A 72089-nucleotide genomic window follows, 5' to 3' on the forward strand; every position below is an offset into this window, starting at 1 on the left:
CATGCCTAATTTTTATGCTACCATAGCATAATCTCCACATCTAGCATAAAGATCTACTAATACTTTCTCTTTCTTTACATGACGACTCAATAAGGAATCCCAAAAGTCATATCCATGCTGAGATCCACCTGCAAAGAAAACATCTCTCTTAATTCCACCAAAAAATGTAAGGCCCTTATTTAGGAGCACATGAAGAGTTAACTCCATACCTCACCGTGCTTTCCCATATCTGGGCGTCTGCCCCCACTGCATCATGTTGTAAGGATAAATGATATAGTCATGTGAGAAAGGTTGTGTATGGTTTTGTCCAACTATGCTCATGAAGGTAGCAGTGACGAGGGTATGTATTTGCACAAGAGTACGAGATGATTTTTGGTAGCAAAAAGTGATGCTCAATGGAAACCTCTATGGTTAGTGTTGCTTACCTCTTGTCCAAAGGTCGTTCCAATCTGCATTGTACATCACACATTCACCAAGGTGTCCAAGGAGAAGCCAGAATGCTTGGCGTGAGCTATAATGGTTGCCACTTGATACACAATACCGATGACAATAATAGAGCCATTGTTGTCTAAGATGGTCATGTAAATCTAAAGCAATGCATGCTCCTCTCCATCTACGTGGCATTAATTAGAATGACATACACAAAAACCTAATTATGACATACACACATGATGCAACATATGCACAACAACACACAAGGTCTTAATGAAGGAAAAATAATATCATCACTCACATGTGCAAAGATTTCATGGTGGGACAATGTCATCGGGGAAACCATAAAAAAACCTCTTGTGGGGCAACTTCACTACAATACAATCACATGCTGTGTTGGTATTGACACCTTTAATAGTAAAGGTCATGTATCTCACGTTGGCCTTCAGCAACATATCAAAGACATGTTCTAGCTTCGGTGGACACTCCAGTTCAGAAGTGCACAATGTATCTTCAAAGGATCCTCAACACATGCCATCATCTTTGTAGAATAATGTCCTACCACACCATGTTGAGTAGAGTTATACATCAATTGTTATTATAGGATATAAAAGACACACCTTTACAATCATTTCACATGTGGTCACAATTGATTATTGCACATGTTAACGTTGAGGCTTCTATAATGGGAACTAGCACTTTGATGTTCACTGGGAGCACCGAGGACTACTGTTGTGGTACGATAAGACACTCCTGTAAAGCATTCATTTTGTAAGTGCATGCACCACACAAATACTTTACATTATCATTACCAAAGAGTAAAATCATATGTGGCAAATTCATTTGGATTGGAGTCAGGTCACCTAGGCTAGGTGGTTGAATTGGTCGCAATGGTGGATTTGGCATTTCACCTCTTGCCAAGCTTATTTGAATCCATAACTTAATCTATGTTAGTATGCAAACAATGTAACAATAATACCAATGAAGCATAAGTAAAAGAGTGCCCTGCCTATGTTGCTGTGCGCATGACCAACTTCTTTAACTTTTGGGGTTGCCTCAATCTTGTGTGTGCTATCATCAGAATCGCTTTTATCATATTTAGATGGAGAGGTATTAGAGTCACCGTCTTCTTGTAGTGACTTTCCTTTTCCCTTTCCCTTAATTGCATCCTTTTTTGGTATTTTTTTCCCTTCATCATTATCATCCTCTTATCATCATCATCCTCTTTGTCTTCATCATCCCCTTCATCTTTCATAAGTCCTTTACCTTTGTCTTGAACATGTGATTTGTCATGTAGACTTCTAGGCTTCATAATAGAATTCACTATTCGAAAAGATATAAGAAAAAATATTTAAATTAAAGTGAAATATCTAATTGTATAGTTCATACCATGGTTGATTGATTTGCTTTACAAGCCCAAGTATACATCTCCTTCTCACTCTTGGGAAATTTTCCACTTGGAAAGTCAAGGAACAATGGGTATCTCTTGTATATCTCTGCATCCCAAAGGTCTCAAAGTTGTTGTGTATACATAGTGCTTTCATGTGTTGGATTGCACCATTCTTTTAAGATTGTAGGCACATCTATAATATATCTCTTTGCATGGCACTTACAAATCCATCTACACATTATTACATCTATTCAGTTTACAAATATAAGAGTATAACCAAGTAGTAAGTACACACTATGTAATTTTACGCACCTAAACACAGCACGCTTGGTAGCCTTGACGATAAAGCTACCACACCTTGTTTATTTAGGGATCCCACTCTTTCCTCGAACAGATTCCCAAAATACATTTTCTTAAGATCGGCGAGGTCATCTAGGAATGTATCCGAAAAAATTATCTTGTACTTTTTTGATATTTGTGCAAGGAAAGTTTCACCCTGCGCTTCAATCTCATGCCATATGACTTCTCTTCGAAGCTAATCCCTGAATAAACTTGCATTTGCTGCATTGCCATTGAAATTGTTATTCAAACAAAATAGAGTACTTTGTAAATATCAAGAAGATAGAAAAAGTAATTATTACATACTTTTAGGGATTTGTGAATCCTTCAGCCTCTGCAAATCGTCATCAATCAAAATATCCAAAATCTGTGCTTTGTGGTCATTTGGGAACGAGCTAGCTGTTGCCAAGCTGTATAGCCTATCCTCTGTCAAACAATGCGATTTCTCGCCCCAATTAACTTGTACTAGTCATCTGCAACACAACACCATAATTAAGCCGCAACATTAAAACCTTACAATATGAAATAAACAGAGGAAATAGTGTAGGATTTCTTACTCAAAGAAACCTTCCCCTTGTGCGGGGTTTGCAATCACCGCCAACCGCCTTGTAGCATGCCGCCTTCAATTTCTTTCATCTTTATAAAATGTCATTCTCCATCTCTCTTCAAACTCTTGTGTAGACAAACTATCTAGGGAATCAATATCTCAGGTGGCTCTACTCATCCTATTATTCATGAATTGTAACATTAGTGGATGATATGCAAATGTTTATCATATATCGCAAGTGTCTAAAAATTGAAGATTTTACCTGGAATACTATTTGGAAAAGTTCTGAAAGCTCGCAATTATACCACGATGGGTGGCCCTTTTTTTGTGTTGAGGCATGCTTGTCTATCCATGCCTTGTTCATCTCTTTAGTGTGCTTCATAATGGTTTCTTTGTTTGCCAACCCGTGCCCTAATGAGGCACACTTTGTCCACAAGGGAAGAAGAAACATAGCCCACTTCATTCATCCTATGGCAACAAAATTTTAGATTATGATGAAAGATTGAAACATAGTACGTCAAATATTCCTAATTCAAAGAGTCTTAAAACATATATTCTCTTACCTCTTTAAGCGATCGATCACTATGAGAACCTCCCCCTCACTATCCTCATTGAATTCAATAAGGACAGCGTCAACACACAAGGATATCTTGATGCGACATTCTTGAATGCTACAGTTAGATAGTGAAAATCTAATTAGTGCTCCCAAAACTATTTTATAAAACAAAAGATCACATTCAAAAAAGTAGGCAGTTTAAGTAGACTCACATTTATTAATCTCCTCCATCCATGCCACAGCTCGATGATTGTCATCCCACACATACAACATCTTGTTGCTCATGATATCCCACTCTGTGCCTTTGATCATATTCTTGAACTCCTCGTTTTTCAATCGCCAGATGTCATCCCACGCAATAACATCATCTTGAGGCACTTCTCTAACAAGATTATGGGATGAAGAGATGGAGCAAATGAACCTGCATCTATCGGCAACATAGGCATTTGTATAAAATTCCCTTGCCAGCTTCTTGTACCTAAACTACACTCTTCATATAAAGGGGTTAGGCATAAGTTTGCACAAGGGAATAGGTGGCAAAGGAGTGGATTTCACCACCTGTAATGCACGCACACACACGTTATGCTTGGTAATCCAAAACATACCTTATGTAAGATTTGATAAAAAGTCATTAACAATTACCTTCACTCTGTTAAGATGGTCTTGTAGCAGTTCTAATCGCAAGGTGAGTTGCAGGAGTCACCGTGAAACCCTCTTCATTATCGCCTTCTTTTTCAATTCCCTTGTTCACCTCTTCTGTGCTTAGTTTCTTTAATGGTTTTTAAAGAAGCACTTTTCTTTGAATACTTCGCAACTCGACTTGGATTCCTCCGAGGAGTACTCCAATCATCATCTTCCTCTTGCAATTTCTTCCTCTTCTTGGTACTTGTCACTTCTTGGCTTTGTTGCCTGGCAAGTGTGCTCTTTACACGTTTTGCACGCTTTGGATGTGGGGTTTCCTTTTATGTGTTTGTAACAATCTAAACACATCAATATATACAAGACAGATTGCTCTCAAAAAAATCACTAAAAAAGAGCATAATTGCAAAAGTGGAAAGAGATAAAATAAGACTTACACAATCTCTGGCTAGCCACACAATGATATATCCTTTGGTTTGATTTAACTTGTTGATTTCACCATCTTCGAGGGGAAAAGAAAGAGGAACTTCTCCCACTTCAACATCTTCTATCGACATGCCAACATGACCATGCGGCAAAGCAATTCCATGGATAGTATCCATGGTGGGGTCTACATGCAAAATGGTCCGAGTAGCTACCTTGGTATCAGTGAACATCAAGGATACTTGTGTCCCTCTTTGGAATTGGGGAGACACCATGAGGAGTAACACGAGAAGAAGGAGAATGAACAAGGAAGAAAGAGCCCTAAAAGATATAAGAAAGCAAAAGATAAAAATAGAACAAAAAAGAAATAGATATAAATACAGGTGATATAAATAGAGGGATAGACATAAATAGAGAAAAAAATACTAAATTAAAAAATTTAGGGTTTTGAAAGAAGAGAAAGAAGGAGCAAACAAAGAAGAAGATAAGAAACAATGAAGAAAAAAGAGGTCCTAGCCATATTAGGGAGTTTGGGAAAATCCCATTACTTTGGGAATTGTATTTTCAATCTACTTTTTGGTGTATTTTGAGTATACCAATTACAAATTTGTTGGAGAATGTGGATTTAGAACCTACTCTTCAAGAGCTTTTCAATGATATGTTACATGAGGGGGTTTTGACAAAATCTTAAAAGGATTCACCATTGATCTTGGCAAATGGGAATTGGGATTTTCCCAAACTCCTTAACATGGTCTTAGGAGAGGAAAAGATATAGAGAGAGAGGAAAAAAGAGAGTGAAGAAAGAGTTGGTGAGAGAGAGAGAGAGAGAGAGAGAGAGAGAGAGAGAGAGAGCTATCTTTTTAGGATTTAGGGAAGTAGAAAATCTCAGAGAGAGAGAGAGAGAGAGAGAGAGAGAGAGAGAGAGAGAGAGAGAGAGAGAGAGAGAGGACAAGGGTGTGTGAGAGTTTTGTTTTTAAAGAAAGGGAAGGAGTGTTTTGCTATTAGGAGGAAAGAGAGAAGAAAAAGGCGTTCTGCTTTTAAGGGGGGGGGAAGAAAAAGCATTTTACTTTTAAAGAGAGGGAAAGGAAAAGAAAAAGGTGTTTTGTTTTGGGGAGGGGAAGAAAGTTGCCGCATTGGGGGAGAGAGAGAGAGCCTTTTGTTTTGGGGGTGGGCTTGGGGGTGGGCTTGCCCACTAAGGGCGACGGGCCCACTAAGGGCGATAAGCCCACTAAGGACGACGGTCGCAGTTAGTGGGCAACCCCAAAACAAAACAAAACACGCCCCCCCAAAACAAAACATGAGAGAGGAGAGAGAGGGTGGGTGGGAGAGAGGGAGTGTGAGATAAGGGGAGAGAGAGAGAGAGAGAGAGAGAGAGGGGAGAGTGAAAGGGAGGGAAGAGAGAGGGGGAGGGAAGACGGGGGGAGAAGGACAGAGAGGGTAGTATAGGCTGGGCAGTGGTGGAACAACGAGAGAGAGAGAGAGGGAAGGGGTGGAGAGGAGAGAGAGGGAGGTGGGCTGGGCTGGGCTAGTGGGCTAGGCTAGGCTGGGCGGTGGTGGGCGGAGATGGTGGTGGCAATAGTTAGAGAGAGATAGTTTAAGTAAAGAGAGAGAGTAACCAAGAAAAGCTCCCTCCACCAGGCTCCCTCAAAAATCACACTCGAGGAGTTCCTCCTATCCAGCATGGTATAGTATCTTGGTTAGTAGGGATGTGGCTACGAGATTTCCATGGGTGTTGGCACAGATAGAATGCAGCTCCCTATGCAGATATTCTGCCTAGTTCACGGGTCTGCCCTAGTGGACACTTGCTAATGTGGAGAGGCTGCACCTGTTGAACCTATATGTCCAGCAGGTTGTGAGTAAAAATGATAAGGCCATGGTAGGCATTACAAGCTCCTCTTGTGTGATGTTGTCCCATTCCACCCCATCCTTGGTGGTGGATCCTCAAAACATGCCACGTGTTAGAGGCGGTTGGCATTGGTGAGTTGCATATAAGGTTGTTCCATCCTGGGCATCTCGGACTGCATCAAGACTTAGGTGCACTTTCTGGGTCTGACCTCCTGTGGCATCCAACACCTGTCCAGCTGCGTCATTTTCATCGTAAGTCTCTGTGAAATAGAGGAAACTGAAAAGGTACAGGCTCCAAGCTTCCAAAGTTGGCCCATCGAGCCCAAATCTGCTCCAGGTGGGCGACTATGGCTGGATCGGCAAACAGCTCAATAACATGGCCTTGTGTAGTAAAGGAGCTTGTGCTCCACCTTATGATTGTTCTTCATCAAGCTGTGGATAGTGTGTCCACTAACCTCCTCCTGCTTCATCAAGTTCTGTCTGAGGTGTGATAGTTATGTGGAATGGCATCCATACTCCTCAAAGCATCCCCCTGCTAGGTGCTTCTTTTTTTGGGTTGTGCACTGGTGGACCTCCAGGGAGGAGTTAGAGGTCTCTTCCATGGAGTGGAAGATAGGGGATAGGAAGTGCAAGCTCAAGAAAATAAATTGCAAGATTTTAGCTAGGCTGAGAGCAAAAATTTTAGTAAAAGGAAGTGGTGGGCCAATATTTATAGGTTTTCAAGAAGGATACGGTTGTGGCAGAATTTGCTACGGGCATGGCAACTCCAGGGTACGGGCATACGCTTTTGAATTGGTATGGGCATGGCAAAGTTGGATGGTTGTGACAGTTGACGTAGAGGTTGGTACGGTTGTGGCGGCACAGTGGATGGAGAATGGCACAATGGATGGAGAATGGCACGCCATGGCTTCTTTTGGGATAGCCGTAGCTTCTTTTGGTATAGCCATAGAATGGTGTTGCTATACGACCGTTTCTTCTTTTTGGTACTAAAGATTGAGGTAGAGGTTGGTATGGCCATGGCATAGTGGATGGAGAATGGTACAAACATGGCTTCTTACAGTCATGGCTTGGAGTTGGTACAGCCGCGTCTTCTATTTTTTGTATGGCCGTGGCAATTAAGGTTGAGAATGATAGTTGGGACGGCTATGGCAAGATGTTTTTTTTGGGGCACCTTGAAAACAGGTTTTTTACCTCCATGCCTCATAGAGCACTTAACTATACATAAAAGTATAAAAAGCACATGGGAAGAAGCATGCAAGAATAGGTCCTACTCTCAACAACAATTGACAAGAATCTTGCCCCGAAAAGGGACATCATCAAAAGCCAAATTATTCAAGGGATGAATGTCACTTCGATGAATTAGATGAGGAATTGAGAAACACAATCTCGTTTTGATGATTATGTCTACGTTCCTTCGGATCCTTCCTTCTCTTCTCCCCCATAATTAACATCTCTTAGTTTCCCAACTAACACAAATCAAATGTAGCTTTGCTTATGATTGCCAAAAACAAAGTGAGTAAAAAATATAACCCACATAAAAACATGTTCATAAAAATATAAAAATGCAATCACTCGCAAAAACCCCCACCACCCCCACCCATTAGGAATTCTCGCTAATCACTAACTAACCTTTTCATTTACTAACTAGCCTTTCTTATTCCTTCCAGAGGAACAAGGACCATTGAACGACGTCACTCTTCATCAAACACCATCAACAAAGCTTGTCAATTCTCCCCACACAAAGGTCTTCAACATGATCACGAGGATGCAATCCGCATCAAGAAAGGGGGGAATGTTAACCCATTCCTAGGGTTAACAAGAGCTACTACCATTATCTTATATCAAGGAGTCAAGGTAGATACACCAAATGGTCATATACCAGATTTTCAATGACCATTCTTCATTGTAGTTACTGATGCGAGTGGGCAAAGCTTTGGTGATGTTCTTATGCAAGATGGACATCCCATTGCTAATGAAAGTTGTAAGCTTAAACGAGCACAAAGAAATTATAGTACATATGACAAAGAATTACCCACGGTTGTTCATGCTTTAAGACTTTGGAGATATTATTTAATGGGATCCGAATTCTTAATAAAGACAAACCAACAAATCATTCATCCTTTGTTGACCAAACCATTGATCTCTGATCCACATATCAAATGGACTTGATTTATCCAAAGTTTTCAACCCATGATCCAATATCAACCGGGCAAAGAAAATAAGAAAATGTTGTGGCAAATGTTTTAAGTAGACGTCCTTGTGTTCACAACATTTCTATTATTAAAAGTCAACCATTGAATCCTATGATACAGACCCAAATTTTATTGAAGTTTGGACTAAACTTAGAGACAATAATTGGAATCCTATTGGTGATTATTCATACCATGATGGTTATCTTTTCTTCCAAAAGAGATTCTGTATTACACAACCTTTTAGACAATTCATACTAGAGGAAATGCATCAACCACCATATATGGGTCATCGAGGTGTTTCAGCTACTCTACAAGTGGTCTCTAGAGAATTCTTTTGGCCTCATCTTAAACAAGATGTAGCAAAATTTGTGATTGAATGTTCTATTTACTAGAAAATTAAAAGTTACAAAGGTAAAACCCAAGGACTTCTTACTCCTCTACCAATTCCTAATGATACTTGGGAACAAATATCCATGGAATTCATCATAGGCTTGCCTACTACATCAAGTCATAATGATATGATTTGGACTATAGTTGACTGTTTCAGTAAGCAAGCATATTTCTTACGTTGTAAGAAAACTTTAACTTCTCAGCAAAGCGTGAAAATGTTTATCAAACAAATATTTATACATCACGGATTGCCAAAATTCATTGTTTCTGATAGAGACTCAAGATTTTCCAGTAACTTTTGGATCACGCTATTCTCCAACTTAGGCACTAAAGTAGATTTTTCCATAGCTTTCCATCTGAAAACAAATGGACAAATTGAGGTTACTAATAGTACTATCTTGGATCTACTCAGAGCCTATGTTGCCCAACAACCTAATTCATGGGATAAGTACATTCATCTTCTCCCCAGTTTGCTTACAATAATGCTCCTCATTCGGCTACAAGTCGAGCACCTTTTAAAACTGTGTATGGAAAACCTTTGCCCATTCCAGCAACTAGACTTTCCCACAAAATCGAAGCTGCTAATCAATTCACTATCGATTTTAGTAGCATTATGAATGATGTAAAACATTCTATTGCTCATGCTCAAGAAAAATATGTTAAGAAAGCAAATCGTAAACGTAAAGCCATATCTTTTGAACTTAGAGATTATGTACTTTTAAGAATTTAAAAGCGTCGACTTAAGAGTGTTGAAAAATTCCCAGAGCTATTAAGCTGAGCTATTAAGCTTGTCCCAAGATTTTATGAACCTTTTAAGGTGATTCACAAAATTAATGATGTTGCATATAAACTTCAATTACCTTCTCATTGGCAAATTCATAATTTATTTCATGCTAGCTTGTTAAAACCTTTCAAAGGACCACTTCCCACTCATCCAGTGTATGAAGAACCACCTCTTATTGAAGGTCAGGAAGAAGTTTTACTCCCAGACACTATCATTGATCATCAGATAACATCAACTTGAACTAGAAACCAATATAGCAAATATTTAGTGACTTTAGAAAATCGTCCTTGTGGAAGATGCAAGATGGGTGCCTGACAAATATTTTTGCGCTTTCCCTGCGATCCTTCATTCTTTTCAACAAACCGGAAATTGAGAGCAATTGCAAACTCAAGCAAGAGGGAATGTTATGGCAGTATATTTTAAGCCCTCTTTTAAAAAAAATCTACCCTCTTAGAGAATTCAACCCAACGCTTGGATTATCTTTGCATCAAGCCAAATTATGCTAATATATGGGAGATGCCATTATAAATATTAATATATTAGGTGGATATTGACGTATGTTTGGAGTCTCCAAAGTCTATTTTAGTTGGTTCGTATGGAGGGGTGATTCATGGGATACTTATGCCTAGTAATCATGTGTATAGATATGGTTTGTATGCTTATGGAATATTTGTTTCACCAATTTATTGTTAGTTATTTTATAGTTAAAAAGGATTCCGAGGATTGAAGAGAAGTTGCACAAATTTATTACTTGGCACACCATTTTTGTAAACAAGCTTTGTATATACATGTGCTAGCTTGTGCACATTTTGATTTATTTGGAAAAGCCTTAGTTTATCAAGCATAGATTTGATCCTTAATATTTTTGTAAAGTGTGTTATGCTTTAAACCCAAGTCTTAATTTATGGACACTCTATTTTTGAAGATAAGAGAATATCATGCAAGAAAAGCACCTTTTTGTATTTTTGGAGGCTATGGCCTAAATTGGAATAAAGTATCTCGTAAATACTCACGTGTAGGGAAAAATAGGCTATACACAAATGAGGGGAGATGATTGCACCCAATCTTGGAGTCTTGCTTTGTGAGCTAAGTATTTTTAATTGTTTTTCTCTCAATTATTGAATATGTTGAGTATGTAGTGTTTGATGAATTATTTGAATTGAAACTGATTAGAAAATCACTTTCATGTACGGGGCACAGAGGGAAACTAGGGTGGAAATGCTAGTAATGCATATTTGAGCCAAGGATAGTGGAGAGAAAGTAGGAGGCATAGAGGGAAACTAAGGGGGAGTAGTCAATGGGGAAGTGGTGAATGAAGGCTAAACATTAGGGAGAGTAGGAGTGAATAAAGGTGGAAAATTAAGGACTAGGGGGTCCATATCCCCCTTGTAAGATTGTTTTAAGATCTCTAATGATTTCCTTACGAGGCCACTTTTTCATCATATCCCCCTTCATATTTGTGGGGCTAGACATGTAGGTGTTGTGTATATCATAAAACAAGCTATATCATTCACTTTACATGGCCACTCAACTTTGTTAACAAGGTTGTAAATTATGTGAGATGTTGCACGGTCCTAACCTTTAGTTTATTTTTGGACTCAATTTATTGGTCAAAAACCACATCCATTCAACTTTATGACATAGATAAATGTAAGATGTTGCATAACCTTGACCTTTAGCTTGTTTCTGGACTTAATTTATTGATGATCATAAACCACATCTCATTCAACTTCATGACATAGATAAACTAGAGTATCTAAACTCTCATGTGAGTAGTGAATATCTTTCTCTTTTCCTTGAAGAGACTCCCAGAAACAGTAACAATTTCTTTTCTTTTTAAAGAAGTTAAGCATCAAATAGCATAGGAAATACTTCTTTTGTTAAAACATTACAAGAATATTTGATGAAAACCATCATATTTATTTTTAAAAAATATCTTCAAAGAGTATATACACTAACTTAATCTATAAAATTTCATAAAAATATGTTTCACAAAATCCAAATATTTTATAAAAATATCATAACATTCTTCTTTAGAAAATCCATTGATTTACTAGCTTTAAAGAATAGTTTTAATACATGCTACTTTAAAAAAAATTAAAAACATAAGATTAATTATAAAGAAGATTACTTTTACATCACAAAATATTAACCAAACAGCATATACACGTGCATTGAAAAAAAACATCTTGCTTAAGACCTAACCAAGAAAAGGAAACATTTTTATCATATATAAACAATAATAACTAAACAACACATAATGCATGAATTTAGGATAAGACACCCTCCCTCTCCTACCCAAGAAAAAGGAACATTCTAGGTCATACAATAGTTGTCATATCTCTTGAAGATAAGAGACTAGCCAATAGATCTTCAAAGCCCTAGGATAAGAGACTATCCATAATATATCTTCAAAGGCATAGGGCTAGCTTGCACACCCAAGAAGAAAGAGAACGAGAAATGTTGTATCAGCTTTTAGGGGTAATAGTAATAAATAAATGTAGCTTCTTTCCTTTTCATATTATTACATTGATGGTACCATCACTATCCCTCCTATTTTGGTGTGCGAGTTCTACTTATGAGAATCATCATGCATGTTCAAACTTTTTATAGCTATAGTATATAAATGACATGATTACATTGTAGCGTATGTACTAAACTTTTTGATACTTACTAATATGCTAGGATTTCTACTAATATTATTTTATAATCGACACATATCAAAACATTATTCATGCAATTAAGTTAACACTAAGCTATAAATTTATCGTGTCCAATGCATTATGTTAATATTAAATCCACACACACACACACACCTATATATATATGTGTGTGTGTGTGTGTGTCTGTGTGTGTGTATGTATATATATATATGTATGTATGTATGTATGTATGTATGTGTGTGTGTGTGTATATGTACATATATACATACATACATACATGTATGTATGTATGTATGTATGTATGTATATATATATATATATATATATATATATATATATATATATATAGAGAGAGAGAGAGAGAGAGAGAGAGAGAGATGTTGGTCTTGTTATATAATGCATCGCTTGCTAAAACATGCAATTCTTTTGGATAAGAGAAAAAGGAATGACCAAGTGTGATAATTAGAGTGTTGGAGTCTCTTTTCATATAATGTGATGCGCTTGATTGATGATCCATAATATACAAGAATTTAAAGAAGCCATATTTAGGTCATAAGATCAAACTTTTCACACCAACAGATGCTCAAACTTTTAAGTTTTGAGATCCTTGTAAATGAAAATAAGGAGGTTGAAGGTTAAACTATGTATTGATGATCTTTTCCAAGATTAGCTTTTTCATTCATAACATTACAACAATCTTTGATGAAAAAACATTGTATTTATTTTCTAAAAAGATATTCAAGGAATATATATAGTAAATCTATGAATTTCATATAAAAGTTTAATCACAAAATCCATATATTTTACAAAAATTGCATTGTTTTGACTTACTAGCTTTAAAGAAAAGCTATAATACATTCTAATTAAATAATAAAATTAAAGACATAAGATTAATTATAAAGAAGATTACTTTTATTTCACAAAATAATAACCAAACAACATATATGCATGCATTGAAGAAAAAAAACATGTTTCTCACCTACCCAAGAAAAGGAAATATTTCAAGCCACGTTAATTTTTATCATATATAACCAATAATAACTGAACAACTAATGGCTATGAACTGACCTATCAATGAGTTCTACTTAGCCAACAGTGGTCTAGACTCACTCCCTGCCTCTAGAGGTAATGCATGAATTTAGGAAAAGACATTGTCCCTCTGCTACCCCAAGAAAAAGAAACATTCTAGGTCACACTAATATTTGTCCTATCTTCTAAAGATAAGAGACTAGCCCATATATCTTCCTTAAATCCCTAGGGCTAGCCTACACACCCAAGAGAAGAATGAGAGATACTATATCACCTTGTAGGGGTAACAGTGATAAATAAATGCAACTTCTTTCTTCTTCATATTATTGTGTTCATGGTACCATCAATATCCCCCTCATTTTGGTGCAAGTTGTTCTACTTATAAGAATTATCATGGATGTTCATTTTTTTATAGCTATAGTATATAAATGACATGATTAAATGATAACATATGTGCTAAGCTTTTTTATTCTTATCAATATGCTAGGATTGTTACTAGTAGGTATTATGTTAATATTAAGTCCACACACGTGCATGCACACACACACACACACACGGAATGCATCGCTTGCTAAGACATGAAAGTCTTTTGGATGAGAAAAAACATTAGCGCGGGACCATGTTATTTAAGTCATAAGATCAAACTTTTCACACCAAAGAATGCACAAACTTTTGAGTTTTGAGGTCCTTCTTAATGAAAAATAAGGAGGGTAAAGGTTAAACTTTGTATTCACGATCTTTTCCAAGATTAGCTTATGCATGCATAATATCAAAATTGTGAGCCATGCACAAGTTAGGAAAATAGAAGTTTTTGAAGCTCAATTGTTAAAGGGTGCCCTACAAAACGGTGATAGTGGTTTATTGTCTCGAGTTTATCATATATAAATAGTGAATGTAAAGGACTTAAAATGCATTTTGCATCAAAATGCAATACACAAACAATTATGGATTGAGTTTGGTATTCAAAATATGAATCATTATCATGGGGATCTGAAAAACAAGAAAGGAAGATTTGAAAGAACTATTGAATGATCACTTTTGGATCCACACGACATTGTTGTTTTGGGCCTCCAACATCTGGCATACTTACTTGTCATTAAACTAGCAATACTATTATTTTTTTTAGAAGCATGCTTTGCATTGTGGGCAAGGGGGGATATGTGGAAGAATTCAAAATTAAGAAGACATAAACAATGCATCAACTAATGTTTAAATCACCTTAATTAAAAGAGATACATCACCTTCAAATCACCTTAATTAAAAGAGATACATCATGACGTAAAGATGCTAAAGAGATACATCATGTTTAACTCACCTTAATTAACGTCATTGCGAACAAGATTTTCACCACGTTTTCGCATCCTTCATCACATTACATAAATGTGTCACATAGATATCACATCCTCTTTTGATCCCATGATAAGAGAACTTGATTAGAAGAACTTAATTCTTCTACAATTACCATGAAGTTTTGTAGTTCTGTTTAGTTGAAGAACTCTAAAATCCACATGGCTTACAAGATACCATCAAGCCTCGTCCATCCCCCCATAGACGCAAGGATGGTACCCTCTTGTGATTTGAGGATCACAGACGTAATCTTTTTGGGTGGCATGAGTGTAACTTTCCTCGAGAGTTGGAAATGCTTAAAGGTTGGATCTTTGTCTAGAGTTGCCTACATTGATGAGCTTCTAGGTGGGACGAAGCACCCCCCCATCAAATGTGCCTCGACATCCGATAGCTTTAACAGATATCTTAGTTGTGTTCATCTTGATGCAAGAGCGCTTCATTATTGCACACATGGAGCACTTATTTTGAAAGTTTCAAAGCTCTTTTTTAATAACTCCATCCCCATAACTCTGCCTACATACCCAACAAATATAATATCTGAGATGGAATGACAAAGGAAGATTCCATGAAGCTAGTTGGAGACTCATAGTAGCGATCGATAATGAGTTTTGCTACTCTGAAAATAGCACCTACATTTTTCAATGGGTGTAGTGGGGGTTTGAAGAGTAAGGCGAGAAAGAAGCCGGAAGATCCAGCCATATAAAATTGTTCACCCTTGGACCATTTCTAGGTTGGACGCTTTTAAATAAAGAAACAAAGCACTTCTTTGAAAACTTTCCAAGTTGCTTCTTCCTCCGCCCCTTTGTGAGAGGAGTTCAAAAATCTTTGAAGGTTGGGGGTCTTGGATTGGCGCGAAGGGCCGCGTGGAAGTGTGCGTATCCAGCAGATCGGGCGTCCTTGTCACATCAATTTTGTCAGATCCCGATTTGCTTTGGGAGTCCTCTATATAACACACGGAAGAACCGTAAAGGACATAAGTACTTCATACTCGGAAAGCCTAGTCGTTCCATTTTACACTTATCCTGAAGTACAAGAGAACACTCCTAGGTTACTCAACGAACGCTACACACACATAAAAGCAGGGCGCGCGGCTACCTGCTGCTAGCGTGCTTCCTGGCATAAGAATGGAAACGGACAAGCTTATACCCTGCCAGAATGTCGATGGAGCGAGGAAAAGCAAACATGCTAGTTCATCATGTGTTCTGAAGGGCAGCCAGCTTGTTCCAGCGTGTGATTGCTGTACATCAAAGGAGGAGGAGCTGTATCATTCTTCTCATGCTAAATGCAAGAGCTTCTTGTATTGCTGCATTGCCTCAGAGGCCGCAGCTGGGGCTCCAGTCATTTGCTTGGCCACAGGCAATGAGCAGGTCTATAGTGTCTGCCAAACAGGCACAATAGGGCTCTGGCACGAGCTGGACGTGTCCGCAGCTGGAAGCGGGAGCCCCTTCGCGTCCACACCAGAGGCGAGTGCGCTGGTGGTGTGTAGAGAGTGGGTGGTGACTGCCCACAAGGACTTCAAGATCCGCATGTGGCGTCCGTCCGCCCCCCGCCCGCCGGCCGCGGCTGCTTCTCGCCACGAACGAGCAGCCACCCTCCCCAGCATACGAGACTACCTCAGGAACTGGGCGCTGCAGCACAACTACATCCAGGTAAGACGTCACCGTAGGCGGCCCTGGATGGAGCACGCCGACACCATCAGCGCCCTCACATTCTCCGCTGATGGCACCCGCCTCTATTCCGCCTCTTGGGACCGCACCGTCAAGGTGTGGAACATCGCCCGCATGGAGTGCGAGGAGTCCTTCACTGCCCACCATGACGCCATCAACGCCATGGTAACGGGAGCTGAGGACGGACTGCTCTACACGGGCTCTGCGGACAAGTCCATCAAAGTGTGGAGCCGGCGGCCCTGGCCCAGAAGCAGCAAGAAGAAGAGCAAGCACGCCATGGTGGTCGCTTTGAAAGGGCAAGATTCTGCGGTGAACGCTTTGACGTTGAGTCGTGATTGTATACACCTCTATTCTGGCGGGTCTGATGGGCGGATCCTGGCGTGGAGGAGAAGCTCGAAATGGCCACACAAGGCGGCAGATCACTTCATGGAAGTGCAGGAGACGCTGCAGGGCGGCCACTCCCGGGCGGTCCTCTGCTTGGACATGCACCCCGATGAGTCCCTCCTCATAAGCGGCTCTGCTGATAACACCCTCCGCGTGTGGAGGCGGCCACCGCGGCTGCTGGCGGCCTGCCACACGAACCACACATGCATGGCTGTGCTGAGCGGACACACCGGGCCCGTGAGGAGCGTGAGGATATCGATTGTGCAGGAGCTGCAAGGCGTGGGCGCGGGTGTGGTGTACTCGGGCAGCCTGGATGGTTGCATCAAGATGTGGATGCTCTCCGTCACAGGAGAAGAAGAGGAGAAGGAGCAATTTGGTAAAGTGTCTAGCCGGAGTCCCTACTCGACAAATAGTTTTTAGGTTTTCAACAATTATATTATACACCAAGTTTAAATTGCAAGGAAAACAATAATGTGAGATTGGCCTTAGAGAACCTAGTTGACTGTTTGTTGGATAGGGATCTATCTGTGGAATTTGAGAAAGAGATGTAATGGGATACAAAGAAATAACATAGAAGGTATATAATTCAATTTCCTCATAATTCTAAGGATCTTCCCTTTTCATACAATAATTTGAGTGTTCCCTCTAGTCTCGTTCCCTCTTGAAACATTTCGTGAGTGTATATGGGCGTGTTATCAGTTAGAGTTTGGTAAAGCAATGATATTCCCTAGGTCTTGGAGTCTCTTCTTTCTCCTCTCTACTTTCTTTTGGCGAGTCTAGGGATTGCAGTGTGTGGCTTAGAGCTTTTTGTGAACGCCTGAGTCATTAATCCACCGAATACACTACTTGTGATGTATGCATCATCCTCGAGAATGGAGCAGCCTCAAGAATGCGCTACTTCTATAATATCTTACTGGGAAATGGCCATGTGGCAGCTCCTCAGCAATCCACGAACGATAGCTCCTTAGTTCCTCATCAGATCCACGATCCGCCACACAACAACTTCTCAGCTCATAATCATGAGAGGGAGTGGCAAGCTGTGCAAGCCTAATGAGTGATGTGTGAGAAAGGGGTACAAGCTTGCCCTCAACACTAAAGGGCACGGGACACTGGGGAAGCCAAAGATTTGGGATCGAGGGTGGGCAAGTGGGGGGACGCTGGCGGCTTCAATCTGGGCCGTCGGATGTAGTGAACTCCAGGGATAGCGGGTGAACTCGGGCTTCGGCTGAGTTGGCAAAAAAAAAGCTTTTAAAGTAGCCACGCTGGACTGACGTGGCAGGACGCCACGGGGGAAAGCCGTGCATGCAGGGGTACCCGTATACCAGAAAGATCTCAAAGATTTGATTTTGCCCAGGCTTCTCTCTGCGTTTTTCTCTACACGCTTTGCTGCGATTGCAGGCTTGGCTCCGCGACGACGCTGTGCTTTTGCATGGGTGATCTTCTAAGCTAGAATCAAAGGCTCTTCATCAAGCTAGCCATCAAGCTGTAAAGGTTTTTCCTGCTTGTTGGTATTGCAACAAGCACCCAGCAACGCCTTCTAAGGTGTATGGTTCTTCATCAAGCCTGCAACACAATTTTATAGAAGCATGGCACCAAGTGCAAGCCGAGTGCATAGGAGGAAGAAGGCTGCCATAGGAAGCAAAACAGGTGGCAACGAAGGTCAAGCAATGGAGTTTCTAGAGTCTACACAACTTGACAAACGAAGAAGTCCTCGACTAAAGGAAAAGCAAGCATCACCGCAATCGCCCTCCCCACAAAACTTGGATGCTGCATCAGGGGAAATCTTGCCCCCACATAGCCTCAATAAGAGGCCCAAAAAAAAGTTGGAAACCATGCTCATGAAGCCTACAACCTCAATGCAGGAAAACGCGGGCCCATCTAATGTTAAAGGGGAAGGGATGGCTGAGGGGACAGATTAGATTTTGCCATATGCCATTGTACGATTGCCAGATGGGAGGGTTGGGCGCCAATGTCGTGCAAGTGACACTTGCCCCCTTGCTAAATCTTTCATAGAAAAGAGAAAGAGTATGATTGGGCACTTAAAGCTTGCTCATGGGTTAGATGTTGATATTCCCAAGCTGCCACTTGGTCGTCCTCCGAAGAGCAACTTAGTAGCTCGTGCTTTCCCACACCCGTATGCTCAGAGGTGGAAGAGACAGGCATACGAAAGATCGCAAGATAAAGAAAGAAAGTTTCAGATCAATCGACAAAAGTATGAGCATTCTCAATACATGCAGGCTGAGCGCGCATGGGATAACCTTTGTAGTCAGTTCAAGAACAAATCAAAAGAGGACTTCATAGCAAGCTGGGTGAAAGATAAGATGGACAAGTACATGTCAACAGCAGAGGCTCGAGTTGCCAAAATCCAGGCTCGGATAGATGAGAATATCTCCAAAGAGGTAAGCTTTGCTGCATCTAGAAGCTAAAAGGTTTAATTTTGAAGTGTTTTCATCTCATGAAGATGTGTTTTCAACTAAAGGATACCCATCATGTGTGCCCTTCTCGCTCTACTCTCAAGGATGCATTTATTAAATGCTTGCGTTAGGCCTTATGGTTAGTTATGGATGGGCCTGGGGGTGGAGAGCTATCACCAAGGAGTTGGTTTCCCCTTTTTGAGTCTCCTAGATGTACTTAAGAGAAGTTAATGCCCTGATTTTTTTAGGTTCTTTTGTTGTCAACAAAATGTAAGAATGTATGATAGTGGAGTAGCTGGGACGATCTTACAAGGCAAACACACACATAAGACTCTTTGTTTATGAAAGGCATAAGTATCGAACAGTTGGAGCAGAAAGGAAAGGTGCAATGTGCTCAAATATCGTGCGAGTTCTCGCTTGAATGTGGATCAGTGGTGTGCCGTTGCTCACACAATTTCTGCTTCAAGTTTTTGAGCCGTCTTTTACCTTGCCAATCTGCCCAAGAATGGGTTTTAGAGATTTAGCCTACCCAACAGTTGTGCAATGCACGATCTATAAGCTCTACTCCTTAAGTCAGAATGTAACGTAGCTTTGTATTCAGGATTGTATCTAGTGGAAAGTGTAGCAACCTTAAAAGAGTGCCACCTGAAGCTCGTTAACTTGTTTTCCATCTTATGAATCATGCTTCTTGAACATGTGTTTTTATCTTATGAAGAATTTACGCTTTCTTATACTGAGAATGATTTGTGTAACTACAATTTATCATTTCTTCAATTCACAAGTCATGACTTTCTTGCAAATATTAGAGCTCATTTGATGTGTTAATTTGACATGTTGTGCAATGTTCTCTTGTGGGCTTATCCATTTCAAAAGGCTGAACTGAGTTGTTGGGCTGCTTTCGTTAATTTGCCTTCTTCTTTCTTCAGCTGGCAGTAGGGCAAGGGGTAGAATGAAAGCCAAATAAAGTGTATCCATAAATTGGGCAAGCTGGACAAAATCCACTGTGAAACAAAGTATGTTTGAGTTGCATGTATGCGTGCGAGCGAGTGTGTGTGTGTGTGTGGGGGGGGGGAGGGGGGGGCGGGGTGGGGGGGGTTGAGTCAAACTTATATGTCAAGAACAACCCAAGTTGCTCCTACACTCTGAGCTTCCATGCCAGTTGCCCCCTTGGTAGCAGATGAAGTCATGATGTGCAATGTGTTTACTCTTGAATTAATTGTTCTTGAATTAGATTACAATTTATATGTATTCTTGGTCATATACACGGTCGAAGTCTATGGCTATTTCCCAAGTTCACATACAACACGCATGGTTTCCTTGCTGCAGGCCAAGTTTATTCACCACATGTCAACTTCACTTCTTACATTTTTGAGATCACTTGGCATGGCTGTATTTGCAGGATTTCGTAACCCATGAGGTTGTTGGGCTTACAACTATGGATGGCTATTATTTATTGCAGGATTTTGGAACCCATGAGGGTGTTGGGCCGTGTGCGGATACAACAAAGAAGCACAACACTAAGAAGAACGTAAGCTTTGTCATATTTTTCATTCATCCCCTCGTTCTGATTCATATCTCTATTTCACTAACATGGCTGCCTTGAAAGTGCCTAGCCATTCTCTCACGGTCTTCCCCTACAATATGTTCAAGTCCTTTCCATTGCCTAATTTCCATGGTCTACTCGCAGCATGCCAAGTTTATTAACCTGATGCAGGTTTACTTGTTGCATGCAGAGTTCACTCACAGCTTGCTAAGTTTATTAACTAGATGCATGTTTTCTTGTTCAATGCAAAGTTCACTCACAGCTTGCCAAGTTCTCTCCCTGCAGCACTAACATGACTCCATAGTTGCATGCAAGGGTTGGTAAGCAAATTGCAATGAATGCACATGCAATGTGTCTACTAGTCATTGCCCAAGTTGACATACACCTCACACCTTTTGTTTGTTGCAGGATTCTGGAACCCATGAGAGTGTTGGACCATGCGCGAATACAAGAAAGAAGGACAACACTCAAAAGAACGTAAGCTTTCCAATATCCTTCACTCATCCCCTCGTTTTGAGTCATGTTTGTGATGTTGAAAGTGCCTAGCGATGCTCATGTGGGCTTCTTGGCATAAGTAAGTATGCGAATTCACGAGTGCAAAGATTGTTTGTAACTATGCATGGATATTATTTGTTGCAGGATTCTGAAACCCATGAGAGTGTTGGGCCATGTGTGGATACAAAAAAGGAGGACAACACTAAAAACAATGTAAGCTTTCAAAGTTTGCTAAGTTCTCTCTCTACATCACTAACATGGCTCCATAGTTGCATGCAAGGGTTGGTGAATAGTTTGCATGCAATCAATGCACGTGTAATGTGTCTACTAGCTCACACCTTGCTAATTTCATTCACATCATGCCAAGTTTATTCACATCATGCCAAGTTTCTTTGCTGCTGCCAAGTTCACATACAACTCACATGCCCTATAGTTTGAGATCATTTGGGCATGCTGCAGGATTCTGGAACACATGAGGGTGTTGGGTCACGTGTGGATACAGAAAAGAACACCACCACTAAGAATGTAAGCCTTCTAATCTTGCTAAGTTCTCTATCTACTTCATTAACATGGCTCCATGGTTGCATGCAACGGTTGGTGAACAGTTTGCATGCAATCAATGCACGTGCAATGTTTCTACTAGCTCACAACATTATCGTCTTCCTTAGTGTCCTCACACTTATCCCTTCCTTGCTAGTTCATTCACATCATGCCAAGTTCATTCACATCATGCCAAGTTTCTTTGGTACTGCCAAGTTCACATACAAATCACTACATGCCCTTTAGTTTGAGAACAACACTAAGAAGAACGTAAGTCTTCTAATCTAACATGGCTTCATAGTTGCATGTAAGGGTCGGTGAACAGTTGGCAATGTGTCTACTAGCCATTGTCCACGACTCACACCTTGCCAAGTTCATTCACATCATGCCAAGTTCATTCACATCATGCCAAGTTTCTTTGCTGATGTCAAGTTCACATACATAACACTACATGCCCTACAGCTTGAGATCATTTGGACATGCTTCTTGTTTGTTGCAGGATTCTAATTCTGGAACCCATGAGGTTAAGCCATGCGCGAATACAAGAAAGAAGAACAACACTCAAAATAACGTAAGCTTTTCAATCTCCTTCACTTATGCCCTCGTTCCGAGTCATGTTTGTGGTGCAAAGATTGCATACAACTATGCATGGCTATTGCATGGAGGGTGTTGGGCTATGCATGGATACAAAAAAGAACAACACTAAGATTAACGTAAGCTTACATTCTTCTTAGTTTGCTGCCAAGTTTGCTTACATTCAATCTTAGTGTTGTGTAGTTGTTGCATGCAAAGTTTAGTCACAGCTTACCAAGTTTATTAACTTGATGCATGTTTTCTTGTTGCATGCAAAGTTCACTCATAGCTTGTCAAGTTTCTTTGCTGTTGCCAAGTTCACAAGTTCACTCACTACATGCGTGGCCTTTGAGATCATTTGGCCCATGCTTCTTGTTTGCCGCAGGATTTTGATTCCGGAACCCATGAGGTTGGGCCATGCACGAATACAAGAAAGAAGAGTAACACTCAAAATAAGGTAAGATTTCTAATCTCCTTCACTTATCCCCTCGTTTCGAGTCATGTTTGTGGTGCAAAGATTGCATACAACTATGCATGGCTATTACTTGCTGCAGGATTCTGGAACCGGTGAGGGTGTTGGGCCATGTGTGGATATAAAAAAGAAGAATACTAAGAAGAACGTAAGCTTACATTCTTCTTAGTTTGCTGCCAAGTTTGCTTACATTCAATCTTAGTGTTGTCTAGTTGTTGCATGCAAAGTTCAGTCATCACAGCTTACCAAGTTTATTAACTTGATGCATGTTTTCTTGCTGCATGCAAAGTTCACTCATAGCTTGTCAAGTTTCTTTGCTGTTGCCAAGTTCACAAGTTCACTCACTACATGCCCACACTTTGAGATCATTTGGCCCATGCTTCTTGTTTGCTGCAGGATTTTGATTCCGGAACCCATGAGGTTGGGCCATGCACGAATACAAGAAAGAAGAGTAACACTCAAAATAAGGTAAGATTTCTAATCTTCTTCACTTATCCCCTCATTTCGAGTCATGTTTGTGGTGCAAAGATTGCATACAACTATGCATGGCTATTACTTGCTGCAGGATTCTGGAACCGGTGAGGGTGTTGGGCCATGTGTGGATATAAAAAAGAAGAACACTAAGAAGAACGTAAGCTTTCTAATATTTTTCATTCATCTCCTTGCTCTGAGTCACATCATCTTGGTTTCCCACTAGTTTGTTCAAGTCCTTGCCGCTGCCTAACATGGCTCCATACACCTCACACTTTGAGATCGTTTGGGCCATGGCCATCTTCTTGTTTGTTGCAGGATTCCGGAACCCATGAGAGTGTTAGGCCATGCGTGAATACAAGAAAGAAGGACAACACTCAAAAGAACGTAAGAGATTCTAATATCCTTTATGCCGAGTTGTTAAAGCTTTTCATGTTCTTCTACATTGTTGGTTCACTCTTCTCTTTACTTGCATGGGCCCTGTTCTTGTTTGTTGCAGGATTCCGGAGCCCATGAGGGTGTTGGGCCATGCGTGAATACAAGAAAGAAGGACAACACTCAAAAGAACGTAAGAGATTCCAATATCCTTTATGCCGAGTTGTTAAAGCTTTTCATGTTGCTGCCTACATTGTTAGTTCACTCTTCTCTTTACTTGCATGGGTCAGGTAAGTGCAGCTAATTCAACCCTGGAGTTTGTTATGTCCTAAAGGGACTCAATGGGTGAATGCATTGTTTTCTTGCCATTGTGTAGGTGTTTGAGGTTTCAAGGAAAAAGTTGCCTATTAGGACTTCTCGTGCAAAGCAAAGTAGCAATGAAGAAACACCGATTATTGTATCATCGCCGACTTTTTCTGAAGCATACAACAATATGGAATTTATATTCGAGATCTCCAACATGCAGGTTATTGTTACAGAGAAAGGGGAGGGGAGGTTGGTAGCAACAAGGGGCAATGTTGCGAGATCTAGGTAAGAGGCTCTACACGATTGACAGTTTATCAAAACCATGTATTGTCATGATAGTCTCAGCTTGTGTGGTTTGCTGCATTTTTTTTTGTTTGGCTTTTGCCTTGCAGGTTAGCTTCCGGGGCTGACATTGACTTTGTTTCCATGAGATCCAAAACCTTTGTGCGCGTAGATGATAGCTTTTTGAGGGAAATGTTTGTTAATGAGGCATCCACTAGGACCATGACCTTGTTTGGGATGTAAGTGTATCACTTTAAACATTTTAGTGCACTTACATGGATGCACTTTCATTCCCTCCTTGCATGCACAGGTTGATGGAGAACAAGTTGCCATTGGACATTCTTGAGAAGGTGTTTTGGGCTGATTCTTTGTGGTATTCTATGTCACGTAAGTGCGTGGAGAATTTCCTCACCCGCTTCTTCGAGAAAATGGATATGTCAGCCATTCAATTATGTTTCTTTCCCGTTGTATGCAGGTGTGTGTGGTCACTTCATTGGTAAAGAATTTTGGCTATGCTTTTTTACATACCACTTGGCACTCAAATTTGTGCGCTTTTAATGGCTGGCTATTGTGTGCAATAGGAATCATTGGTCCCTCTTTACCCTGTATGTTAACAAGAACGAGGAGGTGCCCCTTTTAAAAGGGAACAAAAGCTATTTGTTATACATGGATTCATTGGGACTAATAAATCCAGAGGAGTGCTTGGATAGTTTGTTCATGTAAATTGAAATTCTCTTCCATGTTGGTTTTGTTCATGTATACTCATACAATGCATGACACATGACATGGTTCTGGTTTGGATTGATTACAGTGCTCTAAAATGCTTGGCACCGCATGTGGCTGATTCAACCCTTCAAGGTGCTTTGTTCAACCCCGAGACAGAGCTGAAACTAAAAATCGTTAAGGTGAAGGTGACGTTGATTTGTTGGTAGCAGCGAGTTGAATTTGTTATGAATGTTCTACATGCTGAATGTTGGTGTTACATGTGCATCATTTGGGGCAGGTACCGCAACAGGACAATAGCACAGATTGTGGCTTCTATGTGATGGCGTTTATGAGATACCTCATTGCCGGTATATTGCAAAACAATGTAGACAAGAATTGGGTAAGTGCTTGCTTCGTGTTACGTCTTTGCTGCTTCAAGAAGAACATGCAAGCTCATTTACGCTTACAGCTTTGCTTTTTTTCAGCTCACAGATCAGTGGTTTCAACATGAAGATGTATGCACGCTTAGGATGGAGCTTCACACATGGTGCATGAGTGTTTTGGAAGAACTGTGACACGTCTACTGTCTTGAGCAGCAGTGACATCCGAGCAGCATGTCTTATTTTGTGGGCAGCGCACTTCTTATGACATGTTTACTTTCTTGAGCAGCAGTGACATAGCAGTGACATCGGAGCAGCATGTTAAGGATGTTATTTTATGGGCAGCGCACTTCTTATGACACGCACAGTAGCATTTTTTACTTTGGAGCGAGAAGCATGTAGATGCAGGACCAGCCATGTGATTTTGGAGCATTTTTTACTTTGGAGCAAGAAGCATGTAGATGCAGGACCAGCCATGTGATTTTGGAGCACTGTAGGAGCGACAACCTCGCACCAGCGATGTGATTTTGGAGCAGTGTAACATGGCTTATCGGTGGGTGGCAAACTTATGACGCGGAGTCCTGCACGAGCGACAAGCATGTAGATGCTTTTTGGAGCAGCAACCTCTATTTTTGGCACCAGCTATGCGATTTTGAAGCGGTGTTTTTGGCTTGTCGTGGGCAACACACTTCTTATGAACATCTTTATAAACATATTTGGCATCTAAGGATGTTTTGTATCAGCCAATTCACATGAAATACATGATATTTTTTAGCTTCTCAATATAATTTGTTTTGGTTCCGATGTAAATTGTCTATCAACAAATATGCTTCCGTTGGTTCCTTTTTCAACTTTGCTATTTGGTGTTTAGTTTAGTTCCGCAACATGATGGTTCTTGTTGATGCTCTTGTACTGGAAGCTCTTCATGTTGAATTTGAATCAGATTCTCCGCTGCTCTAGATAAGCCCCATATCTTGGCCCAAGTAGCGAGAAGATCGAGTATAATGACACTCCAACATGCATTGTAAGGAGCCAAAGTGCTTCCACGTTTTGGATATGGTCTCTGTTTGTAGATTGTGTGGGACGTGTAAACTCTCAAGCTAGTCCTGGTGCACATAGAGAGAGAGAGAGAGAGAGAGAGAGAGAGAGAGAGAGATAGAGAGAGATCTTGCTCTACCGATGCAGCCATAAAAGTATATGATGAGAGAGAGAGAGAGAGAGAGAGAGAGAGAGAGAGAGAGAGAGAGAGAGAGAGATCTTGCTCTACCGATGCAGCCATAAAAGTATATGATCACTTTTTTACCTTCTAATATCAAGCTATTAGTAAAATGATCTTAATCTTTTTATAGTATTGAAAGTGTTCATAATTTGGGTGACAAAAAGATTAACATGTTCATTGCATTCAAACTATAAAGCTTGATTGAGAATTGTGCCTGGCTGGTAGAAAGGCGGCTTACGCACCAGCAATGATGAGGTTTCTCATGACCCTAGACATTGACGGATCTGACCATCCCCTACAATAGCATAACAACTGAACAGTTGGAACTACTACCTCTTGACATGTCAGTCATGAAATGAGTTGATGTGACAGATCAATACAGTGACCATGCGACATAATATGCAGGGAAAGCCACAACACTCATACGCCAAGCATAAAAGTTTCATAGCTGATTATCAAAACTCCCTCTTCCATCCGCCCTCTCCCAACGAGAACCAGGCCTCCCGCTCTTGATCCCACCTGTTGCAAATAAACTGACTTCTGCTCTTGGGACCAAATAACTTCTCTAGTTAGGTCAAAAGTTGGAATCCCATCAGCAAGTTTAGCAGAAGGGAACGTCGTGTGCATGCACATGGACATGCTAATCCCTATGCTTATCCTTGATTTGCAGCAGCAGATAAAAGACTTGATTCTAGAGCTTCATTAGCTGTCACCACCTCCTCTGAGTATTGACACCACCGGAGATTATTGCTAGTATCACGTCGTTGCATATCCGGAAGACTAGATGCTCAGAGGCCTTTAAGGGTATTTGTTTATGACACTCAGTGTATTTGCAGTATATGGAGTGACATCGTTTATACTCTTTTGGCCACCTGGGCCCGTATACAGGGACATGGTGTCACGTGCACCCCGCACTTGGGTGGCATGGTGACATGACAGTTCCAGAAATTGCATGTTTTGGTTAGTGATGTGAACTGTGCATTTTGTGATCTCCAGTCCAGGGACAAGTCGCCACTTGCCATCAGGGTAGGCCAGGCTAAGTACATGCAGTAACCCCGCACAGTTGTTAGCCCACTTGGAGTTGATGCATGTAGAATGTTTAGGATGCTTATTATGTAGAATGTTTAGGATGCTTATTAGGCAAGTGCCATGCACCAGACACAGGTAAATGGGCCACAGGCAATCACAGCTGGGCAGCCCATCTGGGACAGATTTGGAGGTGTTTGGACAGGTCTGGAGCAGTCGGGCAGGTCGTACAGCAGGGAAACCAGGCGGACCAGCAGAAGGGGCAGAAAATTTACCTATTTAAAGGCCACACCTCTTCTCAACCAAGGCATCTGATTCTTAGCTTGGAGACAGGTCCAGAGAGCAATAGCAGCAACATCTAGCATGGCATCATCCAAGACATCAGGGCTCTTCTTTAAGGTAGATGGCATTTGTCTCAGATCTGACAAAACAGGGTATTGCAAAGCCCTGCTCAGCAGGCATTGTTCCGCTAAGGACCTGTCCGAACTTTGGAGCATCCTATTTTTTAGTGACTAGTCTAGGTATACATGCTTATTTTCAGCTCGGCAGGGAGGAAGTTATCTCAGGTCAAGGATATTTCAGCTTCATAATAAAGCAAATACAATGAAAGGTGGGGGCCCTTCAGCGGGTATTGGGACCCAATGTTGTCTGGTTTTTACACACCACAGTATGCACAATCCAGCTATGTATGTATAATGCTTCCACATGTGACATTGTATCAGAGCAGAGGAAGCTATGATGCATGAGAAATGAGTATCAAGGCTTCTGCGTGTGAAATTGTAGAGCAAGGCCATGTTGCACAAGACATTAGTATCAAAATATCAAAGCATCAGGTTCGCCCTAAGGCACATCAAAGCTAGGGTTCGTCCTAAGACATGCTAGAGCCATGGGCCGCCTGGAATACAGTTCATCCCAAGGCAGTTCGGAGCTAAGGTCAGCTCAAAGCAAGGGATCTTCTTCGGACAGTCAAGAGCAAAGGATATCAGTCAAGCTCAGTAACATTGGGTGCATCAACATTGGTATCAACAGATGTGTGTAGTCCAGTCAGTATCAAGAAGATGAAATTTTGTTGGAGAAGCATCATTGATGCCTTGATGGAGCTCCAGAGGTTGCAGATGAAAGGGATGGTACTTTGGACGCATTTTAACTAGTCTGCAGCAGTTGAGCAGCTTGAAGGTTGGTAACAGGTCATACAGCAGGCTGGCCAGGCTGATAAGCAGAAGGGTGCAGAAAATTGCCCTATTTAAAGGCCCTGCCTCTTCCCAGCCAAGGCATTAGATTTCCAGCCACCCAACATTAGCAAGAGCATCGGCATGGCATCAATCCAAGACATTAGCACTCTTCTTCAAGTTAGATGGACGCAGGCAAGTGTTTTGCCTGAGACCCCGAAAAAATAGGCTATTCTAGAGCCCTGCCTTGTACACAAACTCTGCACAGTCTTGTAACCCACTTGGAGTCGACATACGTATAGATGCTTAGGATGCTTACTAGGCCAAGTGTCAAGCATTGGACATTGCAAGTAGATAGCACACAGGCAAGACACCTAAGCCTGGCAGTTGGGCAGCCTTGTGGACAGATCTGGACGCATTTTGACTAGTCTGGAGCAGTTGAGCAACTGGTCAGGCAGCTGTAGATTGGTAACAGGTCGTACAGCAGGCAGGCCAAGCTGATAAGTAGGGTGCAGAAAATTGCCCTACTTAAAGGCCCTGCCTCTTCCCAGCCAAGGCATTAGATTTCCAGCCACCAAGCATCAGCAGGAGCATCAGCATGGCATCAATCCAAGACATTAGCACTCTTCTTCAAGGTAGATGGACGCAGGCAAGTGTTTTGCCTGAGACCCCAAAAAAATAGGGTATTCTAGAGCCCTGCCTTGTACACAGCTGTTCTGGCAAGACCTATTCCGAGCAGCAAGATCCAGCCTATTGTACATGCTAACTCCACACAGTCTTGTAACCCACTTGGAGTTGACATACGTATAGATGTTTAGGACGCTTTCTAGGTCAAGTGTAAAGCATTGGACATTGCAAGTAGATAGCACACAGGATTGTAACCCACTTGGAGTTGACATACGTATAGATGTTTAGGATGCTTACTAGGCCAAGTGTAAAGCATTGGACATTGCAAGTAGATAGCACACAGGCAAGACACCTAAGCTTGGCAGTTGGGCAGCCTTGTAGGGACAGATTTGGACGCATTTTGACTAGCCTATTGTACATGTGCAAACTCCAAACAGTCTTGGTGTCAAGCATTGGACATTGCAAGTAGATAGCACACAGGCAAGACACCTAAGCCTGGCAGTTGGGAAGCCGTGTAGGGACAGATCTGGATGCATTTTGACTAGTCTGGAGGGTTGAGCAGCTGGTCGGGCAGCTGTAGGTTGGGTAACGTGTCATACAGTCGGCTGGCCATCCCCTACAATAGCATAACAACTGAACAGTTGGAACTACTACCTCTTGACATGTCAGTCATGAAATGAGTTGATGTGACAGATCAATACAGTGACCATGCGACATAATATGCAGGGAAAGCCACAACACTCATACGCCAAGCATAAAAGTTTCATAGCTGATTATCAAAACTCCCTCTTCCATCCGCCCTCTCCCAACGAGAACCAGGCCTCCCGCTTCTGATCCCACCTGTTGCAAATAAACTGACTTCTGCTGCAGGGTCTCGTGGTACCAAAACCACCAGCTTTTGAAATAACTAATGTCTGTCTGTCAACCCAAGTAAAACTAAGTTCTAACCCACATTGTGTACCCATGCAAAAAGTATATACAGTTTTAAGAGCACACAAAAAAAGAGAGAAGCTCGGACAAGATTGCATGAATCTAGTCTTGCATTACATGCCCAAGGGCTGTATAAATCAGCTATGGTCAAAAAACATAACACAAATTGAGCGTCGTTTTCTTGACTGATCCATAATGAGCAGACACATATGGTTTTTGGAGCAGCAAGTTATATCAAGCTATACTGAACATGAATTCCCTTCACAGAAACAACATACATACAAATTTACAAAACATTGAGTCTCCAGCTGATCCAAAATAAGCATATACATTTGGTTTTTAGAGCAGCAGGTTATACCAAAATGGACAAAAAATCTCCTCACTCGTTCCAAAATGATATAATGTACAAGTTGAATACATCTGCATTATTAATATACAAGTATTATCCTTTGCTCGGATGCAAGGACCTTCTCGAGTACTGAACCATTAGATAAATGCATAGTGAAGTGCCTCTCCTCATCTTCAAGTGACCCATACATACATGAGATGAGTAGTCCCTTTTCAATGCAAAGGTTGTTGTAGAGGTTAACAGCTCGGTTAATAAGAGGAGCCTCTGAACCAACTGGGGCATGTCTACTTGAAAGGGGAAGGAGCGCGTGGCATGTATGGCACGAGTGACTTTGTATAGGATCAACTAGGAGAGTTTTACTACAGCAATGGTGACAAAATATGCGAGGTCTCTTGTCAAACCGCACCCGACTCCTGCCACGTTGATGCTTACGTCTCAAGACCCCTGTCATACAAGCACGTTTTGTTGGAGGCGAGCAGGCTATCTCTTGATCACATACGGTTGTAGCTACTTCATGCGGTCTCCCGTGACCAAGCCGAGTAAGCGTAACATGAGCTTGGATTTGTTTGATGGACCCCCTCATTGGCAAATCAATCTCCTTTGGGATAATCAAAGCTGAAATATTATTCTGTGAGATGCTCAATTGCTGGAGTATTGCTTCTTTCAACTTGGTGTCACATGCTGATAGATTCTCTTCCAAAACATGTAGAACCCTTTTCATGTCTTGAATGCAGCAAGCTATCTGCTCATTGATGTTGACAACCTTGCACTCACCACTCTTTATGTTATCTGGCATGTCCTGCTCACTTAGCCCAACATCAATGTCCTCGTCCATTTGACTTAGAGAATGAAGACTATCAAGGACAGGGAAAATGGCATGTAGATGTGGAAAATGATGTTGAATTATTAGGCGGATTCCATAAAGATGCTTACAATCAGATCCCCAACTTGGACAATCGCAATAGTTGGACTGAACACTGACATGATACCATTGCGAAGATGAAGACATACTCAAGATTTTGAATAGCAAAGTGGACTCATCAATCACTTGAAGGGTGGACGAACTAGCCTCAAATCTTCTCAAGATTTCTTCACCTGCTGCTAATCTGGACGTATGACTCTTGCTTGATCCATGAATACTAAAACGTTGAGAATCAGCTGAAAAGTACGTAAAGCTGGTTAGTATCACGACACCTTTTCTTCATGAGTGTCAAGCAACAAAGGGGGGACAAGCCACAAGAGAAAAAAAGAGGTCATTACCTATTTCTTGTTTGTTCTTAAAGAACTCAAGTAGCGTTCCGCCGATGTAAGTGCCCGTTAGAGAATCCCCTGCAATAGCATGTAACAGAACTAGAATTGATCTATTTATCTTTGCATCAAGAAGAGTGTACTTGATGTATTGCCAGAGCCTCTCGACCAAGTTTGTTGTATCCACATTTCCATGTGAAAATAGACGCCCAAACTTTGGCCACCTTCTCCGCCACATGCATGTGGTGGCACACCATCCATTCGAGATGTATCGTTGAACATTGATATACGCTGAATATCTCTGCAAGAGCTCTTGGTATCTCTCTTCAAATGCCTCTTCACTTGCCATTTGCATTAGATTTGACAAGGAACTATACACATCATCTCGCTTCTCTTTTGGAACCTACACAGCCAAAATAAAATGAATATACATACCACCTGATAATGATATGCACAATAGAATGGATCTAGCTTTTAAAAGGTGACTTACTTGCGGTAGGAGGTTCTCTACCCATGCCTTCTTAACATGAAACCAGCATAGCAAGACATGGCATGCAATTTGGTGTCGTCTCCCTTCTTCATCTTGTGTCCAGCAATAGGGGTCTACATCAACAATCTTCATAATGGCTTCCAACTCTTGCTGGTTTTTGTCGATGATAATAGCCGTCGGACGAACTCCATGCAACCTTGTGAAGATCATCTTGAAGGTCAACTCCAAGGCTACACTTTCTTGGTTAGTGCCGATGTCATTAGTGCATAGCATGAGCCATATTGGAATACCCATGCCATTTTGGTTGGGCAAAACTGCAGCATACAGGGGCAAACCAAAGACATTTGTCTTGAATGTGCTATCTACTGCCCAAGTGTTGTGTCGTGAGAAACGAAGAGCAATTTGTAGCATCCACTCATCTTGAATGATGAGGACAAAGGGTCGTTTACTTTCATCAGAGGCTTGTGGGTTATAAGGTTGAACATAAAGAACCTACAAAGAAATCATGATGAATAAAGAGGCAAGAATAGGGGAAAGAGCTTCAAACATAAAGAACGTTGGCTGTAAGGTTGAACATAAAGAACCTTGTTCTGTTCTTGCAAACGAAGAGCCTCTCCAAACATCGCAGCCCAATCATTGTTTGTACATCTTCCTACAAGGATAGAGAGGCAGATTAGAAGTATAAAACAACCAAAAGTTACAAGGAGAATTGTTGGTAAAGCAAAGCAAAGTACCTTGTGTGCGCATTTGATATGACATCATTTGCACCTCTTTTGGTATCATGAAGAAGCGAAAGATTACACGATCTAATGGCAAGGCATTCTGTATGTGAAATCTTTCTTTTGATGTAGACATTTTTGCCACATGACGACATGTCCCTACGTCGAACAAGTCATCCATGCAACAAGCAATCACACGTGGGTGCACGGGCAAGTAATAGAGGTCAACACGTGAGCCTGGTATATGTCCCTCGTGAACATCATGAACTAGCATGGTCACCTTCTCTGTGTCATGAGAGTGCTGCAAGACCACCTTAAAGGGACACCCACACCTCTTGGACCTCCGCAATCTTCTCTTGTTAGCACCTCTCCGAGCAATACTTCCTGCCCTATGGCACATGTACTCTTGCACCCACTTGGATGGTCCATGCTTCTTTGTGGATCGAAGTAATACTAGCTTTGTTTGGTGCTTGATCATGATGTTGGTCAACTCTTGATTGACTTGAGACTTAGTTGTGACAATTGTTGATGCTGGAGCTATGGTCTTTTTGCTCGTAGGGGTCTGTTCCCCGACCTCAGTAAGCAGGCAGCCGCAAGCGATAATCCTATCTTTCACATAGTCAAGAGAAATTCCATGCCTCCTCTTGTCGGTGCACCATTCTGCCTTGATTGCATTGATAGTGGCATTCACACCATGATGAACACCATGCTCAAGAGGACGATGGGCTACCATGACAATACGCTCCCAATCTTCAATGTATGCTATTTTCAATCCTGTTGATTTCGAACATAGGCAAAGGTGAAGCGGGCTGAAACAAAGCTCTTCTCTTATTCTTTTCCACCTCTTCAAATCCAACAAGTCTCTTGCATCGTGTGCTTTTAATGTTGGAAGCGTCACTGTGAGAGCTCCTCTAAGATCTTTCTCCATTAAGGAGAAGCTCTTCTCATCGAAAGAGAAAAAAAAGCTTGATGTATATGTAAATGGATCCAATGCCCCCCATGAATCAAGCCTAGGTGTACTCCATGAACTTGGAAAAACACCCTCATTATCATCTTGGAAGAGGTCACATACATCTGCGTCGTCACTTGATGTAGTGTCACTACTTGTTGTATTATCTAAATACTCATCCAATATGAACTGATTTGTGTCATTGGATGCATTCCAATCAGCCTCATTTGATGCATTCCAATTAGCCTGCCATGGCACCGCGAAGTCACTTGTGTCACTCGTTGGATTCCAATCAACCTGCTATTGAAGTCCAAGTTAGATAGGCAGAGAGAGGTAGGACATGTTCTTAAAACAAGTTTTTGCATCGTTTGCTAATTTTATTATGGCTATGAAAACAATGTAGGGCACTAGGAAGGGCAAACCTTTCTATAACTAATGCCACTTCAAAGGTAATGTCACCCTCCGCTCTACGAATGTCCACAAAGCCAATGACAAGCTATGGGGGGTCTGCTAGTCCTAGAAGTAATCAAACATTGGATGATGAATGAAGCGCTACGGCTAGAAGTATCCCCTACAAGGCTTTGCTCAAGACACAGTGTTGCAATCAATGTATGCATTTTTCCCTCCATGAGCGCTTCTTTCTTATCTGTTCTCGCAAAGATGAGGTGGTCTCTGTTTTAGATGGCTTGATTGACCCATGTTTTCAATATTCATTGAGCATCCATTTAGCTTCAATGCAAAAACCTCTTCAAAGAGAGAGAGAGAAAAGCTGATTTCAAGTGGCAAAATTGTGTGTGTGTGTGTGTGCGTGCATGCGCGCACGCATGCGTGGTTTAAATCCAGTGTGTGTGTGCATGGTTTAAATCCAAAATCAACCTAAGTAAGGGGCTCTTCACATAGAGAGAGAGAGAGAGAGAGAGAGAGAGAGAGAGAGCCTGTTGATTGGCAAGTGTGAGTTTTTGTGTGTGTGTGTACCTGGTTTAAATCTGGAATCAATCTGAGTGATTCCTGAGAAGAGCTTTCCATAGCCGTGGTGATTTTACAGAACACATGCAACACATGCTCTACGACGTCATCATACAAATTTGAAATTCTGCCCTTTTGCAAGCCACGCTGGAGAAGCCTGCCCTCCACGTCAAGCCAACGTGGCTATTGAGTTTATTTTAAATTTCGATTTGGGGCGCCAGCTCAGCCGAAACCCGAGTTCACCAGTTGCTACCCGAGTTCACTGCATCCGACGGCCCAGATTGAAGCCGCCAGCGTCCCCCCACTTTCCCACCCTCGATCCCAAATCTTTGGCTTCCCCAGTGTCCCGTGCCCTTTAGTGTTGAGGCAAGCTTGCTTCTCATCAGATCTGCGATCCGCCAACAATAATCATGAGAGAGAGTGGCAACTGAAAGCCTGATCAATGATGTGAGCAAACGGCAGACTGCAATCTTGATCATGATCATTTAATAAATAAGCGTAAGGATATAGGTTGTGAAATTAAAGAAATAGGCATTTATCTTGATTATGATCATTTAATAAATAAGCGTAAGGATACAGGCTGTGAGTTTAAAGAAATAGGTAGTTATGTGAATAAAAAAGATATAAAAAGAACATCCCGCCGCGGACCACCATGCATGGTAGTAACTAAGAGTAGACTAGTATTGGACCCGCGCGTTGCTGCGGCGGCAGGTAGAGTTCCAGAAAAAATAGGCTCAGTTTCTCCAATTTAGGTCATGTTTTAAGTAAACACAATACATTATTTCAAGTGACTTCATATATACATATCTCAAAATAACATCCATGTCTTGTAGATTTATAGCGAAAACAAAAATATCATAGTAATGTAGCATACGAAGATGCAAAAAAGGACCAATATTACATATTCTCAAAATGTACCACAAAATACGTATTCTCAGTCAGTAATGTTAGAATCAACAAATTGAATTCTTCTCTTGTGAGAAGAATCATTCATTTGTCTCCTCACAATACGCTCTCTATTGTAAAGCGGTGATCCATCCCGCACATGCTCTACTATCGATGAATGCAAAGAACCTGCACAAACGAGACAACGATAAATCAAATCTCAAAAGGACCTGCACATAACGACAAATCAAATCTCAAAAGGACCTGCACATAACGACACATAAAATCTCAAAAGGACGTGCACATAACGACATATAAAATCTCAAAAAAAATCTTATAATAGAAAAACATAATCAAAATTACCTCGTACAATAGAACATCGAATGGATGGTACATGAGGAGCTCTAGTATAAAACCTATAACGAATACCAATGGTCATGATGGATGTAAGAAACAACCAGTCACATCGGGTACTGAATACCCCTCAAATGATGCAAAGCATGTGTCCATCTCTCTCCAAAACAAATAGACACCCCACTCCTCATCAGGAATACCGATCCCGTACATCTCGATGCCTTCGTCGACAACTCTTACCATAAACGTATCAATGTCATGAAATATCCTAAAATCAAAGCATAACAAATACGTTATACAGTTATTTATATATAGGTTCAAAAAATATTTATACAATGCCTAATAATTATACTTATACTTATCCATCCCTATAAGCATCAATCATAATCCCTGCTACGTGACCTGCAGTAATAGGAGCTGACCATAGCGGTGGCTCTGTAGTAGTACAGATAGACATCAGTATAGAATGTCATGTTCCATACTTTGTAATCAAGAAAAGTTATGCAAATATAGAGAATAACTCACCTACTATCCTCGACAAAGGCATGTCCAATGTAAAGGTAATCTTAGACATGTCTGTCAAAACATAAACAACAAAAATAGGTACTTTTACCATGGACAAATATGTATAAAAAAAGAAATCACAATAAAATTAATCAAATTGCAGAACTTAAATAAGAAACCCGACTTGTCATTCTGAAGTCATCAAGATCTCCTTATAAATAATATTGTTTATTGTAGGTGTATAACTTTGAAGATCATCAAATGAACACTCCACATTAGCGTTATCCTCAAGTAACACGTTCACAGCATGAGGAGACCGTGCTCGTGACAACGCGACATACAATTGCAGTAAACACTGGAGTCACCAAATACAACCCCAAGACATTTAGGGTTTGGCTTTATGATTTGTTTATTGACATGCCAAATGCCAGTGCACGGGAAACTGTCTCCGCCTCATGGTGAATGGTAGTTGGGCCTCGCTGCATATAAAGGTAATCCGTGGAAGAAATACTCTTTCACCAACTTTAGTACCAGTGATGATTTCAGTCTCCACTTTACCCACTGCTGAACAAGCTCGTTGGGATGGTAAAGATGCGTAGGCTCATGCCTTGATTGCACTTTCTGTCAAACGTAACATCACCCCACATATTCGTTGAGCTAAAATAGCAAAACAGGCTTGGGATATTCTAGCTGGTTTGTATGCAGGTCGTAACGAGGCAAAAATCTCTTACCTGCGTAAAGAGCTAGAATTGAAGATTATGCAGGAAGATGATGACATGAATGTTTTTCTTGCTGAGATTAAAGATATCAAAGAACAGTTGATTTCTGCAGGTGAGATTATTCTTGATCATTCTCTTGTGCAGACTGTTCTTGATGCTTTACCTGAGACATATCAGACTTTTGCTTCCACGTGGAGACTTCTTACTGAGGACAGACCTGATGCTATCAAGTATGATACTTTAGTCAACAAGCTCTTGCAAGAAGCGCAGTCCAGGCAAAACAGGGCCAGGCAGCGTGCAGTTGATTAAGCATTTATCGCTGCCCAGCAGTAGAGAAGAAGTGGTAAGGCAGCCCCTTCCACTGTTTCTTCTCCTATTAGTAGGTCTGCAACTTCTTCTCCTTCCACAGGTAGCAACAATAAGTCTGAGAAGGCTCTTGATGATAAAGGCAAGAAAAAGACCAAGTGCACGTGTATTGCCAATATGACCCATCTGTACATGATGCATGTTTGGCAGTTTTTGTTGACTCTAATGTATGGTATTTTGACAGTGGTGCTACAAAGCACATTACCTCACATCATGATATGTTCACTTGTCTTGAGGCTGTCTCTAATGGGAATACTGTCACATGTGCCAATAATGCTTCTTACCCAGTGAAGGGTGTTGGTAAAATTATGCTTACTGTTGCAAATGGCAGCGCTTTCACACTTTCAGATGCTTTGTATGTGCCAGGGATAAAGAAGAATCTATTGTCTGTCTCTGCGCTTGCTAGACTTGGACTTGTAGTCAAATTTGTGGATGACAGATGTACTGTTCATGATTTGACTTCTGGTGATACGATTATTGCATCTGGCACCTTGTTTTGTGGGCTTTATAGGCTCAATTCTTATGACAAGTGTGTGGAAGATTCAGCAAATGCACTTTCTAATAAAAAGGCAGTTTCAGATGCAAAACTATGACATGCTCGTTTGGTCATCTGAACTTTGCTAGTTTGCTGCGTTTGCAGAAATTTGATATGGTTGCTTCATTGCCCCCTCTTGAGGCACCATTGAAACATGTTTGTGAAGGCTGTATTTTGGGCAAAATGCAGCGTTCTGCGTTTCCAAAGGATGGTTCTGTGCGGGCCACTCGCAAATTGCAACTTGTACATAGTGATGTATGTGGGCCTATGCAAACTCCGTCATTTGGTAAACACTTGTACTTCGTGACTTTCATTGATGATTACTCAAGGCATGCATGGGTATATCCACTGAAGGCAAAGTCCGAAGTGTTTTTGTGCTTCTTAAAAATGTATCCAGTTGTACTGTGGGCACTCTCCGTTCTGATCGAGGGGGGAGTACTTGTCTAAAGAGTTTGATGCATTTCTGGCTAGTCGTGGGATAAAACACCAATGTACAGTGCCGTATACCCCTCAGCAAAATGGTGTTGCTGAGAGGAAAAACAGGTCACTTATGGAGATGGCACGATGTATGGTCAAGAGCTAAGCTTTGCCACATGCGTTTTGGCTTGAGGCTGTCATGTGTGCTGCATATGTACTCAATAGGTGTCCCACTAAGGCCTTGCAGTCTATTACTCCATATGAAGCTTGGCATGGCAGGAAGCCTTCTATTGGTCACTTGCGTGTCTTTGGTTGCTTGGCCTATGCTTTAGTGCCTGTGCAACAACGCAGAAAATTGGATGATAAGGCTGTCAAATACATTTTTGTTGGTTACAGTGCTGAGAGCAAGGGTTACAGATTGTATCATTCGCAGTCAAAGCGTATCTTGATTAGTCGAGATGTTGTTTTTGTGGAAGATGCTATGCAGCCTTTGTTATCATGTACCAAAGAGACAGGTGTGAGCTCACGGGATGTATTTGATACATTGTTGCCTCTGTTTACAGGTGGGAATTCAAATGTAAGTCCTAATGAGGCAAATATTTAGCCTATGGTGGCAGATATCAAACGACATCATAGATCAGCCCATTTCTGATGCAGATTTATAGGATGTAATTTCTGAGGATAGGGCTGGAAATGAGCAAGCTAGAGGTATGCCTAAATGGCTGGTGCAAATCTTGCGTGATAGTAAAATTGATGCACCTATATCTAGTCGTACTCGTTCAGGTTTTCAGCATGCCTCTTATGCATCAGATTGTTATGCTTTGGCTGTGTCTAGTATGTGTGAAGAGGAAGAACCTCTTTCATTTGATGAGGCACAAAAATCAGAAAATTGGTTGGCTGTAATGCAAAGTGAATATGATGCTATAATGAAGAATGGTACATGGTCTTTATGTGATTTGCCTATTGGTAAAAAGGCCATTGGATGTAAGTGGGTTTTTAAGTTGAAACGAAAGCTAGATGACAGTGTGATCGCTATAAGGCTAGACTTGTTGCAAAGGGTTATGCTCAAGAAAAGGGCATTGATTTTGATGAGACCATTGCTCCCACTAGTCGTATGACTACCATTCGTAGCATTTGTGCATTGGCAGCTCATAATGGTTGGAATGTACATCAGTTGGACATAAAGACTGCGTTCTTGAATGGAGATTTGCATGAGGAGGTGTATGTATCGCAGCCTTGTGGTTTTGTTCAAAAAGGGCAGGAAAACAAAGTGTGCAGGTTGAAAAAGGCTTTATATGGTTTAAAGCAAGCTCCACGATCTTGGTATGAAAAGATACATCCATATTTGACTTCACATGGTTTTCAGAATAGTCCAACAGAAAGCACTTTATATGTTAAATGTGTGGATGATGTACATCTAATCATTGCTCTCTATGTCGATGACATGCTGCTCACAGGACCAAATGAAAGTCATATTGCTGATTTTAAGGCTGATTTGAATGCCTCTTTTGAGATGTCAAATTTGGGGCATTTGCATCATTATTTGGGGATACAATTTAAGCAGTGTGATGGAGGTATTGCTTTGTGTCAGACAAAGTATATTGAGACATTGTTGCGGAGATTTGGCCTTGAAGACTGCAAGCCTATTGCTACTCCAATGGAGACAGGTTTGAAGTTGAGTCTTCATGATGCTGGAGATCACTTTGATGTCACACTCTATCAGACAGCTGTTGGTTGCCTCATTTATGTATGCATTACGAGGTCGGACATTCAGTTTGCAGTCTCACAGGTGAGCAGGTTTATGCATAGCCCAGGGTCTCAGCATTGGAAGGCAATTAAACGCATCTTTCGCTACTTGAGTGGCACCATACATCTTGGGTTGTTTTATCCCAAGGGGGGATCGTTGTCGCCAGATTTACATGATTTTTCGAACTCAGATTGGGCTAGTTGCTATGACACAAGAGTGTCCACAAGTGGTTTTTGTTTCATGCTCAGTAGCTCATGCATATCTTGGTTGAGCAAGAAGCAACCTACAGTGGCCACTTCTAGTTGTGAAGCTGAGTACAGGAGGGCAGCTTTCACAGCTACGGTTGAGTGTGTGTGGCTCAGACGGCTTATGGCTGACTTGGGTGTTGGACAGGAGTCTGCCACCTCTATCTTCACTGACAGTCAGAGTGCATTGGCAGTTGCGAGAAACCCAGTTTTTCATGCTCGCACAAAGCACATTGAGGTGCATCATCACTATGTTAGGGAGAGACTCTCAGCAGGAGAGATCAGCTTGGCCTATGTGCCAACATAGGACAACCTCGCCGATCTTTTCACAAAGGCGCTTCCTCGTGAGAAGTTCGAAGCTTTCCACAAAGCTTTGGGCTTGCTCCCCTTTGTGGACTGATCTACTTCGGGCATGGCACTCCCCTTTACATGAGTGCCAGCTCTCGTTCACACCATCACTCCCAGGGGGGATTTGTTGCCATATATATATAGGCAGTGATGTGTGTGAACACACTTAGGACCGCCTGGGCACTTTTTCCCTCTTTAGGAGGTTTTTCCCCCCGGCTTGTATATACGCCCATCCTTCTAGGGCTAACTTATCTTTTGTACATTGACACAATCTAATACATTGTGTGTGTTGTGTGCATTCTTGCTTCTTCTTCTCCAAGCTTTGTGTGCTTTCCTGCAACCCTAATTCCAACACAACCTCCTCACAAAGATATTTCCCTGTAGTTAAGAATATTTACGAGACACAATTTTCATTTTCTCTAGGTAAGGTCGAGGGGAATGGGAGTGTGGCTCCATGTTCAAAGAGATTTAGTTTGTTGTTTTACCCCTTTGTGCTCGTGTTACTTTTCACAATGTCTATTTTGTTTTTGTTTTTGTTTTAGGCTTTTTTGGTGTTTTCTATGTGAGTGCTTATGTGTTGTGCATGAAGTGAAACTATTAACCCCAATACAACACATTGGGGGCATAGCATCGTCTTCTAGCAATGTTTCAGCAACGCTCTTTTTTTCGGGATGTCAAGGATTATGTTCGCTGGACAGCGAAATCAGTGAAATTTCGCTGCTTAGTAGCGCTTGTAGCAGCAAAATTTCAATGTAGATTTCGCTGTTCTGCAGTGAAATTTTGTTGCTGATGAGCAACGTCTATAGTAGTGAAATTTCGTTGCTATACTGTGATTTTGCCTGCTGAACAAAGAGGATAACAAAGAAATTATGCTACTATTTTTACTGTAAGAAATTCCAGAGAGTTATTGGATGGTGAATTCTGAAAATACATGTCACGTGCACATAGAAAATGATATATAGTTTTAAAAAATCATCCATTAAAACCCTTGGAGCCATGTTTTGAGCAAAAAAAGCTTTTGAGAAGCGAAACAATGTCAAGATCATTAATCTATCCCATCTTGTAATAAATCCATATGTGTTGCTTCATCAATGTCTATATTTAATGGAAGCTCAATGAAAAGACGGGGTTCTATATCATTATCAATATCACTATCATGATCCAATGAAGCATTGTCATGATTGATAGGTGACTCATAATCTTCTTTTGATTGATATCCCTGATGCTCTTCACTTGCCCCATCCACAAAAATTTCTTCATCTTCTTCTTCCAATGAGCCGATTTGAGGTAGTACTTACACCTCATCCAGAGATTCAGCCTCCACATCTTGATCTTGAAAGATATGTTTTGAACGAGGGGAAACTTGTATAACATACCACCACTGTGGATCAATTCCATCGGCATAAAACACAACCTAATATCACAAAGCAAAGGGGTTACACTTTTATTATACCACATCAAGATTTAATTTGGGATTGGTTGGGTTACTAACCTGTTGATAGTATTGAGGTAGTATGAAGGTATTTTTCTCATCATTCCAAAACTTGGTGGAATAATTTTGGAAGAACCTATTTGGATGTTTCTTCTCACGGTTGCTTGAGCACCTCTATATATCACCTTGAACCATTTGAAATCAAAGATGAATAGACTAAATGCTCTAAATCCAACCTCAAGAATATCTTGAATAGTTCCACAATACTCAAGATTGTCCTCTATGACATTGGTATCATGTCTTGTGGCTTGACTTTCTTGCTCAAAAGTTGCCATCACACCATAATCAAATGTGTTTTTTTAAGAATCCACACGCCCCATGCAAAAGTGCCTTCCCTCTGACCATATTGCATTATATAGTTTGTACTAACATTAAACAAAAGCATGACATTTAGTATATATAGTGCATTAAACAAGGTATATATATGAGATAGAGATGAAGAATGTACTTACTTGAGGGTCACATCCTCTTTCATACTCATGCTCTTCTCTTGTGATCATCTCTCCATTTTGTGATGCATCAATATTGCCATACAAAGTCATTCTATTTAATCACATTTGGTAGAGGTTCCATGCACTAGACGGGAATGGCAAGCATCTATTTTCTCTTCTGAAAGCTCTTCTCTCATCCTTTCATCTATTGATTGCGTCCTTGTGTCTCCCAATCCACTTCTCCATGATGGTACTATTTAGAATGTAGAATGTATTCACCTTGTGGCATATTGCTTCCTCAGTCTTCATTTTGCCTTCCTTTTCCCTGAGGCACATTAGTGATTAGTCGGTCATCCTCCTCATTGCTCCATAATCATGGCATGGAAGGATCTGTACCTACATACATAGCAATTACATGTACTATTTACCAATACATAGCTTGTGCATAAAAATTCCAAATAAGCAATATTACTTAGTGAATTGAAGAGACGATTCATACCCCACCAAGCTTCCCATTTTGTAAATAGCCTCTCTCACCTTCTTCTCTCCACAACCAACTATAGCAATTGGAAGAATAAACTATGCATAGAAAAAAATGGAAGTTAGTATATGAGCGAACAAATTATGTACCACAAAGAGAAAATGAAAAAGAGAATATTTATATACCTATAATATCTTGTGCCAATCGTGTGTCTTGAGGCCATATAATTGTTCCTCTCCTTTATTTTTGGTCTTTGTGAAGGCACCCTTCAATGAATGCATTACTCCCGTTGGTGTATGAAAAGAGGAGATCACACTTTTCACCTTATTGTGCTCCCTCTTCTATAATACCCATGGTGCCTTTGGTAGGACTATTTTACCACTCTCACTTTCAATTGGCCATGCACTTTGAAGGCGTCCAATGTTTTGTAAGTCATCTCTTGTACCCTTTGTATCTCTTTTACCAATTAAATGGTCCTAAATATTTGTTGCCACATTCTGAAAGATATGAATGGGATCTAAGAGATGATTGATCTTCATGTCACACCAATATGAAAGTCGAAAGAAGATTGAGTGTTTAGACATCCCATTTGGAGGTGGATTGGGAGTGCTTCTCCATGACTCAAACCAATCTCTACCTCTCATCTCACAAGTGGTGAGACATCATATGGTACATACTTTGGGATGTGAAGGAGGGAGAAATAAATGACGTTTGTCATACACCACCTTCTTAAGTGTAGAGGGTCTTTTCCAAAACAAGTGATGGTCCACAAATCAGACATGCATGATGTTCGGAGGTTGCCAAACCTATTTTAATTTAGATGATTGAGATAGAGATATAAACTTAAAGTTTAAAGGCTAAAACTTATGCATATAAGGTTCAAGTAGGTACCTGAGCACTCCGAGAACCCGAGATAGTCAAGCATCGTCCAAAGCAAAACTCCTTTCACCTCCGCCTCATGCCTATTTATTGGCCTTGAAACGTCATGTACTTTGATACCTTGCCATAGTGTCTCAAGCTCCTCAATCAAACGCTCGAGGTACACATCCATGTTTTCCACCTTATGATTGCCTTGTGTACAAGGAGAGCAAGCATGATATGACCTTTCTTGATTGCCACCCATGGAGGGAGGTTGTAATTCACCAATACAATAGGCCAAGTAGACCATGATGTGTACTTGAAGCCAAATGGGTTAACACCATCCATGCCCAAGCCAAGACGTAAGTGACGAGGCTCATCTTTAAACTCTGGTCATTGATGCTCCACATGTTGTCATGCCGGTGAATCAGCTACGATCCTCATGATGCCATCGGTCGAGCGATGAGTAGCATGCCACGTCATGAGTTCTGCAATCCCCTTACATTTAAACATGTGTTGAATGCGAGGAATGATAGGGAAGTGTCTCAAAACCTTTCAGGAAACTTTATCACCTTGTAAATCATCCCTATAGCGGCCTCCCTACATCGTAGACATTATGTTGCATCTTTATTAACCCCTCTAAATAGCATGCAATCATTGGGACACATGCATGTATTTTTGTGTAATCCATACCTAGCATAGAGAAAATTTTACGACACCCATCTCATGAGTTTGGTAATAGATTTTTAGGGGGAAGAATCTTCTTGAGAAGCCTACAACATAGGGTAAGAAATCATATGTCAAAATATTTAGCAAGGAGAGTATATAGAACATGAAATATTTTCAATAGAATGAGGCAGACTCCATCCATAAGTTGTTTGCAAGTTTAATAGCTCCAAGTGTTCTCGCAGTGTGGAGTATGAATGTGGAGTACGAACATCCTTCATACAAAGGTGTGCTTGCCTCTCTATGCAAGGTTTCCTCCTCTTGTGACATTGGAGCTTGCTCACTATCATCTATGACCTCCTGTTTAAAGAAGTCATTCATCACCATATCATCCATGATGAGATTCTCTTACTCCTCATGTGGCAATGGTGGAGAAACCTCATTCATTGGTAGGGAAGATGATTCTCAGCCATGCTTTCCATATGAAGCCTTGCCACCTTTCGTACTCTACCCGATGTCACCGAATGGTGTGGCATGTTACCTAGAACTCTCCTATGGTTCTGCTATATGTCATCATCCGCACTTGGTCGTGCCATTGCCTCATGAAGACCATATGTTCAGACATGCTCAATTGTTATACGACATCGTCGTATATACTGGCCTTTGCATCAATCAAACACACATCAAATTTTTTCTCTCAACCATGCCTCGGATCCAACTTCCAACCCTTGATCATCGCTTCTATCAGATATCTTTAATTTGGCCCAAACTATTAGATATCTTTCGGCCCTTAATCATCACTGTCAAATATCTTTAACCTGGCCAAAACTGATTTAGGGTTCATATAAAACACACAACAACATCCAGTACTGCAAATAGAAATTTATCCAGGTTTTTGCTGTGCTAGACAGCGACCACGGCAATGTTTTTTTGCTTCACAGCAAGCGCAAATATGTTGCCTAGTAGCAAAATTTCGCTGCTCAATCAGCAGCAGCGACCTGCGAGACTGTGAGGGCCTGCCTAAATCGCCGCCGATGGGTGTCAATACCTACCTACTTCCCTATTGTTGCACATGTAGAGCGATTTTTCCTCCCACCTCTACTCATCCCTCAAGCCTCTTCTTCAATCAATCAAGTCTCCCTCTCTAAGGTAATCTCTCTTCTTGCTTTCTTTCCTGTTTCATGCTTTTATGTGTTCTTCCAAGCTTTCATGGAAAGCTTGGAAAAATAGGGTTAAGGTAAGCTTCTCTCCCTTCCCCTCTCTCCTTTTCTCCCTTCCCCTCTATTTCCTCTCCCTTTTCCTAACCCTAGCCTAATGCATCTAACCCTAGCCTAATGCATAGAGCTTTAATAGAGAGCTTTGATGGAGAGCTCTCCATCAAAGCTTTCTATTAAGCATTCTATGCATTATGTATAGGTTTAGGCTTAACATAAACTAGCTAATGCATTCACTTATGCATTAACAGTAGGGTTTAGGGAACTCACCTCTTTTTTATCTTGTTCTTCTTGCTTACTAATGTGTTAATGAGGACTAAGGTGTTTTATTTATTATGGTTCTTTTTTGTAAGCATATTCAAGTGAGCAAGGTTTTGGGCATAGCCTCTCATACGGTTAGCCCTCTTTCTTTGTGCTTTGTGCTTCTTGTCTTTGTGTCTTTGTACCCTTGGGTGATGGGGATTAGGGTTTATGCACGACCCTCTTTATGCATAGACCTCTTTATGCATAGGGCTATGCATTAGGGCTAGGCTATGCATAGCCCTCTTTATGCATAGGGCTATGCATTAGGGCTAGGCTATGCATAGCCCTCTTTATGCATAAGGGCTTATGCATAGCCCTCTTTATGCATAGTGCTTATGCATAGGGCTTATGCATAGCCCTCTTTATGCATAGAGCTTATGCATAGCCCTCTTTATGCACAAGGCTTATGCATAGTCTATGCATAGCCCTCTTATGCAATAGGCCTCTTATGCTAGCCCGCTTATACAATAGGGATTATGCATAGCCTTATTATGCATAAGCCCTATTATGCATAATGAACTAATGTTTTGATTTTATATGATAATCTTTTGTAGGTCTATTCAAGCAAACAACCTCCAAGGGCATAGGCCACGCATCCCTTTCATACGGATTCGGCTAGTAGAGGTAAGCCCTCTTTGTTTATGCTTCTTCTATTTGGGTTTTTTTACCCTTGTGTGCCAGGGATTAGGTTTAGGGTTTAGGGGTATGCATAGGCCGTATGCATACGCCATACGGCCTATGCATACAGCTTATGCATAGGCCGTATGCCGTATGCATGTGGCTTATGCATAGGGCCTATACATAGGCTGTATGCATACGATATACGGCTTATGCATATGGCATACGAGCATATGGCATACGGCTTATGCATAAGCTGTATGCATACGTCATACGACATACGGCTTATGCATACGACATGCATAGGCCATATGCATAGGGCTTATGTATAGGCGTATACCGTATGCATACGGATTATGGAGAGACCATATGCATAGGCCGTATACATAGGCCTTATGCATAAACCATATGCATTCGGCATATGGCTTATGCATACGGCCTATGCATAAGCCTATGCATACGACATACGGCCTATGCATACGGCTTATGCATACGGAATACGGCCTATGCATAGGCTGTATGCATAGGCCTTATGCATAGGACATGCATAGGCCGTATGCAAAGGCCGTACGTCGTATGCATACAGCTTATACATAATGCCTATGCATAGGCCTTATGCATACGGCCTATGCATGGGCCCTATGCATTCGGCCTATGCATAAGCCTATGCATAGGCTGTATGCATAGGCCTTATGACATACGGCTTATGTAGGCCTTATGCATACGACATACGGCTTATGTAGGCCTTATGCATACGACATACGGCTTATGCATACAGCTTATGCATAGGCCGCATGCATAGGCCTTATGCATAGGGCTTATGCATAGACCGTATGTCGTATGCATACGGCCTATGCATAGGTTGTATGCATAGGCCTTATGCATACGCCATCATACGGCCTATGCATACGGCTTATTATGCATAGGTCGTATGCCATATGCATACGGCTTATGCATAGGCCGTATGCATAGGCCTTATGCATACGGCATACAGCTTATGCATATAGCCTATGCATACGGCTTATGCATGTATGCATAGGCCATATGCATATGGCCTTTACATATGGCTTATGCATGCATGGGACATTGTTATATACCATCTAGAATGCTGCTTATGTCAGGTTAGGAGTGGTTATCCCGCGAGTAGGTGGTTATAGTGGAGGGGGAACCCTCGATCTTCTCACTATCCTTCTCTTACAAAAGAGGAGTTGCCTTTGGATATAATAGTGGTGAGAGTGTGGAAAGTCCTCAGAGGCTATCATCCGAAAGGGGCACTTTCCACCCTACTTGTCTAATAAGTATTGTAGGAGGTCGTAACAATGTCCTAATATCACAGGACCTTGTATTGTCTAAGTTTGTGTTGTTGTTTTCTCTTCGTTGGTTTCACATATGCGAGGGGGTAAGTGACCTTATTCATTCAACCTCATGTTTATTGCACCCTTGGGTGCCAGGTTTAGGAAATGGACTTATGCATAGACATATGGGGCATTGTTATATGCCATCTAGAGCGCTGCTTATGTTCAGGTTAGGAGTGGTTATCTGCGAGTAGGTGGTTATAGTGGAGGGGGAGCCCTCGATCTTCTCACTATCCTTCTCTTGAAAAAGAGGAGTTGCCTTTGGCTTTTATAGTGGGGAGTGTGTGGAAAGTCCTTAGAAGCTATCATCCGAAAGGGGCACTATCCACCCTACTTGTCTAAGCAGTATTGTAGGAGGTCTTAACAATGTTCTAATATCACATGTTGTATTCTTTTTCTAAGCTTTATGTATGGCTTGGGTTAGAGAAATCATGTTTTGTTGCCTATGCATGTATGTAGCAGCAATGTCGATCGACCCGTCACTCATCACAAGATCTCGATGTGGCCAATCTACTATCCATTATAAATGATTGATATGGGCAGCAAGCTTGGTTGCAATTTACATAGACACAGGTATGGTTCCATCAAACCTTTCACATACACAAAGTTAATCTTTTATGCATTCTATTTGTCTTATATTTTAAGCTTATATGTAGGCAAGCTTGCAGTCGGCGAGCCAGTCGACGCCATGGGGGCAGACTACCCCACTTGGCCAGGACATCGTGGGGGCAATCTACCCCACTTACTTAGTCAGGGCAGGTTGTCACGCCTTTGATAGGAGCGGGGCCAAGTGGTGCAGGCCCATCACGGTATGGGTGTGATGAGCCTACACCACCTTCCTCTACTAGAGCCACCCCCGCTTCCTCATGTTCTTCTTCACCACCACGATGGTGACGTAGCAGCGAGTCTGGGGGGGGGAGCCGATTGCTTTTTCTTTGGCAAAAGCAGCACTAGGTCTCTCGATGCGTCTTCCCAATAAGGGGGCTCATCATCTACACATTATGAGCCAACCCCCAAGAGACCCATTCCATCATTTGATCCACACTTCCTACCATACACCGTACGTGGATGCAGATGATGCCCTTGTGAATGGATGCACGAGGTAAGAAAGTCATGAATCGTATGCATGTACTTGTGAACTTGGAGTTCTTGAACTCCTTCCAAAAATGGAAAGCACAAGATGAACTTTTTCTAAGCAATATGTTATTGATGTTCTTAAGTCAGAGTTCCCCATACCACATGCGGGTCTGTGCTTCTCCGAGGAGCGGATGAAGCAGTGCATCAAGCTTTTGCTCTCTAATAGGAGACCAAATATCAAGAGAGCAGCAAAAAATAATTTGGAGAAGCCTAGCGTGTGGAGACGGCCGAGGAGTGGAGGCACACATGCAGTTTCGTGAGAAAGCACTCTGGTGCTTTTCAACAACAAGCGACAGCTAGTGCTTCTTCCCGACTATGGAAGCGAGGGGCTTCACACTTCGGCTCCGACAGGAAATCCTCCTTTCTTACTCGTTTCCTAAGTATCATTTCTTCTCTCCTTTTTTTTCATTTTGTACTATATTGTTTTCTTGAAATAATTGTATATTTTCTTAATTGTTTTTTGTAGAGGGAGGTTGTTGGGTGTAACCCAACAAAGGAGTAATATGACTATGGGTATAAAGCCCCCCGTTCGCAATTGTGGGCATTGATGCGTACGCGAGGTGTACGCTTGGATGAGTTCATTTTGGGGACTCAAGATGATGAGGTAATGTGTAGCCTAAACCATTATCTTTTCTATGTCTAATTGTATTTCCATGCTTTCCTTACCTTACACTTGATGGCATGTATGCAGGATGAAGGGGAAGAAGAAGAGGAGGATCCAGATTATTAGCGTGAAGCAAGTGAAGAGGATGAGGAATTAGATGATGAAGATCACTCGGAATCTGATGAGGATTCCAGTTAGACATCCACCTCTTCATACCTCTTTTGTAAAAACTTTATGTATATATGGCCAAAGGTCCAACAATTTCTGAAATATAATAACTTTTTGGGCTCAATTGCATTCTCCACAATGTATGTGTTTCTTGTATTTGTGTTTGTGTTTCTTGTATTTGTATTTGTGTATTCTCCACAATCTGAATCTGTGACTCTATTTTAATTTTTTTTTAAAGAGCTGGGGAAGACTAGGGAATCCTGTGTGCAGACTCCCTAGTCTACCCCAGCTCTTTTTTGGCTGTGCAAAGCGTTTGTTTGCTGAGGAGTGAAAATAGCAATGAAATGTCGCTACTGAGCGTAATATTTCGTTGCGTAACAGTGAAATATCGCTGCTACAACACACACATTGTATTATTTATTTGGTGCACATAGCCTAAGGTATTTGCCTTAGATAATGGGTATAATGGGCTTATCCACACCTCATTGGTTAACTCTCCTTTTCTTGATATGTGGCATATGGATAGCCTTGTTTTTTCTATATAATAAGCACATTGGTGAGGGAGAGCTTATTCTTATCTATCCTAGAGTTGGAATCCACTATTGTGTCTATTCTTTGAGTGACAGTGTGAGATCGCTTTTGTGTAAAGTCTCCTCTTGTTACCCTTGTTCTCTTCTTAGTATGTAGAGTTGGAACCCACTCTTGTGTCTTGTCTTTGAGTGAGAGTGTGAGCTCTCTTTTGTGTAAAGTCTCCTCTTGCTACCCTTGTCCTCTCTTAAGGGTTCTTGTGTGAGAGAGTGTGTGTGTTGCAAGGGTCAAAGTTCTCTTGTCCATTCTTCTTGCCTTGTAGCTCGTGTTGATAAGGTGTGAGGTTGTGTTGTAAGAGGGAGGTTTGCATGCTTGAGGGTTTTCATACCTACCTAAGCATATGGCCATACCTTTCTAAGTGTACGGACATACCTACCAAAGCGGATGGCCCAAATGGAGCCCCGTTATCCAATTCCTCCACTTGGAACAAAATGCAAAGGAAACCTTACACAACTACAATGCACACATTAGGTACCTCGATTCGCATTGCAAGCACACATAAGGTACCTCAATTCGCATTGCAAAAAAAAGGAAAATTTGAGTAACAAGCAATTAATGGACCATTTCCTCTTGGGTTTGCATAATCCAAAGCATCACAACCATTTGTAGTGTGAAGGACCCCTTATCCTTTGATCAAGACTGCCAATAGGCCATCTTTCTTGATGATAATATGGGAGAAAGCTATTCCACACAATTGGCCATCGAGCCAATGATATTACGGGCCTCATCTCCTCCCGGGCACCATGCGTTAATGGTGGCACTGCCCCCAATCTCCCACTCACATAGAGCCACCATGACCATCTACAACACCCATCTTTCCATTCCAATCATTACCTCTCAGAGAAAACCCCATTGATGATGGAAAGATCAAAACCTAGTCCATTGCAAAGACCATGGAGCCCATGCACTCTGACACCCCTAAGGCACCCATAACACATCATCCTCCTTTCCATGTTCCTCACATGGAACCTAAACCAATGGTGCACACCATTGGTGCACCTACAGGGGGGACCATAACTTTTGTGTTTCCTTTGCCATGGACCCCATAGAGTGGTTGAATGCCCTCAAAAGAAAATCATGCCACCATTGACACCACAACATCATGGCTATGGGATCAACCATTACTTCAAGGATTTTCCTTTGGAAATTAGTTTCTAACTCCATGGTCAAAGGCATGCTATCCCTCAATGTGTTGAGCATTCAACATGATAAGATGTCCACTGTCTCCCCACTGATGAATGTAGTCACACGGATGCAGGCCAAACTCAAGAAGGCCAAACATCCAAAGTAGTCCAACACCTTAGCTACCGAATGTGCCACATCCAAAAAGAAACAACTCTCCACCCAAGAATATTGGCAAAGGTGAAGATCGGGTTACCATCAGAAGTGGCTCAACAAAGACCAATAAGAAAGTGAACAAGAAGCCACTTGCTGAGTGTGTAGCCTAATCCTAACACTCACTGCACTGTATGAATTGTTAGATCTGAGCTCATTAATCTCCTTAGCATTAGTATAGGGTTTTGGGGATTAGGCCATCCACATTAGAGTTAGAATTTATCATTATTGTACTTCACATGATTCAATAATATAATATAGTGCTGTATCATTTCAACTTGTTCATTCTATCTGATTGATGGTTGTGTCACATTTGCTTGTCTCCACCATTTTAACATGTCCTCCTCAACAATATTAGCAACAACATGAAACTCATATATAATTGTAATTTTTACCAAGATGTCCCAAATAGTTTTCTTGTCCCTAGCAATTGTGGTACACATTATAAAACATGCCTCCAACTACCAATGTGTACCTCATCTACTAACATACCAATCAAAGATGTAAACCTCTCTCACAAATATAGGTCAAAATGGCTCACCAATGCTTCAACTGAAAACTTCTATAGAATCGTAAACTTTGTACATTCGGAAGAACCACCATAAATCATCATCAGGTGGGGAACAAGATTTTGGCCAAACAGTGTTACACTCGCACTTATGTAGAATCATAACTTTGTACATCTGCAACAAGAACCATCATAAGTCATCATCATATGTGGGGAAAAAGATTCTAGCCATATTCATATACCAAAGAGTGCTACACTCACACATAATCCAGGTATGTGAGAGGCTTTATATGGCGGGTTCATAAAAAAAGTGAGGGCACAAAGATCATTGCCAAGTCCACCCTCTCGTGTACATAAAAGCATCACCTGGACAATGTGCTATGAGTGTAAACATACGTAGATCTTTGAGTAAGCTCAATTTTATGAATTCCAAGATCTATCTTTACGAAAGCTCATATTCTTGCAAAAATAAGTCAATAACTTACACTATATTTTTTGCTTTCCCATAAGCCAATGGCCTACTTATGTTTTTCGTTTAAAAAGACATATATTTGTGGTGGAAAAATATACACATATTAACATAGAAACAAAATGGCCATGTGGATGCCAGCTAGGTGACTAAGCCATGCAGATGCCAATTAGGGCGCCTGACTAAGCCCTTAGTGCCAAGCGGCCTACCAACCAACTAATAGGCGACCAAATGAGAATGGGTGTTGGTGGCCACACCACAAGGTGTGGCTACCACTCACACCAAAGACTAAAGGTCATAGCGCTAGTGGAGAGTCAAACCCGCACAAATGTGTGGCAACTTTAAGGCACTTCAACTAGCCAATAGGACCACATGAACTTTTTCTTCTTGATAATCTCTTTGTCTCTTCCATTATTGTCTTCTCTTCTCTATGTACAAAGAAGCCACTAATGCTTATATAAAAAAGCTATTAAAAAATGCTATTCATGCTTTCCCTTAAAAATATTTCTCCTCTACACTTTAAATTTACATGGAATCCAAAATCTTCTAACTTTCCTACCTAAGCTTAGTCCCCCAAGAGTCTAAACCCATAAAGAATAATGCCCACATGAACCCTACAAAAGCAATGTGATAATAAACCTACAAAACAATGCTGACAATGTGAAGACCTGGGAAAAAATATTTCTCCATGGAAGCCCACAGAGATCCAAGAAAACACAGTATCCGCATCAAGGTCAATATAAATGATGCATACAAATAGTGGAAGCATGACCGACATTGATACTTCATGACACACACGTGTATTTAGCCAAACGTGTGTGAAAAACCTTAGCAAAAATTCTTCATCATAGCACATGCATTAGAGAGTGTGCACGGGTGTTTTATGTGTGCATGTGCAATTATATTATTTACGTATGGATAGAGGGGGTTGTTGTTAACCACATATGGTTAACACATTCCTATGAAACAACTATGTCCGCACTTATGTAATGGGCACCTGCACTATATTCTAAATCCTATCATTTGATGAGGGAAATGTCCTAAAGACACTCCTAGGTGAGCATCAAAGGACAACGATGAGGATCTCGGTTAGCTGGCCAAACCATAAAGAAAAGCCCTGTAACTATGTTTTGGGTGCCTCGGGCACTTGCTCCTAGGCGGCCTAGTGGGCAAAGACTTGGAACTATTAAAGCTCATTCTCCCATTTATGCAATAGAAGTGGAGTGTTCTCTCTCTCTCTCTCTCTCTCTCTCTCTCTCTCTCTCTCTCTCTCTCTCTCTCTCTCTTACAACTCTAATCTAGCATGTGTTGTGTGCTTAGGCTTAGGGTTTGGGAGCAATTAGTGCTAATCACTTGTTCTCTCTTGCTTCCCTCTTGTTTGAGTGATTAGGCTATCACCATGATCGTCTTCCCATGGAGATTCCACACGATCTTTGCGATAAAGGTCGCACCACCCGTTGGATTAGCAACCGCCTCGATGTAACAGAGTGCGGGAGGATAACGGTGGGATGAGCGGCTATGGTGGAGCTCTTGAGCATATAGCTCAAGCTCGGCAGATCAATAACTTCCCGCGACACGTTAGGGTGAGCTTAACATCTTTGGTGCCGCTACCAGTGGGGAGCGCTAATTCGCTACTTGTCGAAGCCTTCCTTGTTTGAAATCGATGGAGTCTCCATTGCTATGCCAAGTAAGTAACTATGGTGTTCGGTTTTTGTTTGTTTGATTTGTTTTGTTGATTTTTTTTGTATTTTTTGTTTTGATTTTGTGCATAGCTTGTGGTTGGGAGTAGAATTCGCAAGAGTTTAAGAAAAAGAACTAAACAACAAGTCATGAAAAATGTTAACAAAATTGTGGAAACGTTCACTCAATTCCATTTTAGGGAAAAAAACCAAGAAATGTGTCTTTTTTCAAATTTATGAAGACAAAAGATATACTTTCATGTCAAACATTTTTAAAAAAACCACTACTTTTGTGGAAAAAAATGCATAAAACATTACTTTCATTTACTCTAAACCCAAAAATGTCCAATTTGAAAAAAGAATTACAAAGGAGAAGAAACTCTTCCAATCAACTAGATGAGTCATTGGACCTTTTGCTTAAAAATATCAATTGTTTTTTGGTGAAAGTGTCTAGAATTTTTTAACTCAAATATATACACAAGAATTTATATATCATACAAATTAAGCATGTCCACACATCGACGAATCACACTTTTCTTTCCTTTTTTACTTTGTTTAAGCATCTCTAGATTATACTTTCTCTTGAGTATGGGTAAGTTTTGTACCAATACACGTTTTTAGATTGCGTGTTTTATGTAGCATGTTATCTACAAACTAATAGGTAGTAAAATTGGCATTACTTTGAGACCCAATATAGCTTGATGAAAATCTCTTACATGGGGCTAGTGCATTGTCTAAGAAAATAAATTTTCTTCGTATACAAGTTGATCTAATGGTTGAATTTAAGCATATATTGATATTAAGATAGGTAGGTATATGGTGTCCATGGCCACAGAAGAGGTTTATTGAAAGCAAACATGTCTCTAGATTTAGATAGAAATCCAACGATCCAAATGATCAAATTTTAGACGGTAGTGAGTACTATAATTTATTACTCTACTTTATTTTGATCTAATAGTTCGATTTTGAGCTATAGTCTTTGCAAAAACACAGTTTTTAGTTTATTACAATTAGATTTTGAGCTATGAAAATGACAATAGTTGTCATTTTGAAATATTGATATAATTTTACATTCGAGAATCCACTTTGTCAACAAAGTGGATTCTGGAATCCAAAATTTCATCGTTGTCGTTTTCAAAACAACAACTATTGTCATTTTCATGGCTCAAAATCTAACTATAAAAAACTAAAAACTCTGTTTTTACAAAGACTATAACTTAAAATTGAACTATTGGATCAAAATAAAGTAAAGTGATAGACTATCGTGATAGTGAAATTTTTATCCAAAAAAAAGAAATTTTGGTCTATAATAATTTCACTTTTATTGGACAAAATATTTAGTCCGTCGATGGAATTCTTTCTGTTGATGAAAAAATTTTCTATCGATGAGAATTTGGATTCCAAAATCCACTCCAAATTTACGTCGATGGTGGATTGAAATTTTCATCGACGGAAATTGTTTTCGTCAAAAATTCCATCATTGACTGAAAAAAATTCCATCAAGGAAATCTAAATTCTCATCGACAAATTTTTTTTCATCGAAAATTCCGTCGATGGAAAAATATTCCATCTATGAGTCTTTGGATTCTAGCTTCAGATGGAAAAACTTTCCGTTCGTCTCGATAAGAATTTGGATTCTAGAATCCAAAAATTTTTGTCGATGGATTTTTTTATGGAAAAAAATTTCGTCGATGAGAGATTCTAGAATTCAGATTCTCATCAACAAAAATTTTTTCCATCGACGAAAAGATTTTCGTCGATGAGAATTTGGATTCTAGAATCCAAATTCCCGTTAATGGATTAAAATTTTCATCGATGGATTTTTTTACGTGGATGACTTTTTTGTTCCCATCAGTGGATTTTTTCCATCGATGAATTTTTTTACTGTCGAGACGGACTAAATTTTTCGTCCAATAAAAGTGAAATTTTCGTTCACTATGGACCAAAATTTCTCTTTTTCGGATGGAAATTTCACTGTTACGATAGAAACGTCAGTCTTTTAGATTCAAGAATCCACTTTGTCAACAAAGTGGATCCAAATTTCCATCAATTTTTCAAAACAACAACTATTGTCATTTTCACGGTTCAAAATCTAAATGTTACAAACTAAAAAATGTGTTTTTGCAAAGATTATAACTCTAAATCGAACTATTAGCTCAAAATAAAGTAAACTAATAAATTGTAGTACGCACTACCATCTAAAATTTTACAAAGATTATAACTCTAAATCGAACTATTAGCTCAAAATAAAGTAAACTAATAAATTGTAGTACGCACTACCATCTAAAATTTGATTGTTTGGATCATTAGATTTCTATCTGAATCTAGAGAAATCGTTTCTTTCAATAAGCCTCTTCTATGGCCATGGACTCCATATATCTTCTTATCTTAACATCAAATATATACTCTAATTCAATGATTGAGATGAAGTGCAATAATTGGGATAAAGTTAGTTAAATTCTTGTAGAAGAAAAAGCACATTTTTGTAATTCTAAGTAAAGAATGTATTATACATTACATAGACATGCGTGAATTATTACTAGTTTTAAAGAATATTAGATCTTGTCATTGACCTTGTTTTTTCCATTTTGTTATGTTGCAAAAGTTATAAAAACAGTTCTCTTTAATGTCTCCAAAAGATTGTAAAATTGATCAATATTTAGGACTAGTGAAAAATTAAGATAGCCTGTTGTAAAAAAACGACTACTCACGACTTGCGAACATTTTTCATGACTCGCTTCTATTCCTAGAGATTTGAGTGACTAGAGAGCTCAAAGAAGAGGGTTTTTGCTCAAACATAGAGTGTTTTTTGCTAATGTTTAGCTTTCAATCATGTTTTTTGCTAAATTTGTGTCTAAATTTGTGTACTTGGGAGGTTTACCTAAAAATATGTACGTATAGCATTGAGCTCAAATGAAGGGGTTTTTAAATTTAAAATTTCAAGGTAAATTTATAGAAATGCATTTACAGGAGGGGTTTTTTTAATCGATTTTGGAAAAAGAACCTGTAAGAAGAAGGGGTCATTTTAGTCAATGAAAATTTCACAAAGTTTTTTTTTAATACTTCTTGAACTCATGTGATATATAGGGTTTCTTAGTAGTGCAGCCCCCGAGTTTGTGTACATAGGTAGCTTAGGAATATCAGATAGAATCCTAATCAACCAAAAAAAGCTAAAAAAAATCACAAACAATCTCTTAATTTTCACTAATTATCACTATCTATTGGTTAGTGTGATTAGTGAGCTTAAAGAGAGCTAATTAGTAAGCTCACCAATTCCAACAACCCCTTCGTCCTTGTGGCATGCTCGGGTTGACCACTTGAGTTATGGTTTGTTCCAGCGGGCAACAAAGGATGGATTAGTCCATGGTGTACCGACCATTTGAGATCAAAGGAGGCAACACAGAGAGCTTTGGCACCACTTGCACTTGTGACATTGATTTCTTTGGGAAAACTGTGACTTTAACACCGACACCAATCATGCCAACAATGTCAATGGGAACAACACCTTACTTGTTTAACAATACCATGAATCCCTAAAGCTCAAACCTACCAACATGAGACTAGATGTCATTAAGAACCCTTGAGTATAATATGGAAGTTTAATGTCGTCCTTATTTGATGTGGGCTGGGGTTAAGACTTGGGTGCCATAGGAGGATAAAATATCTCAATAAATTCTATATGGGTACCTTGTGAGTCTTTGTTGGACTCTATGTCACTCTCTTCATCGAGTTCCTCGATGATGTGACCGTGAGATGTGGTCTTCGCCTCCTGCGAAATAGGCAAGGGGGGTTAGGAGGCACAAGTGGGGCAAGATCATCATGTTGGAAAATGGATCGTACTCAACCTCATCGCAAAATGCATACTCACTAGGGCATGTTCCCATTTAAAAAAATGTATTTGCCATATCTTCCAAACATCTCCTTTGTTTGACTTGCTATTTGGTCCATCAAGATATCTTCCACACTATATCTTTATACATTTTGACAAGCCAAGACATACTACGTTTTCTTTACTAAACAAAAAAATTGAGACTAATTGTTTGCAATTGGACTAATTGGAGTGGCATTAGTGCTCTAAACTCTTTTCTTGATCTAGATCCATGCCTAAACCACTCCCATTAGGTCACTATTAGTGAGAATTAGCACTAATTAGGTCTCATTTACCTAATTTTTTCTCTTTTGAGTGGTTAATTAGAGACTTAATTAGAATTATTAATTGGAAATAATCACATCATTGGACTAGCCTTAACATTGCTAATCCACCTATCAAATCCCCCACTCATAAATTTTAGTTGTCCCCCACTCAAAAATTCAATCTCCACCAACCCAAATTCAAAATTGTGTGGCGTATGAATGTACACTTCTAAAAAAAAAACGTCCACTGAATAAGCCATGGTCGTTCACTCACTAAGCCATGGCCGTTCACTCCCAAAGCCACAATCGTTCACTCCCAAAGCTGTTGTTCACTCCCTAAGCCGCAATTGTTCACTCCTCCCAAAGCTACAGTTGTTCACTCCCTAAGCTATACTAGCCATTCAGTCACAAAGCCATGGCCATTCACTTCTAAGCCCACGGCCGTTCACTAAGCTATACTAGCCATTCAGTCACAAAGCCACGGCCATTCACTTCTAAGCCCACGGCCACTCCCTAAGCTATACTAGCCATTCAGTCACAAAGCCACGGCCATTCACTTCTAAGCCCACGGCCGTTCACTCCTAAGCACACGGAACACGGACATATGCATCCCAAAAAAAATGTAAAAAATTCAAAATTTCAAATTCTTCAAATCTTTAGAGGTGATTAAGAACTACTCCCTAACTCATTAGAGTGGTTTTCATACACACGAAACACCTTTTTTTTTTTTAAATCACCTTAAGGGTGCATTCATGTGCAAGGAAAAAGAGAGCCAAAACTTCTATTTTGGGTCCATGCATGTACAGTTGAAGCTTTTCTAAGCCTCAACGCACACCATGGACACCTTTCAATCATGGTTGCATGCCCTAAGTGCCCCATTCCATTAGGCAGCACCCTGAAAATTGTACATTCACATTTGGTCTCACCATGCCAAACACGTTTGGCCGTGAGGGCGAAACGATTTATGAAGAGTCCTCATCTAGTGGTGCACCTTTATACATGCACCCATACATGAATAGATTCCCCAAGCACACACACATGCCTCCTTCTATAACCATGGGCCTATTCCAACCACCCACCCATGTACCACCTCCCCTTTATCCCCAAATTGAAATTGTGAGCTTAGCACAAGCTATAGGAAGGGGAGTGGCACAATAATTGCACCCACATACATCATATACACAACCAATGTGGGTGAGAATTTTCAAACTTATGCTGAAATTCCATGGAGTTGGAGACCTCATATCCCACCTAGAGGTCTTTAACTAAATCTGTCAGGCATTTGAAATTTTTGATGATACAACAAAGGTCCATCTCTTTGGACTCAAACTTGAAGGCAAGGTGGTGCAATGGTTCTAGTCCTTGGACCCTTGGCATAAAGGTAGTTTCAAAGCAGTGAGATAGGCCTTCACTCTTGGATTTGCACCCTACTGGCCCAAAAGGAGCCCTGTAATCCAATTGTTCAACTGGAACAAAAACCAAAGGAAACCTTACGTGACTCCATAGCACACATTAAGTACCTTGATTCATGTTGGTTTGCGAAGAAAGGAAAAAATTTAGTGACAAGCAATTAATGGACCATCCAAAGCTTCACAACCTTTGATCAGGCCTGCCAAATGGTAAATCTTTCTTGATGAGAACATGCGAGAAAGCCATTCCACACAATTGGCAGCAGTGAGCCAATGACAACCGAAATCTCATTTGTAACTTTACCCTCATCTCCTCCTGGACACCACGCATTACTGTGGCACCACCCCCAACTAACCACTCACACATAGTGCCACTACGACCTTCTATAGTGCCCATCTTTCCATTCCAACCATTGTCTCTCTAGGTAAAACCCATTGATTATGGAAAGATCTAAACGTGGTCTATTGCTAAGCTAATGGAGCCCATGCGCTCCGACACCCCTAAGGCACCCATCACCCATCATATTTCTCTGCATGTGCCTCACATGGACCCTAAGCCAATTGCGCACACCATCGATGCACCTACAGGGAAACCACCTCTTCAGTGTTTCCTCTGCCAGAGACCCCATAGAGTGGCTAATTCCCTTAGAAGAAATTCCCCCATAGAGTGGTTGAATTCCCTCAAAAGAAATGCCCGCCCTTGAAACCACAATGTCATGGCTGTGGAATCGACCATTACTTCAAGGATTGCCCTTTGTAATGAGTTTCTCACTCCACAATCGAAGGCATGCCATCCCTCAATGTCTTCAGCGTTCATCATGGGAAGATATCCAATGTCTCATTGAATGTTTCCTTTGCGAGGGACCCCATAGAGTGGCTAAATGCCCTCAGAAGAAATGCCCGCCATTGAGTGTTTCCTATGCCAGGGACCCCATAGAGTGGCTAAATGCTCTCAAAAGAAACGCCCACCCTTGACACCATAGTGTCACGGCGGCTGTGGAATCAACCATTACTTCAAGGATTGCCCTTTGTAATTAGTTTCTCACTCCATGATCAAAGGAATGCCATCTCTCATTAATGTGTTGTGAGCGTTCACCATGAGAAGATATCCACTGTCCCATTAAATGTAGTCACATGGTTGTAGCAAGGGAAACTCAAGAAGGCCAATAAACCAAAGCAGTCCAACACCTTAGCTTCTGAATGTGCCCCATCTAATGCTCTAAGAACATTGGCCAAGGTTAATATCGGGTTACCATTAGAAGTGGCTCAACAAATACCACTTCCTCCTCCTTTGGGAGTGATGATCGTGCTGAAATATCACTCCCCCAAGCAACCCCACGAAATCTAACCAAACAAAAAAAGTGGTTGACCACATATCCCAATCCCATCATCGAGAAGTAACATCTTAAGTAGGCTCAAGCATTGCTACAGGACTACCAGGCTCAACTTGAAGAACTTCCCTTACACGTGACACCTATGCACTAAAACCTGGGGAAAGGAAATTCATTGTAGAGCCATTTACTTGATGTTTAGGAGAAGAACCTACAATTCCATACCAGATACGACCAGAGATCAAGCTTATTCTCGAGGTTAAGGATAATCTGTTTGCTAACATGACGTTGACAAACAAAGATCTTGCCCCACTTATTCCTCCTAACCCCCCATTACCTATTTCGCAAAGAGACCAAGACCTCATCTCACGTTCACATCGACGAACTCATTGAGGATAGTGACACAAAGTCCAATAAAGACACACGCGTGCCCATACAAAATTTGCTAAGCTATTTTATCCTCCTATGGCACACCCAAGTCTCAACCTCAACCCCTGTCAAATAAGGACCACATTAAACTTCCATATACCATTGTCAGTCCAACTTATGAACCAGGTTGTAAACATGAGGAGTCTCCTCACATCAACGCAACCTTGTCTGCCTATCAGCCTTTCCCAATGCCCATTGGAACCTTGTTAAAAGTAAATCCGATTTTATGGAATGACCTTAAGGATTAGATGGAATGAAAACTACAGGCTTCCTTAGAGAAGAGAGATAACTCAAATTCCTCATATGAATCTAAGCTCCATCATCCTAAAATACTCCATGAGAAAAACCCACAACCAAAAGGTGCATTGACAATTCGAGCACATGCATTGGGCCACTACTTTGAAAGTGAGGCCATAAGCGCAACCCTGCCCATTCCTATGAAGGACATGAGATCAGTGCCATCCCATGGGGGTGTTGGCATAAGCCTAATCCCAAGGACATGCTGGGAATGCTGGGAAAACTGGGCAAACAACCACCCCTAGATCCCACCAAATTGAAGATACGTCTTGCGGACAGGACATATGCATCACCCTATGGACATTTGTAGTCATGGACTTTCGCCCATGGTGGCTATGATAACATCTTGGGAAGGCCCTTCATGGTGGAGATTGACATGACCGGTCCATGAATGCGACACAGATCATGTCTACATCCGTAAACAGGATCGAAAGCTCAAAGTCAACTTATGTACATGCAAGACACATACCATGATGAGAAGTCCCTTTGTTAAAGATTCTCTAACCACAGCCCAGGACCAACGATCTCTTTGTTTGTGAAGCTTGTGAGATCAAATCCTTGATGACGTGCAGGAGCCATCCCCAGTTGCTTCTGTCAATGACGACAAAGCTGACCCCGACTGGATGAAAATCCTAGCTACAGTTGATGCACTCTCCCAGATCGTAAACTCAAAATGCAATTTGTGGTCTCACCAGCCAGTACCTTCATGACCCCTACTACCAGGCCTTTGCCTCACTTAACACCCTGAGTGTACACATAGCTCCCCAACACAAAACGACAACCCTTCAGGTATGGTTATATTTCCCCTTTGGAAAAAATATTCAAAGAAATATGGGTCTCCCTAGGCAAACCATCTCTTTCAGTGCTCATGCTAGAATTCCACTGCATAGAGGATACAAATCCTTCAGTCTTTTACATAAATGGTACATATTGTCTCTAACCCATTGGCTTGTAAGTTTTATGTGGTTCCCGCAGGGGAGACCAAAGAAGCAGTCATCCTTGGCAATAATTTCACATGTACAATAAACTCAACTAACAACATAGCTACCCTCGAGCTTCCCAAGGGCAAGGCCACGATGATCCTCTGGGATGGGGAGTGCACAGTCTTTGACCCTCTGTCAGCACACCAACTTCTTCCACAAAGGGTACTCTCTCACCCCCAACAACCGGTAAGTCTTCCACCACCCCCAAACTACCACCATAACTAAACCCACCAAGAATATGGATTGAAGTCCCAACTAAGAATGGTCTATAACAGTGGCAAGCCCACATATATCCTATGGTCCACACTAATCTCATATTCTTGGAGGTGTGGAAAACTCTTGGAAAACCTACACTTACACAAGAAAACACTTTACATTCAAATTTCACATGAAACGTGTCTATTGTGTGAGATCCCTGTCCCCACCGCGCAACAATTCAGGGTTGCTAGTAGCGAAAGTAGCACTTCTTGCACGGGGCAGGGTCCCACACTCGGGGCCTCGCCCTTGGATATCCGGACAAGAGACTAATCCATCGGTTTTTCCAAAACCGAACTCGGAAAAACTTCCTTTGCCCGAAAAGCACGGGCGATTCCACCAGGATAACTTTTCTCTAACGTAGTCAAAAGCCTTAACTAATTGAGCTCATCTGACTGAACCCATAAGTCCCATAGTCAGATCAAGGGAAAAAGATTGTACTTGGATCATAGAGACCAACGCTTTTTTCCTCATTGAGAGGCACAGCTGTTGATTCTTTTCCATAGAACAATTTTTGTCCAGAATTTAATTCATCTATCAAACTAAATAAAATTTGAGTCTCGATTTACGGATCCATCAGTCGAGCCTAACCCCATCCAGTCCCATGGGTTAGCCAACCGCCCAACCACTGTAGTGATGGGATCCAATTAGGAATTTGGTTAGGTTTTGTCCCAGGTACCAGGGAAAAGAGTTCCCAGGCCCCCTAGCCGGATGTTCATGCAAACATAAAACTAGTCAAACCACTTACACACCCGATATGAAATTGCCTTTTTTCTCAGCATCAGCTATCTTAAAACAATCCTTTAATGAAACCATTGTATCACTGATCACAATCTTCCAAAATATCTGGTTGAATTTTAATATCCAATCATTCCTTCATCGAAGTATCTATGGCATCATTGGCAACCAGAACGCTCACCACTTGTCCACTCAAGGGCCTTTTCGATAGTCCCTAGCTCATAGTACCCGACAATATATTCACTTATAAAAATCAAGATGGAATCTCCATTGAAGATCAGCAAGATCAACCAACAGATCCATATAAAAGAGCCATGGAGGACCAGCAAGGTCAATCAACCACATCCATGCCCGGTTTCAGAAAACAACTCTTACTCCTTGTTCCAATATCTTCCACGATGCACGTATGGGTATCTTCGGTGACCCAGAGCCCGAGCGCCGTATAGTCAGCACCCTCTAGGATCCTTTCGCAGGTCACCTAGCGCTTCACTCATAGGCCACTTCCTTGTTGGTCCCTCATCCACCGTACCGGAAGCTCACCATTTAAATCCAGCCGAGGGGCTGGTCAAGACCTCGACCGACCATGCTACGCGAGACGTCCTCCGTTGACTCTCCGTCAGCTGTTGCAACTTTATCAGTTAGGTCTCCACGACCTTAATCACAAGACGATCAAAATGATTCCTCGGCATTCTTGACATAAAACAATCATTTACAAACAGGTCACAAATACAGTTTCTATAATGAACTCTCGTCTTTCCACATTATCCCTCATCAGTCCACATTATCCCTCATCAGTCCACATTACTTATTCCACATTCCATTCATATGTGTACTCATTCTCATCCAATCACATCATTTTCCATCTCATCACATCAGATTCATTCACATCACATATCATTTATTCACATGTCATCACATCTCATCCATTCACTCATATTGTCATCACATCTCATCCATTCACTCATATTGGCATCACATCATTTCACATACACATTCGCATTCATTATTTCACATACACATCCACATTCATACATCCACTTCCACATCCGCATTCATACATACATATCCATATCCACATCCATACATCCACATCCACATTCATACATCCACATCCATACATCCACATCCACATTCATACATCCACATCCACATCCACATCCATACATCCATATCCACATCTATACATCCATTTTCACATCCACATTCATACATCCACATCCACATCCACATCTACATCCAAACATCCACATTCACATCCTCATCCATACATCCACATCCACATCTACATCCATACATCCACATCCACATCTACATCCATACATCCACATCCACATCTACATCCATACAACCACATCCACATCCACATCCACATCTACATACATCCACCTACATTGATCTACATCATTCCAACAACATCAACCACATCATCCATTCATCCGATTCACATGCCGTCATTCATTCACATCCCTTATCATGCATTCATATCATGATTCACATGCCATCACATTCTTTCACATCTTATACCATTCATTCACATCCTAATTCACAAGACATCACATCCATTCATCCATTTACAATGTACATTTATCTGATTCATATCACTTCCATCCATCCATTTACATCTATCTGATTCCTATCACATCTCATCACATCTATTTATAGAATCTAAGAGATTTCTAATTTTTTTGATATAAAGATTCTTTACGCATCTAATTAGGCATAAAGAAAACTTTAGTAGGAATAACACTTTTATAAAAATCCTTTTATGCATCTTTTTATGCATAAATTCAATTTTAAGGAAAATAACACTTTCGAGTTAAAAATAAACCTTTTATGCATTTTACTATAGATAAATTCCATTTTAATGAGAATAACACTTTCAAAATAAAAATAAATCTCTTATGCATCTATCTATGCATAAATTCAATTTCAATGAAAATAATACTTTCAAAATAAAAATAAATCTTTTATGCATCTACCTTTCCATGCAAAAAATCAAAATTGATAAGAATAACTCTTTTGGAATAAAAATAAAATTCTTTATGCATCCATTTATGCATAAAATCAAAATTGATGAAAATAACTCTTTTGAATTTTAAAAAAAATTCTTTATGCATCTTTCTATGCATAAAATCAAAATTGATAAAAATAACTCTTTTAGAATAAAAATAGAATTCTTTATGCATCTATTTATCCATAAAATCAACATTGATGAAAATAACTCTTTTGAATTAAAAATAAAATTCTTTATGCCTCTTTCTATGTATAAAATCAAAATTGATAAAAATAACTCTTTTGGAATAAAAATAAAATTCTTTATGCATCTATTTATGCATAAAATCAAAATTGATGAAAATAACTCTTTTGAATTAAAAATAAAATTCTTTATGCATCTTTCTATGCATAAAATCAAAATTGATAAAAAAAACTCTTTTGGAATAAAAATAAAATTCTTTATGCATCTTTCTATGCATAAAATCAAAATTGATGAACATAACTCTTTTGGAATAAAATAAATTTTTTTATGCATCTTTCTATGCATAAATCCAATTTAGTAGGAATTACACTTTTAGAATAAAAGAATTTCTCTTATGCATCTTCCCATGCATAAATACTAAATCCAATGAAAATAACTCTTTTAAAATAAAAACTTTCTTTTATGCATCTATTTATGCATACAAATCATTTATGATGAAAATCACACTTTTAATATAAAAGAATTTCTTTTATGCATCCATTTATACATAAAAATCATTTATGATAAAAATCACACTTTTAATATAAAATTTTTTATCTTTTATGCATGTATTTATGCATACAAATCATTTATGATGAAAGTCACTCTTTTAATATAAAAGAATTTCTTTTATGCATCCATTTATGCAAAAAAAAATCATTTATGATAAAAATCACACTTTTAATATAAAAAATTTATCTTTTATGGATATATTTATGCATACAAATCATTTTGTGAAAGTCACTCTTTTAATATAAAATAATTTATCTTTTATGTATATATTTATGCATACAAATCATTTGTGATGAAAGTCACTCTTTTAATATAAAAGAATTTCTTTTATGCATCCATTTATGATGAAAATCACACTTTTAATATAAAAAATTTATCTTTTATGCATGTATTTATGCATACAAATCATTTGTGAAAGTCACTCTTTTAATATAAAAGAATTTCTTTTATGCATCCATTTATGCATAAAAAATTATTTATGATAAAAGTAACACTTTTGTAATTAAAAAAATATATTCTTTTATGCAACTATTTATGCATAAAAATCCATTTTTATGAAAGTAACACTTTTATAATATAAAAAAATATTCTTTTCTGCAAATAATCAAAATACATCTTCTATGCATGAAAATGACACTTTTAGAATATAAAAACCATAAGGATTACTCTTTTAGAATAATAAAAGATAATACTTATTTCCAAATTTTTAAATTTTTTTGCCATAACCTCCTTTGTATATGGCTGACCATTTTTTAATTTCTAACTCTCTAAAATTAATTAGAAATTCACCAAGAGTATTTAAATCATTCTAATGTAAACATTTTCTACTTATTTAAGAGAAACATTATGAAAAACTTGATTTTATCCATTAATCATTCATCTAGGATAAAGAATGGTTGGATTTACTAAAGAAGAGAGGGGAATGCCTTTTTTCAATGAGGCATAACATCATATTCATTTTAGAGAAGACAAAAATCATAAAAAACCATAAAATGAATAGAAAAGAGAAGAATCTCTAACTTACATGGAGAATTTGAGAGCTTTCCTTTGGGTTGATGGTTTGAGGGTTCTACTCTTGTTTGAGATAAGAGTGGCCACCAATCTTTAGAAGAGGGAAGGTCAAAAACTAATGAATTAAGAGTATTTATTCACAGTTTTTGGCTCTTGGGAGAAGTAGGGTAACAGTGCAAAAAACACTATTAAGCTTCAACAAAGGGGGAGGCTTTTATTGGTAGGAAAAAGTGAGCTCTTAACCAAGAAAACTAATTCTAGAATTTTCTGGATCAGTTTGGTCAATTTTTGACCATTTTTAGGTCAGTTTTGCTGGATCTAGTTGAAACAGGAGAGATAAGAGATAAAAATATCTCATTATTTGGGAGTTTAAAACTCATTCAAGCATGTGAAATAGGCGCCTCCTTCATGAGGGGAATTCCCCCATACTAAGGTGTCCAAAATGCATCATTTCTTCTAAATATCTCTCTTTTTTAACTATTAACCTTGTCCTTAGTCAACTCTTCATCTTATGTGAGTATTTACTCATTTTTGGGGGAATTTTCTTTATTTCTTCTATTTATCTTCTCTACACATTTGGATGCATATGATTGGTCCCTCAAAACCTTAATTTAAAATTTTTTGAAAATCTGGACCTCTAGGGTAAGGCCTCTTGAACAGATTCTTGAACAGATTATACTTGATTTCTAATGCACCTTCTGGAAATCTTTTTGAACTTTTGTTTTAGGGGAGCTTATTTTAATAAGGTGAAAAATTTTTCTATCAAAAAATATTCAAAATCTGAATAATCTCTCTCTAGAATATTTTCTCTCTCTAGGCCAAAACAAGCAGAAACAAGATCTTTTATATTTCTGAATAGGGAATTAATTACAAGGGAAGATACTCGACATCATGAGGGACTGGGGGAGGAATATTACATTCTACCCCACTTAAAAAATGCGAGATGTCCTCATCTCGCAGAAGCAGGTGGAGTATGATCTTTTTCATCTTCTTCTTCTTCTTCAATCACTTCCAGCGTTACTGCCTTGGAAGTGGATGGCCAATTTGGGAACAACTCTCTTTGACTTCCCCTATTCTGAGGTGGAGGTCTTGCATTACTTTGGATTGAAACTGCAGGTTGGATAAAAGGGTCTACCTCTGGGATTTCCCTGATTTTGGCAGATAGAACCCTGATTACTCTGGAAGGAAGGGGCTAGAGTCTGGAATCTTGATCCCTGATTTCCTTGCCCTGAAAACCTTGATCCAAAAGGAGTTGGGCAATCCATACTGCGATGTCCAAATCCTTAACAGTTATAGCATTTCACTCTCTTGTTCAAGGGTGGAACTTCTGAAGTTGAATTCCAGGGATTTGAGTTTCGGGAAAAGGACATTTCTTCCATTCTGGAACTTTCCGTATCCTGGATTTGACCCTAATATCTCTTGGGCGGAGGAAGTTGGAATCACCTTCTGGGGATAAAAACCTTTTGAAAGGTGATGGTGCTGGCTTTGGCGGGACCTTAACTAGAAAGGCTTTGCAAAGCAAATCCTTTGCCATTCTTACTGCTTTTGCCATTGAGATAGGCTTGGCATTCTTGACTAAAGTATCCAATGGCTCGTTCATTCCCCGAATGAACCTCGCCATCAGCTGCTCTTCAGCCAATTGAGGGGAATATTTAAGGAGAAGGGCAAAAACCTGATGTACTCTTCAATTGTCCGGTTTTCCTGCTTTATTTCCAAGAACTCATTCATCTTAGTTTCAAGAAAGCCTGGGGGACAAAACCTCTTTCTCAGGTAAGCCTTGAGATCGGTCCAGGTTTGGGTATTTCGGTCGAGACAGTTTGTCTCGCAGTGATTCCTCCACGCAGCCCTGGCCATTTCCACAATCTTTAACCTAGCGAGAGCCATCTTGCTTCTCTCATTGTAGCCAGTTACATCAAAATATTCCTCCATGGCCTCAATCCACTTTTCTACAACTTCACCTAACTGTTCCCCTTCACCCTTGAAAGGTCCAGGCTGCGAACTATGAAGAGTTTTACGAACATCCAGGTCGAGCTCTTCTTCATCGAGTTGGGGGTTAACATTTCTACCAGGACGACCTCGATCCATGTTCCTATCAATACAAAAATTCTTGTTAAGTCTCTTTATTTATGATTCAATCCGATTTTTTATTCAACTGATTCTGGGGTTTTCTAAATAGGTCGGCTCCCCACAAAATCAAGGGATAAAGATACTCATATAGAACGCATTATCAGTTAATAATTCATTCAAAATATCTCATTCATATCTTTAACACAATAATGGTCCATCAAACTGAATTTTTCCATCTGAACAGTCCTCCATGGGGATTTCAATTTTTTAGATTTTTAATTTATCATCCCTTAACTTGATCCACTGATCAAAAGTTGACAGTAGTAATCTGCCACCCACAGCACAATCCACTAATCTCATAGTGATTTGCTGAAGTCATTAACGTCATTCCAGTTATGAACATCATCACAGGGACTCGTCCCATTCATCCTCATTGTGGTTTTGCTCCGCTTATTACATTTCAACTAAATTTCAAGAATCATCATTTTTCAATCAGAATCCAAATCAACTCATCAGTTACAACCAGAATTTAAAAATCATATCAACCACATTCGAATTCATCATCTGGATAGTATTAATGCTTATAATTTCAAGTCTTAGATTTACTCGTATATACTACCGATAAAGAGCTACAGTTATACCCTTGGTATATACGGGTAGTCACGGTCCTTGGAACTATAAGGTAAATACCATCATGTCTAGGCCTCAAGCAAGTCAGGGATTCCATACAATTGCGGTACTTCCATCTGAAGACCCAATTACCAATTTACAAATTTCAGTTTGAATATCAAATTGTATGAATTTTATCACACAATTGCAACCTTTTAGTGCTTCTTGATAAATTTTTGACATATTTGGCTTCTCGGTTGATCCTCACACATTAACTAAATAGCTCTGATACTAACTGTGAGATCCCTGTCTCCACCGCGCAATAATTCAGGGGTGCTAGCAGCAGAAGTAGCACTTCTTGCGCGGGCAGGGTCCCACACTCGGGGCCTCGCCCACGGATATCCGGACAAGAGACTAATCCATCGGTTTTTCCAAAACCGAACTTGGAAAAACTTTCTTTGCCCAGAAAGTATGGGCGATTCCACCAGGATAACTTTTCTCTAACGTAGTCAAAATCCTTAACTAACTGAGCTCATCTGACCAAACCTGTAAGTCCCATAGTCAAATCAGGGAAAAAGATTATACTTGGATCATAGAGACCAACGCTTTTTTCCTCATTGAGAGGCAGAGCCGTTGATTCTTCTCCATAGAACAATTTTGTCCGGAATTTAATTCATCTACCGAACTAAACAGAATTTGAGTCTCGATTTACGGATCCATCAGTCGAGCCTAACCCCATCCAGTCCCATGGGTTAGCCAACCGCCAACCACTGTAGTGATGGGATCCAATTAGGAATTTGGTTAGGTTTTGTCCTGAGTACCAGGGAAAAGAGTTCCCAGGCCCCCTAGCCGGATGTTCATGCAAACATAAAAATGGTCACACCACTTATACACCCAATATGAAATTGCCTTTTTTCTCAGCATCAGCTATCTTTAAAACAATCCTTTAATGAAACCATTGTATCACTGATCACAATCCTCCAAAATATCCGGTTGAATCTTAATTTCCAATCATTCCTTCATCGGAGTATCTATGGCATCATTGGCAACCAGAACGCTCACCACCTATCCACTCAGGGCCTTTTCGATAGTCCCTATAGCTCATAGTACCCGACAATGTATTCACTTTTAAAAATCAAGATGGAATCAGCAAGATCAACCAATAGATCCATATAA

At 40.3% G+C, this 72089-nt stretch overlaps 4 protein-coding genes across 6 annotated transcripts; 2 read left to right on the forward strand and 2 right to left on the reverse strand.

Moving 5' to 3' along the window:
• The first annotated feature begins 15525 nt into the window (after positions 1-15525).
• LOC147622415 (protein JINGUBANG-like) lies at positions 15526-17237 on the forward strand. The gene has a single exon (XM_086821967.1). The coding sequence runs from the start codon at positions 15701-15703 to the stop codon at positions 17045-17047; it is 1347 nt and encodes a 448-aa protein (XP_086678093.1). The 5' UTR covers positions 15526-15700; the 3' UTR covers positions 17048-17237.
• A 2941-nt stretch (positions 17238-20178) lies between these two features.
• LOC147622416 (uncharacterized) lies at positions 20179-25966 on the forward strand. 3 transcript variants are annotated; one of them, XR_015269440.1, is made up of 18 exons: positions 20179-20569; positions 20993-21061; positions 21224-21292; positions 21539-21604; positions 22119-22190; positions 22578-22649; positions 22747-22812; positions 23061-23132; positions 23230-23295; positions 23454-23522; positions 23635-23703; positions 23887-24101; positions 24209-24337; positions 24409-24573; positions 24680-24817; positions 24910-24956; positions 25102-25203; positions 25289-25966. XR_015269440.1 is itself a non-coding variant. In XM_086821968.1 (18 exons), exons 1-18 carry the CDS (start codon positions 20477-20479, stop codon positions 25376-25378), a joined length of 1716 nt encoding a protein of 571 aa, XP_086678094.1. In that variant the 5' UTR covers positions 20182-20476; the 3' UTR covers positions 25379-25966. The 3 variants fall into 3 exon arrangements, 2 of the variants coding, with proteins under 2 accessions (XP_086678095.1, XP_086678094.1); XM_086821968.1 differs by having other exon boundaries at positions 20182-20569; positions 24910-25003; XM_086821969.1 differs by lacking the exon at positions 24209-24337 and having other exon boundaries at positions 20181-20569; positions 24910-25003.
• A 4499-nt stretch (positions 25967-30465) lies between these two features.
• Positions 30466-32727, reverse strand: LOC147622417 (uncharacterized). The gene is made up of 3 exons (XM_086821971.1): positions 32242-32727; positions 31764-32154; positions 30466-31661 (listed from the first exon to the last, which is right to left on the reverse strand). The coding sequence occupies exons 1-3, from the start codon at positions 32650-32652 to the stop codon at positions 30583-30585; spliced, it is 1881 nt and encodes a 626-aa protein (XP_086678097.1). The 5' UTR covers positions 32653-32727; the 3' UTR covers positions 30466-30582.
• A 17-nt stretch (positions 32728-32744) lies between these two features.
• LOC147622418 (uncharacterized) lies at positions 32745-35242 on the reverse strand. Its single transcript, XM_086821972.1, has 3 exons — positions 34885-35242; positions 32976-34206; positions 32745-32893 (listed from the first exon to the last, which is right to left on the reverse strand). Exons 1-3 carry the CDS (start codon positions 34933-34935, stop codon positions 32745-32747), a joined length of 1431 nt encoding a protein of 476 aa, XP_086678098.1. The 5' UTR covers positions 34936-35242.
• Positions 35243-72089: the final 36847 nt, after the last annotated feature.

This window comes from Cibotium barometz, chromosome 28 (assembly GCF_041138505.1).
Source record: "Cibotium barometz isolate CiBa-2024 chromosome 28, ASM4113850v1, whole genome shotgun sequence".
NCBI lineage: Eukaryota > Viridiplantae > Streptophyta > Polypodiopsida > Cyatheales > Cibotiaceae > Cibotium > Cibotium barometz.

Excerpts from the sequence above, each read along its gene's own strand:
- LOC147622416 (XM_086821968.1), top strand. The coding sequence starts at position 20,477 with ATGGATGGCTATTATTTATTGCAGGATTTTGGAACCCATGAGGGTGTT. Across the intron at positions 20,570-20,992 it reads AGCACAACACTAAGAAGAAC|GATTCTGGAACCCATGAGAG; the intron begins GTAAGCTTTGTC and ends TGTTTGTTGCAG. Across the intron at positions 24,338-24,408 it reads ACCATGACCTTGTTTGGGAT|GTTGATGGAGAACAAGTTGC; the intron begins GTAAGTGTATCA and ends TTGCATGCACAG.
- LOC147622415 (XM_086821967.1), top strand. The coding sequence starts at position 15,701 with ATGGAAACGGACAAGCTTATACCCTGCCAGAATGTCGATGGAGCGAGG.
- LOC147622418 (XM_086821972.1), bottom strand. The coding sequence starts at position 34,935 with ATGGAAAGCTCTTCTCAGGAATCACTCAGATTGATTCCAGATTTAAAC. Across the intron at positions 34,207-34,884 it reads TGATTCCAGATTTAAACCAG|GTTGATTGGAATCCAACGAG; the intron begins GTACACACACAC and ends CTTCAATAGCAG. Across the intron at positions 32,894-32,975 it reads ATATCAAATGCGCACACAAG|GAAGATGTACAAACAATGAT; the intron begins GTACTTTGCTTT and ends CTATCCTTGTAG.
- LOC147622417 (XM_086821971.1), bottom strand. The coding sequence starts at position 32,652 with ATGCTACAAATTGCTCTTCGTTTCTCACGACACAACACTTGGGCAGTA. Across the intron at positions 32,155-32,241 it reads TAGAGAACCTCCTACCGCAA|GTTCCAAAAGAGAAGCGAGA; the intron begins GTAAGTCACCTT and ends TTGGCTGTGTAG. Across the intron at positions 31,662-31,763 it reads TAAGAACAAACAAGAAATAG|CTGATTCTCAACGTTTTAGT; the intron begins GTAATGACCTCT and ends CGTACTTTTCAG.